Source organism: Dama dama, chromosome 29, assembly GCF_033118175.1.
Source record: "Dama dama isolate Ldn47 chromosome 29, ASM3311817v1, whole genome shotgun sequence".
Classification (NCBI taxonomy): domain Eukaryota; kingdom Metazoa; phylum Chordata; class Mammalia; order Artiodactyla; family Cervidae; genus Dama; species Dama dama.
Window position 1 is genome coordinate 32,284,190 of NC_083709.1, and position 72,089 is coordinate 32,356,278.

Genomic DNA, 72,089 nt, shown 5'->3' on the forward strand with positions numbered 1-72,089 from the left:
AAATCTATACATATGGACATACTAATGTATATCACATAAATATCAATTTTTCATATATTTCAGCTTCTCATTTATTTATATTTACTTGCAAATAGATCTTTAAGATTTTCCTTTATTAGTACATAAAAATAGACTGCCTAGCTGTAAATTGGTGCATTATGTCTTAACTGCAAAACTAAGATACTCATAAAAGCACACCACGATAATGTGGTTAAGATTAATTGCTTTAATTCATAGCACATGTTCAGAATGGTACCAGACACTTCTCAAGTGCTCCTTACATTAACTCTTCTATTTGAATCTGGTTAGATTATTTCCTGACATTCTGGGTCTGTGGTCAGGAAGATGAGGCAGTTCCCAGAGAGCTGTTCAGAGACAGATTCCTGCAGCTCACCCACTGCACAGTGAGAGGAGAAATAGCCATTCACGGTGATGACGAGGCCAAGCCTGTTGCAACAACACCCAGAGTTCTAGGCGGAAACATTCCTACGTGGCACACAGCCCAGCTGCCTACAAGGACTCACACCCACCCTTGCTGGATTCTTGGTTCTCCCTGGAGTTTAGGAGCTCAGAATTTCAGCCAGGAAGACACAGGCGTCTGGGAGGCAGTCAGGAGGATGCCCTGTGCTGTGCACTCAACCCAGCCAGGAGGCCAGGCCAGAGGGGATTCCCAGCCTGGATCCTGAAATCCTGTTTGGCAGCTTGCATGTAGTTTCCTTTTCACTTGTTGCATCAGCTTCGTTGCTATTTTTGCCTTCTGGGGTTCATTACACAATCTCTGATGATGTAACAAAACTCAAGTCACTTGTCGGTTTTAAGTATGTAGAGCGCTTTGCTTTGGGTTGTTTCACTTTAAAGCAGATTCAGAAACTGCTTCAGAGATAGGAAATTAACCCAGAACCCACACAGTGGGACTTTCTCATGTGTCAGCAGAGGGCGGCCTCTGAGGCTTGTTCAGCAGCTGTGGCTAATGTGTTGTCCTTTTAACTGTTTTCTCAAACTTAGGTTGCCCTGACTCACTGAACCCCTGACAGTGATTCTGAGAACTACAGTCCAACTCAGAGAACAGCCTGGGATCTGAAGTAAATGCAGGCTTGATGCAGACGGGCATGTTCTGAAAGGGCCAGGCTGAGTGTCCAGCAGCAGCGGGTCCTGGCAGCAACAGTGTAAACAAGGCGTGGGCTGCTCCTGACTGTTCCTGGGCCATCGACCTTCTGATGGGAGCGTTCTGAGAGTGACACGGGTGCAGATGTAGGATCCTCCAGTTGGGCATGTTCTGGAGGAGTTAGGAGAGCTAGGCTGAGAGGCCTTCAGCCAAGTACCTAGTTCCAGCTGCATCCTGAAGTGAGCAAAAAAAAAAAAAAGGGCAATGAGTCTATCCAAGGCCTGTGACAAGATGTCCAGGGTGTGAGGAAGGAGAAGAGAGACGACTGCAACCAGGGGCACTTAGATCTCTCTGCACATTGTCCATCCCCACACCTGGTGGGAGGCTGAGGAGGGGCGCTGGCCCCCAGCTGTCGGCTGTGAGCACAGGGCAACCCCGGCCCGGGCAGAGTCAGCCCAGGTGCTGAGAGAGGGCGAGAGCCGGGCCGCAGCTGGAAGGTGCGAAGACACGCTCTTCCCTCAAGCTGCAGACGGACTTTCCATCATGGTCCTGAAGCTTCACAGGCAAAATGTCTCCAGTTTAGGTTGGCCTATTTTTAAATTTTGTATACAGTTATACAAATGGCATGTGTTTTCTTTTGTGTTGAGTTTCTCTTACTCACTACTGTGTTTGTGCAAGCATTGTGTTTCTTACATCGTGTTATTAACAAACCTATTATAAGCATAGATAACAACCTATTTATTGATGCCATTTTAAGGGATATTTAGGTCGTTTTGTGTTTGGTACTATTATGAATAGTGCTGGTATAAATATTCTTTACTTATATCCTGAAGCATATTCACTTGATTTTTTTCCAGGGTGATTGCTGGACTTTCTAGATCATAGGCTATGCATATTTCAACTATCCTACAAAGTGTTTTTTAAAGTACAAATTTATACACCAAATAGCAGTTGCTCTATATGATCATCATACTTGACATTTTCAGTCCCTTAAAATTTTTATTTGCAGACAATATACGTTTATTTAAAATTTTGAAAATCCAACGAAATACTTTTAGATATAGCGTTTGTAAAGTTATCCAGATTAAAACCCAAAATTATTTTGATATGTTTGTGTATGAAAATGCAAGGAAAACCTAGTCCATTAAAAGTCCATTAAAAGAAAATGTAATGAAAAAACTGTTTCATTCATTCTTGCAACAGTAAATAATAAACATGTTGGAAAAAAACCTCAGAAAGAATGTGAAAAATATATAATCAAGCCTGTAGCAAAACTTTATTGAGAGACATTTTAAAAATAGTCCAATCGACCCAGAGGAATCGGGTGGAGAGGGAGGTGGGAGGGGGGATCGGGATGGGGAATACATGTAACTCCATGGCTGATTCATGTCAATGTATGACAAAACCCACTGCAATGTTGTGAAGTAATTAGCCTCCAACTAATAAAAATTAAAAAAAAATTTTTTTTAAATAGTCCAATCAATTGGCAGCATTTGCTTCTTTTGTTTGCTTATGAAGTGGTTAAGAAACTTTTGCTAAATAACTATTTGCTCACTAAATGACACTGTGAGTCTCAGTAGGAGGCAGCCTTGGCAGTCTCCTATTGTAGACTCTGTATTCCCTTCTCACTGATGCTGACCACCTCATCACATGCTTACACATTTTTGCTCACTCAGAAGAATTCGTTGGACAAGTTGTTCAATCCTTATGAATGATCAAGATGAAAAAAAAGACAAGCTCAAAGTAACAGAGAAAGCTTCTATTTTGCATTAGTTTCTGCCATCTAATTTGAATCAAATTTCAATTATAGACTTATACATAGAGGCCAAAAGTGAAGGTAATTTGTCCTGTCAATGCTATATTAAAAAGGATTAAAGTCTAGGATGTCCCTGCTGGTCCAGTGGTTAAGAATTTGCCTGCCAATGCAGGGGACATGGGTTCCAACCCTGATCAGGGAAGATAACATATGCTGTGAGGCAACTCAGCCTGCGCACCACAACTACTGCGCCCGAGCCCTAGAGTCTGTGCTCGGCAGCGGGAGAAAGCTCCACGGTGCGGAGCCCGAGCATCTCCGCCAGAGAGCAGCCCAGGCTTGCTCCAACAGAGGAAGCCCACCTGCTGCACAAAGACCCAGGCCAGTCACAAATATTAACAAAAATTAACTAGTCTACACTTTATTAAGAACTCCCTAATGTCTCTCCTCCCCCTCCCCACACACTCTGGTTGCAGCAATTTTTTATTTATTTTCTTATTTTTGGCTGTGAGACTTGTGGGATCTTAGTTCTATGATCAGGGATGGAACTCGGGCCCCCTGCCCTGAAAGCATAGAGTCCCAACCACTAGGTCTCTGGGGAATTCCCAGATCTCCTTAGTTTTTTACCTAATGTTCTTTTTCTGTTCTGGGATGTCATTTAGGATGCCCCATTACCTTTGATGGCCACCTCTTCTTAAGCACCTCCGGCTATGACAGTTTCTCAGTAGGAGACTTTTTATGTTATTGTCAATGGTATCATTTTTAAATGTCATCTTCCAACTTTTAATTGCTCATATAAAAAGAAGTCGTTGATTTTTAATATTGATCTTGTTTTCCTACTGCTCCCTCCATCTTGAGCTGTGTTGGTCACCATGGAGCCAACAACCCCATGTGGTCAACTGGGTGCTTGACTAGTCCAGCCTGAGCTGTACTATGACTGAAAGTATGTCCTGTATTTTGAAGGCACTATGGAAAAGAAGAATGTACCTATCTCATTAATAAGTTTATACTGGTTTATGTTGAAATGATAACATTTAGATATACTGTGTTAAATAAAATATACTGTTAAAATTAACTTATTTCTTTTTACTCTTCTGATGTGGCCTCCAGAAAAATTTAAATTGCACATTCATATAAAAAGAAGTGGTCTTTTAATGTCCTAGCTGCAATCACCATCTGCACTGATTTTGGAGCCCAAGAAAATAAAGTCTGTCACTGTTTCCATTGTTTCCCCATCTATTTGCCATGAAGTGATAATGAGTTTGAACAAACTCCAGGAGGTACTGAAGGACAGGGAAACCTGGCATGCTGCATTCCACGGGGTCGCAAAAAGTTGGACCCGACTTAGCGACTAAAAACAACAACAAAGTTGGTAAAGTTATGTGATGTCTTGCTGCTTATGGCTAAGGCCTCCAAAAAGTTCAGATCAACTTACTTTAACATTCTATTTTGTTTTTTATATACATTATTTTTTCTTTTTATTTAAATATATTTATTTTTAATTGAGTGATAATTGCTTTACAATACTGTGTTGGTTTCTGCTATATATTAACATGAAGCAGCTAAAGGTATACGTATATCCCCTCCCTCTGGAACCTTTCCCCCCTCCCACCCCTCTAGGAACATCACTTTATTTTAGATAGAAAAAAATGTGTCTTTTTAAAAATCATTAATTGTATGTTTTTAATCTAAGTCATGCATATAACATGTATTTAATTTTCATCAACTTAGTTTAACATTATTCTCTTATAGATAGAAAAAATTAGTGTCTTTTCTAAAATCATAAACTGCAGGTATTATTGTTTGGTAATAGCAGAATTGAGAATTAAACCTAATCTTATGAAAAAGAAAACTCTCTTACAAACAAGGCCCCCTGTCTCCAAATCTCATAATATGAAAAGAGAAAAAGAAAAATCTGTTCCAAATGAAAGAATCCTGTAATAATCTAGTTCAAAAGATTTGGCTCATATTTTTCTTTAACATTCAGCAATTCATTGAAACTTTAAAAAACATTAGATTCTCAGTTTGTACATCTTTCTTCCCCATGATATATGTAAATTAAAATAGCAAGGAGATTAAAGAAAAACAATTTTGGAGGCAACTAATAATTTAAATGACACAGGAAAACTGAAAGGGAGAATTGAAAGTGGGAAATTCCTCTCAAATAGAAAGAATGGAGGCCAATCCTGTATAAGTAGCCCACACTTAGGGAGGAAGGACTTTCACTCTGCAAAGGGTTGAAGACTCAACTTCAGCATCTACTAGCAGAACAGGTAGCCCTGTGCCTGTTTTCATCATGACCTACCGGTGCCTCCTCCAGATCGTTCTCCTGCTGTGTTTCTCCACCACAGCTCTCTCCATGAACTACAGCTTGCTTCGATTCCAGCAAAGGAGGAGCGTTGCGGTGTGTCAGAAACTCCTGCGGCATTTACCTTCAACTCCTCAACATTGCCTCGAGGTCAGGATGGACTTCCAGGTCCCTGAGGAGATGAAGCAAGTACAGCAGTTCCAGAAGGATGATGCCGTATTGGTCATCTATGAGATGCTCCAGCAGATCTTCGGTATTCTCACCAGAGACTTCTCCAGCACTGGCTGGTCTGAGACCATCATTGAGGACCTCCTTGTGGAACTCCAAGGGCAGATGGATCATCTGGAGCCAATCCAGAAGGAAATCATGCAGAAGAAAAACTTCACTACGGGAGACATGACCCTTCTTCACCTGAAGAAATATTACTTCAACCTTGGGCAGTACCTGAAGTCCATGGAGTACAACAGCTGTGCCTGGACAGTCATGCGAGTGCAAATGCTCATGAACTTTTCTTTCCTGAAGAGCCTAACATGGTACCTCCATGACTGAACATCTCCCCACCTGTGGCTCTGGGAATGGACAATGTGACTTTGACATGAGACTCTTCAGCCAGCAGAGGCTCTTGAAGTAACTGACAATGCAAACACTGGATTTCAATGGACAGTTAAAGACTGTAAGCTATTTTTAAATTGATTTATTCATTATTTATTTATTTAACCTTTTATATGGGAAATAAATTATTTATGAAATAAGAGTCAATGTGGCAGTTTCAATGTCAACTTGATTTATGTGACAACACATATTAAAAATTGCAGAGCACCTTGGAGACATTCATTGCAAAACAAGCCTGCAGAGTGGTAGAGATTCTGGCCCCTGCCTTTGAGGAATTTAAAACAGAAGGAAGATATGTGGAATGTCCAAGGTATAGGCATACTCTCCATGTATCCATACAGTTTACCTGCTCTTGTCTCCTTCACTTCTTTAAGTGCACCAGACAGCTCATGTTGTAGGGCTCCTTGATATGATGTGGTGTGTTTTACTTTCTTTTTTTTAATTGGGCAGAAATGTACATCACCTTACATTTGAGAGTCTTACGAAGTAAGCCTTCTTGATGCCAATAAAATACGTTCAGATTCCATACAGTTTATAAAATTCTTACTAAAGTAAATGAAAAATTCTGACCTTCTAAATGTCCTTAGTTGCTTGTTGACTCCAAGCCTGATTTCCAACAATGTAATCCTTGGAAAGAGATTTCAGGAACATGAGTTAAAAATTACTTAAGACTATCATGGGGTCACTAGAAATTGTCAAACATGGTAATTCTCTCAATTAAAAGTAAGTGAAAAGTAATCATGAAAATATTATCAAGTTTAAATCCATTAAAACTAGAAATGTAAAAGTATCTTAAATACTTGTTTTAATACAAAGAAACTTTAGTTTAAATAATGTTTATTAAAATGCTATTGTTAAACAAAATTATATTTTAAATACCTTATATATATTTATTATAAAATTGGAAACGTGAAATATTTCAAAGTAAATATATTAATTAAATATAAAATTATTTAAAAAATAAACTGCTGTGTTTTAAAAATATTCCTACGTTTCAGCTATTCAATACTGAACTCCCACACTTCAAGGCCGAATCCTTGAAAGACACTCTGAAAGTTCCAGAGCATTCCAGGAGCTACTGTTTCCTGGTCACTTGCCCAGGTGGTAGCCACACTCTGTCTCACCCCCAGGAAGTCCCCCCAAACTGTCCCATGGTTATTTTGGCCCCTGGCCACCATTGAGTTCTCCTCTGTGGGCAACGCAGTCCCCGGGTCCCATAGCCTGTCCCATGGCCTTGGCTGTTTCTCACGTTGTCCAGAATGGCTCTAAGCCTATAGTCTCACCGATGCCACCTGGCTCCTCTTTGTGCTCAAGGCCCTCCCATCTCCCATCGCCCAGAGGCTCACCCCCACCGCCGGGTTTAACTTTGTCCACACCGCGGTTCTATGGTCCCATCGCCAGTATTCTCACCCCCTCCGCTGTTTTCCACTTGTCCGCGACGCCCTCTGACTTCCCAGCGCAGACACTCACAGTGTCATCCCACCGCAGGTTCTGCCGTGCGCGCATTGCCTTCGCGCCGACGCATTCCCTATAGGTTCATCGCCGCCGCCGGGTTTCACTTTCTTTCAATGCAGTCCCAGTCTCCCATCGCCAAAGGTCTCCTCCCACCGCCGTGTTTCACTTTCTGCACAACGCCTTCCCATCGTGGCTTTGCGAAGCGTCTCCTCGCCAGTGCCAGGGTCCCCTTTGTGCGCAACGCCCTCACATCGTCCAGCTGCCAATTGTCTCATCGCCGCCAGTGTTTCCCACTGTGCGCGACGCCCTCTCAGCGTCCCATGGACAAATGTCTCATCGCCGGTGCTGGCTTTCACTTTGTCCGCACTGCCGTCCACTCTTCTCAAAGCCCAAAGTCTCAAAGCCACCGCCGATTACCCCTTTGTGTCCAGGTCCCGCCCAAGGTCTCATCGCCTCTAGGCTCACGGCCGCTGGTTTTCCCTTCGTGCACAACAACGCTGTCCTGTCTTCCCATCGCCAATAGTCCCGACTCCACCGTGGTCTTTCACTTTTCTTCAAAGCTGTGCCACACTCTCATCGCCCAAGGTCTCATCACCACAGCCGGGTTTACCTTGGAGCTCTGCTCTGTCCCACTGTCCCCTAGCAAAGTCTCATCGCAACGGCGGGTCCTCCTGTGCGCGCATCCCCTCCCGTCGGTCCATAAACAATTGTCTCCTCGCTGATCCCCGCGCTCACTTTGTCCTCAGGCTGTCAAAGGTCACATGGGTTGTACTCCCATCGCCAGTGCCGGGTATCGCCCTCCCATCGGCCCAGAGCGGACAGTGTCATTGCGGCCACCACGTTCCACTTTGTGCCCAACGCCCTCCCACAGTCCCACAGCGAATAGTCTCATAGCGACCACTGTGTTCCACTTTGTTCTGCAAACGCTCTCCCATCACCCCACAGCAAATCGTCTCCTAGCCCTCGCGGGATTCGACCCATGAGCAACGCTCCAGCCGGGCCCACAGTCAACAGTCTTTTAGCAGCCGCGGACCTTCTGCGCAAAGCCCGCCTCCACCGCAGCAGAGCCATAGTGTCATGGCTGCCTCTGTTTCACTTGGTGCGCAATGGCCTCCCATTGCTCCACAGCCAATAGTCTCCTGGCCACCACCGGACTCCGCCTTGATTGCAACGCACGCAGCCACCACCCCCCACCCACCCCACCCCTCCCGACCCCCCGCCCCCAAATCATTAGAGATAGCCAGTACTCTCATCGCGGCACAGCCGATAGTCTCATGGCGGCTACAATGTTTCACATTGTTAGCAACGCCCCCCACATCCTCCTGTAACCAATTGTCTTCTGCCGCCCTCTAGAATTCAAAAGTATGAAGTCAAGAGATACGTGGAATAGCAGGCAAATTTGGCCTTGGAGTACAAAATGAAGCAGGGCAAATGCTAACAAGGTTTTGCCAAAAGAACGCACTGGTCATAGCAAACACCCTTTGCAAACAACACAAGACAAGACTCTACACATGGACATAACCAGATGGTCAATATTGAAATCAGTTTGATTATATTCTTTGCAGTCAAAGATGGAGAAGCTCTACACAGTCAGCAAAAACAAGACCAGGAGCAGACAGTGGCTCAGATCATGAACTCCTTATTGCCAAAGTGAAGTGCAGTGAAGTCACTCAGCCGTGTCCGACTCTTTACCACCAGATATAAATGTAGCCTACCAGGCTCCTCTGTCCATGGAATTTTCCAGACAGGAGTACTGGAATGGGTTGCCATTTCCTCCTCCAAGGGATCTTCCTGATCCGAGCATCAAACTCAGTCTCCCCCATGGCAGGCAGATGCTTTATCATCTGAGACACCTGGGAAGCCCCAAATTCACCCTTAAAATGAAGAAAGTAGGGGAAAATACTAGGTCATTCTGGTATGACCTAAATCAAATCCCTTGTGATTGCACAGTGGAAATGACAAATAGATACAAGGGATTAAATCTGATAGGCAGAGTGCCTGAAGAACGATGGATGGGAAGTTCATGACATTGTACAGCAGGCTGGGATCAAGACCATCCTGAAGAAAAAGAAATGCAAAAAGGCAAAATGGTTGTCTGAAGAGGCCTTACAAATAGCTGAGAAAAGAGAGAATTGAAAGGCAAAGGAGAAAAGGAAGGAAAGATATACCCATTGGAATGCAGAGTTCCAAAGGATAGCCAGGACAGAAAAGAAAGCCTTCATCAGAGATCAATGCAAAGAAATAGAGGAAAACAGTAGAATGGGAACCACTAGAGATCTCTTCAAGAATCTTGGTATCTCAGAGATACCAAGGGAACATTTCATGCAGAGATGGGCACAAAAAAGGACAGAAATGGTATGACCCAACAGAAACACAAGATGTTAAGAAGAGGTGGCAAGAATACATAGAAGAACTATACAAAAAAGATCTTCATGACCCAGACAACCAGGACAGTATGATCACTCATCTAGAGCCAGACATCCTGGAATGCGAAGTCAAGTGGGCCTTAGGAGGCATCACTACGAACAAAGCTAGTGGATGTGATGGAATTCCAGTTGAGCTATTTAAAATCCTAAAAGATGCTGCTGATGAAAGAGCCGCACTCAATATGCCAGCATATTTGGAAAACTGAGCAGTGTCCACAGGACTGGAAAAGGTCAGTTTTCATTCCAGTCCCAAAGAAAGGCAAGCCAAAGCATGCTCAAACGACTGCACAATTGCACTCATCTCACATGCTAGCAAAGTAATGCTCAAAATTCTCCAAGCCAGGCTTCAACGGTACGTGAACCATGAACTTCCAGATGTTCAAGCTGCATCTAGAAAAGGCAGAAGAACCAGAATGGCCAACATTGTTGGATCATAGAAAAGCAAGAGAATTCCAGTAAAATGTGTACTTCTGCTTTATTGATTACGCCAAAGCTATTGACTGTGAAGATCACAACAAACTGTGGAAAATTCTTCAAGAGTTGGGAATTTCAGATCACCTGAGAAATCTGTATGCAGGTCAAGAAGAAACAGTTAGAACCGGACATAGAACAACAGACTGGTTCCAAACTGGGAAAAGGAGTACAGCAAGGCTGTATATTGTCACCCGCTTATTTAACTTATATGCAGATTACATCATGCGAAATACTGGGTTGTATGAAGCACAAGCTGGAATCAAGAATGCCAGGAGAAATATTAATAACCTCAGATATGCAGGTGATAACACCTTTATGCAGAAAGTGAAGAAGAATTAAAGAGTCTCTTGATGAATGTGAAAGAGGAGAGTGTAAAAGCTGGCTTAAAACTCAACATTCACAAAACTAAGATCATGGCATCTCATCCCAAGAATTCATAGAAAATAGATGGGAAGCAATGGAAAGAGTGACAGACTTTATTTTCTTAGACTCCAAAATCACTACAGATGGTGAGTGCAGCCATGAAATTCAAAGACACTTGCTCCTTGGAAGAAAAGCTATGACCAAACTAGACAGCATATTAAAAAGCAAAGACATTATTTTGCCAACAAAGGTCTGTCTAGTCAAAGCAATGGTGTTTCTAGTAGTCATGCATGGATGTGAGAGTTGACTGTAAAGAAACCTGAGTGCCGAAGAACGATTCTTTTGAACTGTGGTGTTGGAGACGACCTTTGAGAGTTCCTTGGACTGCAAGGAGATCAAATCAGTCAATCCTAAAGGAAATCAGTCCTGAATATTCATTGGAGGGACTGATGCTGAAGCCAAAATGCCAGTAATTTCGCCAATTGATGTGAAGAACTGACTCACTGGAAAAGACCCTGATGCTGGGATAGACTGAAGGCAGGAGGAGAAGGGGTGACAGAGGATGAGATGGTTGTATGGTATCGCTGACTCGATGGACATGAGTTTGAGCACGCTGTGGGAGTTGGTGATGGACCAAGGGAAGCCACGGGTGCTGCAGTCCATGGGGTTGCAAGAAGTCGGACATGCCTGAACAACTGAAATGAATGACTGAACGGGGACACAGGTACCTTTTGTTCAGTGGCCTTTTCCATCATCAACATGTGACTCCAAATTGAATGTGGTACTTGAATTACTATACTCGCCAATAAAGGGATGAAGGCTGGGGGCTCACAGGGGATGTTTCCAAATGCCAGGACTACACAGGGCTAGAGCACTTCCTCTCACATTCCATTGCCTGACTTTATCCTCATGGGAATCTCATTGCGATCAAGTTGTGAAATTATTGGGTGATTAATGCATGAAAGAATACACAGAAGAACTGTACAAAAAAGATCTTCATGACCCAGATAATCACAATGGTGTGATCACTCAACTAGAGCCAGACATCCTGGAATGTGAAGTCAAGTGGGCCTTAGAAAGCATCACTATGAACAAAGCTAGTGGATGTGATGGAATTCCAGTTGAGCTATTTCAAATCCTGAAAGATGATGCTGTGAAAGTGCTGCACTCAATATGCCAGCAAATTTGGAAAACTCAGCAGTGGCCACAGGACTGGAAAAGGTCAGTTTTCATTCCAGTCCCTAAGAGAGGCAATCCCAAAGAATGCTCAAACTACCCCACAATTGCACTCATCTCACACGCTAGTAAAGTAATGCTCACAATTCTCCAATCAGCAATACGTGAACCGAGAACTTCCAGATGTTTAAGTTGGTTTTAGAAAAGGCAGAGGAACCAGAGATCAAATTGCCAATATCCGCTGGATCATCAAAAAAGCAAGAGAGTTCCAGAAAATCATCTATTTCTGCTTTATTGACTACGCCAAAGCCTTCGACGTGTGGATCACAACAAACTGTGGAAAATTCTGAAGGAGATGGGAATACCAGACCACCTGACCTGCCTCTTGAGAAACCTGTATGCAGGTCAGGAAACAACAGTTAGAACTGGACAGGAAACAACAGACTGGCTCCAAATAGGAAAAGGAGTACGTCAAGGCTGTATATTGTCACCCTGCTTATTTAACTTATATGCAGAGTACATCATGAGAAATGCTGGGCTGGAAGAAGCACAAGCTGGAAACAAGATTGCTGGAAGAAATATCAGTAACCTCAGATATGCAGATGACACCACCCTTATGGCAGAGAGTGAAGAGGAACTGAAAAGCCTCTTGATGAAAGTGAAAGAGGAGAGTGAAAAAGCTGGCTTAAAGCTTAACATTCAGAAAACTAAGATCATGGCATCTGGTCCCATCACTTCATGGGAAATAGATGGTGAGACAGTGGAAACAATGTCAGATTTATTTTTTTGGGCTCCAAAATCACTATGGATGGTGACTGCAGCCATGAAATTAAAAGGCGCTTACTCCTTGGAAGGAAAGTTATAACCAACCTAGATAAAATATTAAAAAGCAGAGACACTACTTTGCCAAGAAAGGTCCATCTGGTCAAGGGTATGGTTTTTCCAGTGGTCATGTATGGATGTGAGAGTTGGACTGTGAAGAAAGCTGAGCGCCGAAAAATTGATGCTTTTGAACTGTGGTGTTGGAGAAGACTCTTGAGAGCCCCTTGGACTGCAAGGAGATCCAACCAGTCCATCCTAAAGGAGATCAGTCCTGGGTGTTCGTTGGATGGACTGATGCTGAAGCTGAAACTCCAATACTTTGGCCACCTCATGTGAAGAGTTGACTCATTGGAAAAGACCCTGATGCTGGGAGTGATTGGGGGCAGGAGAAAAAGGGGGCGACAGAGGATGAGATGGCTGAATGGCATCCCGACTCGATGGGCATGCGTTTGAGTGAACTCAGGGAGTTGGTGATGGACAGGGAGGCCTGGCCTGCTGCGATTCATAGGGTCGCAAAGAGTCGGACACGACTGAGCAACCGAACTGAACTGAACTGAATGCATGAAAAATAAGGTCACGGTGTTGACTTTCAAAAATGCACAACATGAAAGTAGAAAGTTTTTGGGGGGGCAAAAATGAGGACTGTAGCCCAGGAGACAGCACATAAGATAGCTCTGAGAAGCTGTTCCAAAGAGGCACAGAGCGATATATGTGATTTTAGTGAAGGGAGAGTACATGTAATCCTGTAGCTATTTTTTGCAGAAGTTTTCTGTTAATGTCATGAAGGTTTTTTGGAGTCACAAGAAGCAATCACCACCATAAAGGTCCGCGCATTTCTAGATATGAGGAGATAGAATAATTGGGTCCATAAAATGGGCTCCTGAAAACATCTAACCCTCTGAAGACTTGTTCTGCCAGTTTTCCCTGCTCACATCATGCCTCACTTCTGCCTTCCACACTGCGTTCCTTTCCAGGGGTGTTAAAAATCAGCAGCTGCAATAGCACATGATTTAATCCTTGTAGGTAGATGACAAGTGCCAATGGCACGTGCTAGTTTGTACTTGGCAGGGCATGAGACCACATTTCACATTTGCACTATTTGTCCAAGTGAAGTTCTGGGTAGAGGTCGAGGGGAACAAGTAATGTTCTTGCTTGCACACACTTCATTAAAATACAATCTGACTCAAATGCTTTTCCTCCAAGTTCAGCCTTGGGGATAACGAGAAGAATACCAGTCATAGTTCACAGTATCATCACTTGTTTGACAAAAACACCCAAGCTGATCCCCAAAGACAATGCCTACAGGAAAATATCCACAATGTAGACAGGTTACTTGCTGTTTCCTTACTACCCAAAGGAGAGAAGAAAAGAATCATCAGGCAATTCCTTGCAAGTACTTGAGGAGGACTAAAGAAAAACTGATTAGTGTGTCTTCCATTTGGGTCCACAATCACAAGTCTCATTTGACCTAAATATAGCAAATGGAAAATTGAACTCAATCTTCCTGAAAATGATCTTCAAAAAATATCACACACAATTATAAATATATATGCACCCAACATAGGAGCACCACAATATGTAAGGCAAATGCTAAAAAGAATGAAGGGGGAAATTAACAATAACTCAATAATAGTGGGAGACTTTAATACCCCACTCACACCTATGGACAGATCAACTAAACAGAAAATTAACAAGGAAACACAAACTTTAAATGACACAATGGTCCAGCTAGATCTAATTGATATCTATAGGACATTTCACCCCAAAACAATCAATTTCACCTTTTTCTCAAGTGCACATGGAACAATCTCCAGAATAGATCACATCCTAGGCCATAAATCTAGCCTTGGTAAATTAAAAAATTGAAATCATTCCAGCCATCTTTTCTGACCACAGTGCAGTAAGAATAGATCTCAATTACAGGAAAAAAACTATTAAAAATTCCAACATATGGAGGCTAAATAACATGCTTCTGAATAACGAACAAATCATAGAAGAAATCAAAAAAGAAATCAAAATATGCATAGAAATGAATGAAAATGAAAACACAACAACCCAAAACCTATGGGACACTGTAAAAGCAGTGCTAAGGGGAAGGTTCATAGCAATACAGGCTTACCTCAAGAAACAAGAAAAAAGTCAAATAAATAACCTAACTCTACACCTAAAGCAACTAGAGAAGGAAGAAATGAAGAACCCCAGGGTTAGTAGAAGGAAAAGAAATCTTAAAAATTAGGGCAGAAGTAAATGCAAAAGAAACAAAAGAGACCATAGCAAAAATCAACAAAGCTAAAAGTTGGTTTTTTGAAAAGGTAAATAAAATTGACATGGCGTTAGCCAGACTCATCAAGAAACAAAAGGAGAGGAACCAAATCAACAAAATTAGAAATGAAAATGGAGAGATCACAACAGACAACGCTGAAATACAAAGGATCCTAAGAGACTACTACCAGCTGCTCTATGCCAATAAAATGGACAACTTGGAAGAAATGGGCAAACTCTTAGATAAGCATAACTTTCCAGAACTGAACCAGGAAGAAATAGATCTTAACAGACCCATCACAAGCATGGAAATCGACACTGTAATCAGAAATCTTCCAGCAAACAAAAGCCCAGGACCAGATGGCTTCACAGCTGAATTCTATCAAATGTTTAGAGAAGAGCTAACACTTATCTTACTCAAACTCTTCCAGAAAATTGCAGAAGAAGGCAAACTTCCAAACTCATTCTATGTGGCCAGCATCACCCTAATACCAAAACCAGACAAGGATGCCACAAAAAAAGAAAACTACAGGCCAATATCACTGATGAACATAGATGCAAAAATCCTTAACAAAATTCTAGCAAACAGAATCCAACAACATATTAAAAAGATCATACATCATGACCAAGTGGGCTTTATCCCAGGAATGCAAGGATTCTTTAATATCCACAAATCAATCAATGTAATACACCACATTAACAAATTGAAAGATAAAAACCATATGATTATCTCAATAGATGCAGAAAAAGCCTTTGACAAAATTCAACATCCATTTATGATCAAAACTCTCCAGAAAGCAGACATAGAAGGAACATACCTCAACATAATAAAAGCTATATATGACAAACCCACAGCAAACATCATCCTCAAAGGTGAAAAATTGAAAGCATTTCCCTTAAAGTCAGGAACAAGACAAGGTGTCCACTCTCACCACTACTATTCAACATAGTTTTGGAAGTGTTGGCCATGGCAATCAGAGCAGAAAAAGAAATAAAAGGAATCCAGATAGGAAAAGAAGAATTAAAACTCTCACTGTTTGCAGACAATATGATCCTCTACATAGAAAACCCTAAAGACTCTACCAGAAAATTACTAGAGCTAATCAATGAATACAGTAATGTTGCAGGACATAAAATTAACACACAGAAATCCCTTGCATTCCTATATGCTAACAATGAGAAAACAGAAAGGGAAATTAAGGAAACAATACCATTCACCATTGCAACAAAAAGAATAAAATACTTAGGAGTATATCTACCTAAAGAAACGAAAGACCTATATATAGAAAACTATAAAACACTGATGAAAGAAATCAAAGAGGACACAAATAGATGGAGAAATATACCATGTTCATGGATTGGAAGACTCAATATTGTGAAAATGGCTATACTACCCAAAGCCATCTATAGATTTAATGCAATCCCTATCAAGCTACCAACGGTATTTTTTTTTAAACAGAACTAGAACAAATAATTTCACAATTTGTATGGAAATACAAAAAACCTCAAATAGCCAAAGCAATCTTGAGAAAGAAGTATGGAACTGGAGGAATCAACCTGCCTGACTTCAGGCTATACTACAAAGCCACAGTCACCAAGACAGTATGGTACTGGCACAAAGACAGAAATATAGATCAATGGCACAGAATAGAAAGCCCAGAGATAGATCCACGTACCTATGGACATCTTATCTTTGACAAAGGAGGCAAGGATATACAATGGAAAAAAGACAACCTCTTTAACAAGTGGTGCTGGGAAAACTGGTCAACCACTTGTAAAAGAATGAAACTAGAACACCTTCTAACACCATACACAAAAATAAACTCAAAATGGATTAAAGATCTAAATGTCAGACCAGAAACTATAAAACTCCTAGAGGAGAACATAGGCAAAACACTCTCTGACATAAATCACAGCAGGATCCTCTATGACCCACCTCCCAGAATATGGGAAATAGAAGCAAAAATAAACAAATGGGACCTAATTAAACTTAAAAGCTTTTGCACAACAAAGGAAACTATAAGTAAGGTGAAAAGACAGCCCTCAGAATGGGAGAAAATAAGAGCAAACGAAGCAACAGACAAAGCATTAATCTCAAAAATATACAAGCAGCTCCTGCAGCTCAATTCCAGAAAAAATAAATGACCCAGTCAAAAAATGGCCCAAAGAACTAAACAGACATTTCTCCAAAGAAGACATACAGATGGCTAACAAACACATGAAAAGATGCTCAACATCACTCATTATCAGAGATATGCAAATCAAAACCACAACGAGGTACCATTACACACCAGTCAGGATGGCTGCTTTCCAAAAGTCTACAAGCAATAACTGCTGGAGAGGGTGTGGAGAAAAGGGAACCCTCTTACACTGTTGGTGGGAATGCAAACTTGTACAGCCACTATGGAGAACAGTGTGGAGATTCCTTAAAAAGCTGGACCCATATGACCCATTGCCCCATTGCAATGACCCATAAGACCCATTGCCATATGACCCAGCAACCCCACTCCTGGGCATACACACCGAGGAAACTAGATCTGAAAGAGACACGTGCACCCCAATGTTCATCGCAGCACTGTTTATAATTTCCAGGACATGGAAGCAACTTAGATGCCCAACAGCAGACAAATGGATAAGGAAGCTATGGTACATATACACAATGGAATATTACTCAGCCATTAAAAAGAATTCATTTGAATCAGTTCTAATGAGATGGACGAAACTGGAGCCCATTATACAGAGTGAAGTAAGCCAGATAGATAAACACCAATACAGTATACTAACGCATATATATGGAATTTTAAAAGATGGTAACGATAATCCAATATGCAAAACAGAAAAAGAGACACAGATGTACAGAACAGACTTTGGGACTCAGTGGGAGAAGGTGAGGGTGGGATGTTCTGAGAGAATAGCATTGAAACAAGTATACTATCAAGGGTGAAACAGATCACCAGCCCAGGTTGGATGCATGAGACAAGTGCTCAGGGCTGGTGCACTGGGAAGACCCAGAGGGATGGGATGGGGAGGGAGGCAGGAGGGGGGATCGGGATGGGGAACACATGTAAATCCATGGCTGATTCATGTCAATGTATGGCAAAAACCACTACAATATTATAAAGTAATTAGCCTCCAACTAATAAAAATAAATGGAAAAAAAAAAAAAAAAAAAACAATATCACACACATGCTATGGGCAAGGACCAAAAAAGACTAAAACAAAATTTTTGTATCAATGAAAAGTTAACAGTTAACACTAATTGCAACTTATGAAACACTATATAAAATATGTGACAGATTATTACACTTAGTCTATTAATTACCACTAACAGTCACTTAATTAGTTTTCCTGTTATCCTGCTGATGAGGTAGCATTTATGTTGCAGGAAGGTAAATAATACAGGGTAAGATAGCATTTCAAGTAAACATCTGCTTTTCATCCTTTTATGTTAAAGTGGCAACACACATGTGTATTCTTATTTAATATAAATTGTACAAGTGTGTGTATATATATACACGCATATGGTGTTCAGTTGCTAAGTTGTATCCGAGTCTTTGCGATACCATGAACTGCAGTAAGCCAGGCTTCCCTGTCCTTCACCATCTCCCGGACCTTGCTCAAACTCATGTCCATTGAGTCAGTGATGCCAAGCAGCCATCTCATCCTCTGTCACCCCCTTCTCCTGCCCTCAGTCTTTCCCAGCATCAGGGTATTTTTCAATGAATTGCTTTCTTCACGGCAGGTAGCCAAACAATTAAAGCTTCAGCACCAGTCCTTCTAACGAATATTCAGGGTTGATTTCCTTTAGGATTGACTGAATTTATCTCCTTGCTGTCCAAGAGACTCTCAAGAGTGTTCTCCAGCACCACAGTTCGAAAGCACCAATTCTTCAGCACTCAACCCTCTTTATGGTCCAACTCTTACATGCATACAACTACTGGAAAGCCTTCCAGGATCAGATGGAGAGCCTGGTGTGATGAAGTAACCCCTGCCACTTAAATTCTCCTCTCAGAGCTAACCTGGGTCAGCTGCTTTCTTGGTTAAAGCTCCTGGGGCAGCCAACAAAGTAGAAGAGTCTATGTGACACTCAACACAGATTTTCCCATTGTTTCCTTAGTTGTACATGTACCTGGTTGTAGTTTCAATGTCTTGACAAATAGGTGAGGAGACATGATGTCAAATGATGGCAATAGCATCATCATCATTCAAAAAGATTTCGACTCCCAGGATGAGAACTGTCTTCAGAGCAAGTTGACAAGCTAGATAAGAATAACAGACACATTGCTATATCCTCATATGCTTCACCTTAAAGTGAGAATTGTTTAATTCAAGTTGACTAGGGCCTTATTGAACACAGGACTCCAAAACTTTTCCAGTCATCACATTTGGAATACATGGCACTCATTTTGCAAACTGCATCCAACTTACCATCATTCTCAGTGCTTTCACAATTAACATATTTTTATTTTCTTGAATAAGGAGTCAGTTTATTTTCATTTAACTTTTAGACATTCCCCTCTGTTTATACTTGAACATAACTTCACAAGCATCTCTATTCTTACAATGTGTCTTCTGAACCTTTACTATGTTGACTGAAAACAACAGTCCTAATAAGAACTAGAAGTGAATTGTCACATCCGTGGAGGTTACTTTGTAAGCTTTCTTATTTTTTTGGCTGTGACAGCCACGTGGCTGATGAGACCTTTGTTCCCTGACTGGGGATTGAACCCAGACCCACGGCAGTGAAAGTACTGAATCCTAACCATTGAATGGACAAGGAAGTCTCAAATCAAATTTTGCAGTTTTAGGTTTTCAGTTTTTCACTCAAGTATTCAGAGAAACTCTAAATTGCTTTAACATTATATATTTGTTCTAAATAAATGACTGTTGGAGAACTGAAGGGAATATGACAAGGGTCAAGAAACATGTAAATGTCGTGTTAAAAGTAACACATAAATCCAATATATTTGAGACCCAAACTGATAAAGGTTAAAATAATAAATATTAATAGAATCTGCTTAAACATAAAAGAAACTGTTGATTTATTTAAAACACAAACTTCACAATAACTTGGAAGAGGAAAAAATCCTAAAATCTAATAATACTAAATACTTAAAACCAAAATTGGACAACACAGAGGCAGGCCAAAACAGCAAGAAAGTATAATGAAGGAAATAATTAGAGGTAGCAATTTAATGTAAACCAGATCTTTGTCATTAATATAATATTGATATCCTTGAGAAATTAAAAAAACCACATTAAATGTGAGAAAGTAGGTCAATATATATAAGAAACAAATTGAATTTATAGTTAAATATAAAAACGCTTCAACTAAATTTCAAATAGTATAAAACAATGAGTAAAGAACATAACGTTATATAGCAGTGTGAACACAAACATGGTAGCACTGAAATTTTACCTAAACGCTGTGCTTGCGAGCTAAGCTGCTTCAGTCATGTCTGACTCTCTGTGACTCTATGGACCATAGGCTGCCAGGCTCTTCTGTCCATGGAGATTCTCCAGGCAAGAATACTGGAGTGGGTTGCCATGCCCTCCTCCAGGGGATCTTCCTGACCCAGGGATCAAACTGGGGTCTTCTCTGTCTCCTGCATTGGCAGGCAGGTTCTCTACCATTAGTGCTGCCTGAGAAGCCCAGTATGATGCTATTAGTCTGTAAAAACCCATATAGAAAAGTAATAAAGAGAAAATTTCAAAATATGATTTAGAAGAGGAAATTAGTGATCAACACTCTTGAGCCCTTAACCTAGATTAGCAAATATAATTGTTACAAATATTTATGAAAATTATCATACATTAGACTTACACAGAAAATATCCATAATTCTTTTAGGGCAAAAATATTTGTATAAGTTGTGTGCTCAGATCACAATGCCTGCAATCAAAGTAATTTAAATAATAATTTAAAATAATTTTAAAGTATCATTTAGAGATCTAACATCATCCTGATAAATTATGACAAGTTAAAATTAAAACATAAAATGAGAAATTTAGTAAGAAATGGAAATTAAATCACTATTCTTCAAATTTGCAGGAAAAAAGTTGCACACTGAGATGAATTCATATCCTTGAAACATGAATTGGAAATAGATTGGCCTCATTTATTAAAGTTAACAAGAATATTCATATAACATTAATAGAACTAGTATAAGAAAATACCTGTCAAATGCCCACTTCTGAATCACCATGATTTGACTGTCATTCTCTAGAATAAAATTAGATTTTATAAAAACAGTGGCTAATTTTAGCTCATAACTCAAATAATCATCATCCAAGTGCTTCTCCTCAGAGCAATCACCATGCACGCAGCAGATGTGCTTATCACACAGCATATTAAAAGGACTACAACAGAGAATATTTTAACAATATATACTAAAAAGGTTAAGATTTCATAAAATTCATCTTGCTGTTTCACTAAGGATCTTCTTAAGTGAAACGGTAGTTTTTTCAAACTTCAAGCAAATTATACATAAAAACATGGCAATTAAACAGTGTCATAAAAACATGACACTGAGGTGCCAGTGCTTTGATCAACACTAAGGCACCAGCACTCTTACCCATATTGTATTTGCACCACCAGTAGTTGTTAATGCTGTGAAAATGACAAATAAGGTCTGGCTATCATTACAGTAACCATTTTACCTCACGAATCCCTGTAGAGTGTCCCGGGGATCTGCAGGGGCCCACAGGCTGCACTTTGAGAACTGCTGGTTTCATGAATTTCCCTGCACCTGCTCTGGTCAGAGTTGCTCTGCAGCTTTAAAATCTTCAGTAATTTCCTTGGTTCTTAAGATAAAATCTAACATCATTCAAAAGTCTATCACTGGGCCCTTTTCCATGTCTCCAGGGTCATTCCCTGCCATACTCTCCATGCATCAGTACAGTCTACCGACTCTGGTCTTGTTCACTTCTTTAAAAGTTCCCAGAACCATTCCTGCTGCAGGGACCCTCTGCACACTCTGCTTTGTTTTGTACTTTTACGTTATGTTTTTTTTTTTTTTTTTTTTCCCCTGGGAAAGTTTGCTCTTCATGAGATACTTAACAGATTGCTACTCACTCTTCAAGTCTCATACTTCAGATTACTTCCCTGGGGAGACTGAAGGTGGTCTGAATGAGCATCCCAGGAAAGTCATTGCCATCAGCCCCTTTTACTTCTCCAGTGGAGCCCAAGGCCCAAATGTAAATACCTAATTATAACAACTTCTTTCATGGCAATGTTCTCACTCCAGTGTAGCTCTGTAAGGTCAGGGCCTCTGCCTCTCATACTCAAGACTCCCTCCACAAGGCCAACAAGTAAGGAATTAACTGCACAACATTCTTCTCCACGTATTTTGCATCATTAGGACTTTAGGAAAGGTTTCAAAAGAAACAGGAAGAAACATGTCTTCAAATAAATTTCATGAGTCAAAAAAGGTAGATTTTTATTAAAGAAAATTATATATTCTTACATTATAAATAGAACATATAACTACAAGTACCATAAAAATTAATTAATATAAATAAATGAATTACATTCACACAAAAACATGTTATTGCATAAGATTCAGCCACAGGGTATCAGATATAGTTCCTCTAATTCTAAAAGCAATTGGATATCAATATTCCCAATATTAGTGCTGATACCAAATGTCACTCAAACTAATTCATAGCAAAGGCAGAAATCACAGTTCTGGAAATGACTGAACAATGAAGAATCTGAGCGAGAACACGAGTCACTGAGAATCAGCTTCCTTCTTACTTCCTGAGTTTTCTTAGGAACTTGTTAACACAGAGAAATTGGCTCGTGATTTCCACTCTGACGATTTCCCAGGCACAGTCACTGTATTCCTTCTCTCGCAGGTAGACATGGATGCCCTGGAAGTACCTCTTCACGGCCAGCGTGGGGCCCGTCCTTCCCAGGGCAGAGTCTTCCTCTCCCATCACCTGCCCCAGGCAGGTGCCCAGGTCATCCAGCTGCTGAAGGAGTCCAGTGCGGAGCTGCTCCAGGAGGGTGGTGTCCCAGGCAGCAGAGGAGCGCTCTGTGTGGAAGAGGTTGAAACTCTGCTGGAGCATCTCGTGGAGCACAGAGATGGCCTGGGCCTCCTGGAGCTGGCCACCACTCTCCTGCTCCTGAGGGAAGCTGAAGTCTATCCTGTACCCCAGGCAGGAAAGAGAGAGATTGCCCTTATTTGATCTACATGTTGAAGGTCTCCTGCTTTTCTAAGTAAGGCTCTGAGGCAGGTCATGGACTCAGAGGAGGAGATGGGGTTAGAGGGGAGTATCGTCAGTGTCATCATTGAGGAGATGAAGAACCATTGGTCAGTTCCACAAGGAAGCGTTCCAGTTGAGATGAGCGATTGCAAACTTGGTTTCACCTCCATTTCATTGAAGGATCGCCTCTTATATATTAAATCCCCAAATTTTCATATCCTAAATTTTCCCAGATCTGTGTACTACCTGATTTGGGGCTTCCCTGTCACTTCAAGAGCCTGGAAAGCTGTCATGAGTTTCCACTCTTCTGTATCCTTACAGTTAAAGGAAAATGTATTCATTAAAAAAGTAGATGTTCTAATTCAACGGAATGCTTATCATCTCAGTAACTTTGAACTAATGATATATTAATAGATATTGGACCTTTCTTCCTGATGCTAAGATCAACTTTTAAGGAAACTTTTTTAGATTTCCTTTTTAAATTTTCTTTTGCCTGCCTCTTCATATTCCTCTTGAAAGAGCCCATCAGATGTGAAAAATACCTGAGCTTTACATGTGTGGACCTACCTTATTCTGTACGGCAGAACTTTTAATTTGTCAAAGTTGGTTTTATTTACTCTCCATAATTGATAAAATTACTAAACATTTATTAAGTACCAAAAATTTGCTGAGTTTGTTACAGAGTACAAGTTGTTCTGCTTGCTGTAACGTAAATCAATGAATCCAAGACGAGGTGTGGGGATCTGGACGGGACTTTATTCCGGTCTGGCTGACTGAGAAGATGGAAGGCTAATGCCTCAAAATAACCATTTTGTCCGGACCTGAATGTCAGATTCTTTTATGAATGAGAGATTGGGGGGAGGTGAAGAAACTAAGAAAAGGACCTTTTAATTCCTGTAAATATCTCCCAGAATGTTTAGTAAGCCTCAGGTAGGGGCATATGTTAATTGAACTTCCTTACAATCATTTCATGGGTGTGTGAAATGGAATATCTCATGTCATGTCAGCAAACAAAGATGTCACACCTATCTGTGATTCTGCCCTTCCCAAATGTGAATTTCTGGGCCGCCTGGTAAGTAGCCAAGTAGGCCGCCTGTGCCATTGCCACACACAGAGTCACAGTCCTTCACAGGTGAGCGGTGTCAGGTGATCTCCCTGAGGCAGGCCACTAGGGCTGTTTCAGTTCAGTTCAGTCACTCAGTCATGTCCGACTCTGCGACCCCATGGACCATAGCATGCCAGGCCTCCCTGTCCCTCACCAACTCCCGGAGTTTACCCAAACTCATGTCCTTTGAGTCAGTGATGCCTTCCAACCATCTCATCCTCTGTCGTCCCCTTCTCCTCCTGCCCTCAATCTTTCCCAGCATCAGGGTCTTTTCAAATGAGTCAGCTCTTCGCATCAGGTGGCCAAAGTATTGGAGTTTCAGCTTCAACATCAGTCCATCCAATGAACACTTAGGACTGATCTCCTTTTAGATGGATTGGTTGGATCTCCTTGCAGTCCAAGGGACTCTCAAAAGTCTTCTCCAATAACACAAAGAGTTAAAGTCATAGAAGCAGATCCAGTGTAAATTCAAAGTTAACCCTTCCCGGTTACAAGCTCAGACTATACCAGGTGATTCATTTCACTTCAGTTCAGTTCAGTTGCTCAGTCATGTCCGACTCTTTGCAACCCCATGGACTGCAGCACCCCAGGCCTCCCTGTCCATCACCAACTCCCGGAGTTTATTCAGACTCATGTCCATTGAGTCAGGGATGCCATCCAGCCATCTCATCCTCTGTCACCCCCTTCTCCTCCCACTTTCAATCTTTCCCAGCATCAGGGTCTTTTCCAATGAGTCAGTTCTTTGCATCAGGTGGCCAAAGTATTGGAGTTTCAGCTTAGGCATCAGTCCTTTCAATGAATAATCAGGACTGATTTCCTTTAGGAAGGACTGGTTGGATCTCCTTGCTGTCCAAGGGACTCTAAGAGGCTTCTCCAATCCCACAGTTCAAAAGCATCAATTTTTTGGCACTCAGCTTTCTTTATAGTCCAACTCTCACATCACACATGACTACTAGAGAAACCATTGCTTTGACTAGACAGACCTTTGTTGGCAAATTAATGTCTTTGCTTTTAATATGCTGTCTAGGTTGGTCATAACTCTCCTTCCAAGGAGCAAGTGTCTTTTAATTTCATGGCTGCAGTCCACATCTGCACTGATTTTGGAGCCCCCCAAAATAAAGTCTTTCACTGTTTCCCCATCTATTTGCCATGAAGTGATGGGACCAAATGCCATGATCTTAGTTTTCTGAATGTTGAGTTTTAGGCCAACGTTTTCACTGTCCTCTTTCAGATGATCAATCCTCCAAAATTCACTTTCAAGAAAATAAAGTGTAACCACCACTCCCTCCAAGTGCTCAGGTGTTTAGAGTGTGTCTTTGCTGCTTTTCGGCAGTGTAAGTCTAGTCAGAGATAAAGAGAGAAAGTTAGGCAGTCAGGCAGGAAAAGGGAAATTTACTAGAGGGAAAGGAGAGGGTGACTGGCCCTTTTGGAGAACCAGCTTCCTCCCTTTCTGGCAGTATCCTACTTATACCCCAGCAATGAAAAAATTTTCTGAAGGGATGGTTAATTTTTCACCTGTAGTTGAGTCCTGTGGTCATGTAGCTGGAGGTCTAGAATCTGGTGGTCTTGTAGCTTTGAGGAGATAGGCACCAGTGAGAAAAAAGAATGCCATTTGGGCAATTTGGTCAGTCTCACAGATCACTTTTATTCTCTGTTTGCAAGGTTGACATAATGAGCCATCTCATCAATGAGACCCCATGTCGGCCCTATCAGGCAGCCTCTCTGTATTAGTCCAGGTAATTGTCCTTGCTATGTCTAAGCAACCCACTTTTCTTTGCCACTTTTATGTAATATTCATATTGTTACTTCTTCTCTGTCATTTGTATTTCACTTTGTAAAAGCTGTCCTAATGCTTCTGCAGTTTTTTATATTTCAATTTTGAGGTTTGTTGCAAAAATAAAGAAAGAGAAAATGTAAGTGAAAAGAAGAAGAAATGTATTTCTTCTGTGATTTTTCAAGATATCAAAACTTTCCACTCTCATTGAACATTCTTAGAAAGTAAAAGTAAGCAGTGAATGAAAAAGTAATGCACAAAGGTAAAAGGAAAGTAAACAATGTAATTGAAAACAACTATAGTGACATCTTCTCTGTTTAAATGACAAAATGTCCTCTAACTACAAAAATGGGGATGAAGAGCTCTACAGAGTGACAGATTTCAGACCACCCCATGTGAGACTGCTTAGCTGCAGACAGAGCCAGAGGAGAGTAGCAGGCTCTTAGGCAGACTGTAACCTAAGAGGCTAGTTATCAGCTTTGCTAAATCCCAGTATCTATTTATTTATTTTAATTTTTGTTTACATTTCTCACTCTTCATGGATGTTATCTGATTCTGAGGATATAGACCTATTAACCCACCATGAAAGAGACTGAGTTACAGATTGGACAATCATTTTATTCATATGTGAGAGGTCAGCTGGTACCTGGAAGCTACTAGGTAGAAGTGATTTAGACAGGACATCATGTTCACATAAGAGATGAGATTAGATGTAATAATGTTGACCAGTGAGCTGAGAATTAAAGGAAGGGAAGCAGGTCATCTCAGGGAAATTCGATCCAGTTTCCATAGCTGGACGTGGGAATTTTCCCACTCATGGGAATGGCTAACAGATACTGAATGCTTATATACTTTGTCCAGGCATGGTCAGAAGCACGCTACATCATTCAAGCTTCACAACAATCCAGTGAAACAAATATGATTATCATTTCCACACAAGAGGAAAACCAGGGTGCTGAAGATCACATAGCCAGTGCAGGATGGAGCTGGGACATCAACCTAGGCAATTTTTCCCCTGTGTCCACTGTCTCAAGCACTGGACCGAGCTGTCTGCTCTGACAAAGTGCTTCGTATCTTAGAGGAACTTAGTAAGTTCTTCCTCTCCAATTCCTATTCTTCTTTGTCACAAAAGTGTCGTTTGTTCATTCCAGGAACATTACAATCATTACACTACAATTGAAGAGGACACAGTTCCCATTGCACTTGCTAACTTCCAGTTCCATGGACAGAGGAGCCTTGTAGGCTATAGTCCATGGGGTCGCAAAGAGTCGAAGGACAGGCACCTTCCTGGATACTCCACATGTACCGTTCCTGCGTTTAGGGAGCTTACAATCAATCAGGGCAGTCAAATGTTACATAATTAGATGGATTACTTAATTACAAGATACATAGGGTAGCTAAAGGAGACTGCTTAAGGTTAATGAGGAATAACTTGGAGGCTGAAAAGTACAGTGGTCAAGTACCACTTGTGCAGTTAATCCTGACTGTTAGCAAGTTAAGTAATCTGAGTTTTCAGTTTCCTTATTTGCAAACATGTCAGTAACTATAGTAATGATCTCATAGGGAAGTTGAGAAAATTAATGTAATGTTTACTAAAAACACTTTGCTGAGAGGATGCATGTAAAATTTTCTGTCATTAACATTATTAAAAATTATCTGTACCTTACAGAATTGGTAAAGACAGGTCATTACAAGGGTTGAATGCAATTGCAACCTCAGTATCCCTGAGTGTATGGTAGGTGATCACTTCCCAGTGAAATATTTAAGGGGATGAGATTATCTGGACTATCACACAATGACTGAGGCAAAGTTTCCTGTGAAATATTGTAGTGGTAGAGGAGAAAGAGAAATAAACAAAGGCAAAATTGAATTTTTTAGGACAACTGGCACCTAAAAAATTGCCTTGTGGATTATAGTTGCAACATAATTCATTTTTAACAAGTAATATCAGTGATACTGTTCCCTATAATGTCTCCAGTGAGATTAAGGCCTATTCAGGTGATATCATATAGGTACATACACAACTGAATTTTTTTTTTAAGAAGGGAGAAAAGGGTAAATAAGGAAAAACTGAGAAAAATCAAAAGCTTCTTTTATAAACTTTTTATGCTGAATATCTCTTAGTGACTTAGAAAAGCCACCATATATATATTATATGAATATTTCTGCCTTCTCTGAATTTCACCAGACTCTTCTCCTAGGAATAACTAAGGAGGCATGAGAAGCAGGCTATACAGCTGTGTAGCTATCAACCATAGCGGCACGCATGATTTGATGTCCCCACTCCAGGCAATCATGGCAAAAATGAGCATTTATAATTCATTTCATTACAAAGGTTAGAAAAAGAAAGGAAAGGGGGAAATGTGGAAAAGCCTAGAAAAGGAAAGCTTCTCTGCTCACTCTTTAAGAGCCGCCCATCACCCCAAGTCCTCAGAACTTGCCTAGACCTCCCTCCAGGCAGCCCTGCAGAGCCCCCAGCATCCCCGTGGCCCTCCCTGTCTCTGTGCTGCTGGCCCTGGGGATGCTCTGCTCTAGCCCTGCGTGCTCTCTGGGCTGCGAGCTGCCTGCAAGTCATGGCAATCTGGAAAGCTTCACACGTTGGAGTCAGATGGAGAGAGTGTCCATCGTGTCCCGTCTGAGGGACAGGACTGACCAGATCTCCTCAGACCCTGGAGGACGGGCCAGGCTGAGAAGACAGAAGCCACAGCTGCTGTGCACGGGTTGCTCCAGCTGACCTGCCAGCTCTTCAGCACCTCGGGCTCCTCTGCAGGTCAGGACGAGAGCCTCCTGGACAGATTCCTCGTGGGACTTGATCAGCAGCTGGAGGAGGTGGACATGTCTCTCAGGGAGGGAAGGACGACGGAACACTCACCTCTAGGGAGTGAGAACTCCAGATTAGCTGTGAAGAGTAACTTCCGGTGAATCACTGCATCTCAAAGAGAAAGAATACAGCCTCCTTGCCTGGGAGTTTGTCAGCCTAGAAATCAGAAGATGCTTGGTCTTTGCGAACAAGCTCATTGGAAAACTCAGGAAATAAAGATGTTGAATCTGAAAACTGTTCATCTGGTCAACTAAACGGCTATTTTCTAAGACTCAAAGTGCAACCTTTAACTATTTTTGTGTCAGATGAAAAATATGTGATGGCTAACATATGGATTTATTTAAATGTATATTAAATGTTATGTTATAATAACTGTTTAAAACAGTGTTTAGAATCCATTTTCCATATCTTAAAAAGTTGTAATATTTATTTATTTATTTAAATTATTTGAAATATTTCGGCTGGTCATAGCATTTCAATCTTTATCGTTCATAAGGTAGTTGTTTTGTATTATACTTTGTAGAAGACTATTATTTGTTTTTAAGTAGTGGAAATAAAAGTAATTTTAAAAAAGCAGACTGTCTTGCACACACCTTTGAATAAAATCTAACCCAAAGACTGATCCTGCAAGATAAACCTACACTGAAGTCACCTGAATAAAGACGGAACAGGGTTACCCACCCTGGGCCATAGAAGGAACAAGGGACAATTTGAGCAGGGACTGGATGTGATTCTTGAGACATAGATTAGAGGATGGAGGGAGATAAGTGAAGAAAAGCCCAGGTCATGGACACAGTTGCCCGTTTGGGGCCTATAGGAACTGGGGTGCCTTCAAGGATTAGTGGGGAACCACATACATCATGGGAGGTCAATCTGCATATGTGGAATCTAGGATCCTGGAGTAGGATGAGGAAGGGAGAGCAAGTTTTCTACACTTGGCCACTCCTGAGAAAAGAGTCTTCCTAAAAACTCTTCCAACGGAGGCAAGAAGAACAAGGCAGGCTGCGGATTGCAGAGACACCTCAGAGATGTGAGAACCAGCAGCTGCCATGATAAATGTGACTCAAAAGAAGTAAAGATGGTTTCTTATGCTTATTTATATATATTAAACACACACATCATTGCTAAACTTTTAAATAATTCACACAAAGGAATGCCTACCCTTGACATCTAGGAGGATGCACCCTAATCTTATACTGTTAACAATTTAATGGGTATCCTTCTAGACATTTTCATATGTAGTTGATAAACCTACACATATGGACATACTAACGTATATCACATATATATAAATTTCTCATATACTCCAGTTTTTCATTTATTTATATTTACTTGCAAATAGATCTTCAAGATTTTTCTTCATTAGTACATAAAAATAGATTGCCTAGTTATAAACTGCTGCATTATGTCTTAACTGCAAAACTAAGATAATCATAAAATCTTATCTTGAAAGTATGGTAAGACTATTGCTTTAATTTGTAGCACATGCTCAGAATGGTACTAGACACTTCCCAAGTGCTCCTTATCTTAACTCTTCTACTTGAATCTGGTTAGAAGATTATTTCCTGACGTTCTGGGTCTGTGGTCAGGAAGATGAGGCAGTTCCCAGAGAGCTATTCAGAGACAGATTCCTGCAGCTCACCCACTGCACAGCAAGAGGAGAAATAGCCATTCACGGTGATGACGAGGCCAAGCCTGTTGCAACAACACCCAGAGTTTAGATGGAAACATTCCTACCTGGCACACAGCCCAGCTGCCTACAAGGACTCACCCCCACCCTCACTGGATTCTTGGTTTTCTCTGGAGTTTAGGAGCTCAGAGTTTCAGCCAGGAAGACACAGGCGTCTGGGAGGCAGTCAGGAGGATGCTCTGCGCTGTGCACTCAACCCAGCCAGGAGGCCAGGCCAGAGGGGATTCCAGCCTGGATCCTGAAATCCTGTTTGGCAGCTTGCATTTAGTTTCCTTTTCACTTCTTGCATCAGCTTCGTTGCTATTTTTGCCTTCTGGGATTCATTACACAATCTCTGATGATGTAACAAAACTCAAGTCACTGGTCAGCTTTAAGTGTGTAGATGGCTTTGCTTTGGGCTGGGTCACCTTAAAGAAGATTCGGAAACTGCCTCAGAGACAGGAAACTCACCCAGAACTCACACAGTGAGATGTGCCCTCACCTCAGCTGGGTGGAGCAGGGGCCTGATGAGGCTTGTTCAGCAGCTGCAGCCAATGTGTTGTCCTTTTAACTGTTTTCCCAACCTTAGGTTGGCCTGACTCAATGCACCCTTGATACTGATTCTGAGAATTCAGAGTCCAGCTCAGAGAACAACCTGGAATCAGAAGGGAAAAGTAAATGCAGGCTTGATGCAGACGGGCATGTCCTGAAAGGGCCAGTCTGAGTTAGCAGCAGCAGCGAGTCCGGGCAGCAAACACTGAAAACAAGGCATGGGCTGCTCCTGCCTGTTCCTGGGCCATCGACCCTCTGATGGGAGCGTTCTGAGAGTGACAGGGGTGCAGAGTGTAGGATGCTCTGGTTGGGTACGTCCTAGAGGAGTTAGGAGAGTTAGCCAAGGCCCCGACCTAACTACCTAGTTCCAGCTGCATCTGAAGTGAGCAGGAGACACACGGGGCGATGAGTATTGTCCACGGCCTGTGAATGATGACCTCAGTGTGAGTAAAGGGAGAAGAGAGGAGGCTGCAACGAGGGGCACTTAGATCTCTGCACATTGTCCGTCTCCACACCCGGTGGGAGGCTGAGGAGGGGTGCTGGCCCACAGCTGTCAGCTGCGAGCACAGGGCAACCCGGGCCCGGGCAGAGTCAGCCTCAGGTCCTGCGAGAGGGCGAGAGCCGGGCCGCAGCTGGAAACTGGGAAGACACGCTCTTCCCTCAAGCTGGAGATGGACTTTCCATTGTGGTCCTGAAGCTTCACAGGAGCTCTCTAGGTTGCCAAGCACAATGTCTCCAGTCTAGTTTGGGCTATTTTTAAATTTATATAAGTAGTATACATTTTCTTCTGAGGTGAGTATCTTTCAATCACTGCTATATTTGTGTATTTAGTTGTGGTTCTTACTTTTTATTGTTATTACTAACCCTATGATCAGGATAGATAAAGTATTTATGCAATTTTAACGGGTATTTGGGCTGCAACTAGTTTGGGACTCTTATGAATATTGCTGATCTGAATTTTCTTTACTTCTATACTGATGCATATTTACATGATTCTTTCCTAGGGTAACTGCTATGAGTGGACTTACCGGGTCACGTTGTTGTTCAGTCACTCACTCATGTCCGATTCTTTGTGACCCCAGGGATCTGCAAGAGGACTTCCCAGTCCTTCACCGTCTCCCAGAGCTTGCTCAAACTGATGTCCATTGAACGTCATCCAACCATCGTGTCCTCTGTTGTCCCACTCTCCTTCTGCCTTCAGTCCTTCCCAGCATCAGGGTCTTTTCTAATGAGTCAGCTCATGAGAGGATTGCAGTTTCAGTTTCTGCATCAGTCCTTCTAATGAAGTTCTGGGTTGATTTCCTTTAGGATTGACTGGTTTGATCTCCCTGCAGTTCAAGGGACTCTCCAGAGTCTTCTCCATCACCACAGTTCAAAAGCATCAATTCTTCAGTGTTCAACCTTCTTTACGGTCCAGCTCTTACATCCATATATGACTGGGTCATAGACCATAGGTTAAGCATATTTTCAGCTTGGCTAGGTAATGTCTTTGAAAGTAGTTGGACAAATATACACAACAAACAGGAGTTGCTCCATATGGTCATCACATTGCTATTATCAGACCTTATTTTTTTAATTTGCAGGCAATGTATTTGTTTATCTAGAAATTTGAAAAATCAACCAAACTTTTATACGTTTGCAAAGCTGATCAGAGAAAAAAACCAAAATTAGTCATTCTCATAAGCATGTGTGTATGAAAATGCAAGGAAAACTTAGCTCATTAAAAATTAGCAAATGTCATGAAAAGATTTCATTCATACTTGCAACAATAAGAAAGCATAAATATATTGCAATGAATCTCAGAGAGAATGTGCAAGACATATAAGCCAGAACCAAAAATTTATTGAGAGATAGTTTGAAAATAGTCCAAGAAAATGGCAATATTTGTTTTACTTTATGATGTGGTGAGGACATATTTGCTAAGTAAATGTTTGTTCACTAAATGACTGTGTTTCTCAGGAGGAGGTGGCCTTGACAGTCTCCTATTGCACGCTCTGATTTCCCTTCTCACTGAGACTTACTACCTCAACACACGCTTACATGTCCCTTGCTCGCTTACAAAGACAGAAGTTACTGTTAACCTCATTAATGATCAAGATTTAAAACATCCTGTCTCAATGTTAGAGAAAGAAACTGTTATTTTTTCTGGCCATCTAATTTGAGTCAAAAGTGCAATTATAGACTTGTACTTAGAGGTCACAGGTAAAGAGAAATTGTCCTGTCAAAGCTATTTTTTTAAAAAAACTTAAATCTACACTTTATTCAGATGTCCTTATTCCTGTACCCACCCACCCAGCCCCACTGGTTGCAGGAATTTCATTTTTATTTATTTATGGCTGTGAGACTTGTGACATCTTATTAAATAGTTCCCCAACCAGGGATCCAAGCAGGACCCTGCAGTGAAAGCATGGAGTCCCAGTCAGTGAAACTCAAGGGAATTCCCAGATCACCTTAGTTTTTACCCAAAATTGTTTTTCTGTCCAGGGATGCCATTTAGAACGGCACATTACCTTTAATTTCCGTGTTGCCTTAGGCACCTCCAGGCTCTGACAATTTCTCAGTAGTAGACTTTTTATCTTCTTATCAGTGGTATCATTTTGAAATGGCAATTTCCAATTTTTATTGCTATTGTAAAAAGATGTGATTGATTTTAATACTGATCTTTTTTTCAGTGACATTGTTAAATTTAGTTTAAAATTTCAATAGTTTCTACGTCCTTTTGTATTTTGTATGTACACAATTACATCATCTTTAGATTAAAAAAAAAAAACATTATCTGAGACAGTCAGCAAGGGATTTGGACAGGCCCCTCACAAAGAAAACATCCAAATGGTCAATAAACATGAAGATGCGCTGAATCTTATTAATAACTAGGCAATATGAATTAAAACTCAAATAAGATATCACTACGATTCACTAGAAGGGCTAAAACTAAGAAGACTGGCCATACCTGGTGTTGAAAAGAAAGTAATGCAACTGACATCCCATATTCTTCATAGTGAGAATATAAATGGGTGTAAACTATCAAAAATATGTTTATCATTAGCTACTACATCTGAACATATGCACATTCTATTACCCAGTTACTTCATCCTAGGCCATATACCCAACAGAAGGCTATACAAAAGTGCACCAAAGGATACAAACAAGGATTTTCATAGCATAATTAATTATACTGACAAAAATCAATATAAACTCCATGAAGGCATTTGAAAGAGACCGATTAGGAAACAGCTCATGATGACAATAGCAGGAACTGGGAAGAGGACAAAGGGAAGAAAGCAGAAGGAATTCTTGTTTACAATTCCGCACCCACCCCCTTCTTCCAGTTCTTCACTCTGGTCTTTACTTCCAGTCTCTACAGCCATGAGAACACCTGGGCAGGACTTCTCCCTGCTTCAGTTCCCAACGACATCTGGGCCCATTCTTCTGTTCAGGGCACAACCCAGCGCCCTGTCTGCCTGAAGACTTCTCGAATTAAGTACAAAGCCACACTCTGGCATTCAAAAGCATCCCGAATACATCTTGAGCTGATTTTCCCACCATTGATCCCCTTGGATCTTGGAGCATAACTCGTCCACAATTTGAAGTTCCTTCTATGTGGTCTGAGGAGACTCAGGAATTCTCCTGGCTCTGTGGAAGCTGCTCCCTCTATGTTGAGCTGTGCTGCCCACCATGACATCAACCACAAGAGGCCAAGTGAGCACTTGACTAGCCCAATCTTAGCTGTACTATGACCGCCAAAGGATGCACCGTATTTTGAAGGAATGATGAAAAAGAGGAATGTAACCATGTCATTATTTTTTTTTTAACCATGTCATTATTAATTTTATATTGGTATGTGTTGAAATAATAACATTTGGATGTTTTGTGCTCAATAAAATACACTGTTAAAATTAACTTCACCTGTTTCTTTTTAATCTTTTCACGTGGACACTAGAAAAATTTAAATTGCCTGTATGGCTCCCATGATATTTCTTCTGAGCAGTGCTGAATGCATTCTCTGGTAGCATATTGGAAAATCACAGAAAGAACAAATAATCACTATTTAGCTGCACAAATTAAATATAATTCCTACTGAAATGTTAGTATATTTCCTTTAGTTTATTTTTTTTCCTATATACTTTTACATACTTGCATTGTATCTACAATTGTATGCCCTGCGTTTGAAGACAACTAGGTGCCTTTTATTTTCCCATGATGCCAAAAAATATATTCCTTATAGAAAAAATTTTAATGTGAGAAAAGAAAGGGTAAAAATTTAGTAACATTGTTTAAATTCTTTGAAACTAGATTATGAAAATACCTAAGAATCCTATCTCACAGATATTCTTTCATTATGGGGAAAATTTCATGTACAAACAGTTCTAAAGGTACAAACTGAAGAGGAAAGCATTTTCCTGCTTGCTGCATCCTTACCTTAGTATGCAGAATCAGATATTTAGATTATTCGGAGTATGCACAAAATAAATATACATTGGCCCTCAGTAATGGTCACAAGGGCATCCTACAAGAGAAATCATAAACTTTTATGCATGGCCTGTGTAACAGACATTTGCCTGCCTAGAGATATGACTTAGTCTTTACCTTGGTATATTCTGGATAGTTTGAGATTGCCAAATCAAGCAATATATTAAGGCTGGTAAAGAATGCAATGTCTTCCTGCTTATGGTTAAGGCCTAAAAAAAGTTCACACAAACTTAGATTATATAAAAAATAATTTTTTTTCTAAAATTGTAAACTCTTAGAAATAAAGACTCCTTCACAAAATCTAACAATATGAAAAAAGAACAAGAAAGATCTTTTCCCAGTGAAAGAACCCTCTAATAATCAGTTCAAATTGATTAGGCATTTCTTTTTTAGCATTTAGCAATTCACTGAAAATCTACAAAAATATTAGAAATTCTCCCAGACTGTATATCTTTTCCCCTAACACATATAAAATCTAAAAGGAAGGAGCTAAAAAGAAAAAGAGTTTTAGAGGGCACTAATCATTTAAACAACATAAGAGAACTAAACGGGAGACTGGAAAGTGGGATTCCTCTCAAATAGAAAGAATGGAGGGCCATCCTGTGTAAATAGCTCACACTCAAGGAGGAAGGACATTCACTCTGCAAAGGGCTGAAGGCTCAGCTTCAGCATCTACTAGCAGAACAGGTAGCCCTGTGCCTGTTTTCATCATGACCTGCTGGTGCCTCCTCCAGATGGCTCTCCTGCTGTGTTTCTCCACCACAGCTCTCTCCATGAACTACAGCTTGCTTCGATTCCAGCAAAGGAGGAGCGTTGCGGTGTGTCAGAAGCTCCTGCAGCAGTTACCTTCAACTCCTCAACATTGCCTCGAGGTCAGGATGGACTTCCAGGTCCCTGAGGAGATGAGGCAAGCACAGCGGTTCCGGAAGGAAGATGCCGTATCGGTCATCTATGAGATGCTCCAGCAGATCTTCAGTATTCTCACCAGAGACTTCTCCAGCACTGGCTGGTCTGAGACCGTCATTGAGGACCTCCTTGTGGAACTCCATGAGCAGATGGATCATCTGGAGCCAATCCAGAAGGAAATCATGCAGAAGAAAACCTTCACTGTGGGAGACATGACGGTTCTTCACCTGAAGAAATACAACCTCGTGCAGTACCTGACGTCCATGGAGTACAACAGCTGTGCCTGGATAGTTGTGAGAGCAGAAATGCTCAAGAACTTTTCTTTCCTGAAGAGCCTAACAGGATACCTCCAAGACTGAACATCTCCCACCTGTGGCTCTGGCAGTGGACAATGTGAAGTTGACATGAGACTCTTCAGCCAGCAGAGGCTCTTGAGATAACTGACAATGCAATGCACTGGATTTCAATGGACAGGTAAAGACTGTAAGCTATTTTAAAATTGATTTATGCATTATTTATTTCTTTAAACTTTTATATGGGAAATACACTATTTATAAAACAAAAGTCAACGTGACAGTTTCCATGTCAACTTGATTTATGTGACAACACATATGAATAATTGCAGAGCACCCTGGAGACATTTACTGCAAAACAAGCCTGCAGAATACTAGTTTTCTGGCCCCTGCCTTTGAGGAATTTAAAACAGAAGGAAGACACGTGGAATGTCGACGTTGTAGGAATACGCTCCATGTATCCATACAGTTTACCTGCTCTTGTCTCCTCCACTTCTTTAAATGTAACAGACAGCCCATGCTGTAGGGTCACTAAAAACTCTCAGATGTGGTAAGCCCTCAATAAAAAACATGTGAAAAGTAATCTTGAAAATACTAACAAGTTTACATCCATTAAAGATAGAAAAGTAAAACTATATTAAATACTTGTTTTAGTACAAAGAACATATAGTTTAAATAAAACTTAATAAAATGCTATTTTAAATATAAAACATATTTCAATATTCTATACTTAATATTTAAAAAGCATTATATAAATTTATTATGAAGTTGAAAACGTGAACTATTTAATTTAAAATAAGTATATTAATTAAATATAAAAATAATTTAAAAAGAAAGCGATGTGTTTTTAAAAATATTCCTACTTTTCAGCTCTTCAATACTTACTCACCCACTTCATGGCCGAATACTTAAAAGAAACCCTGAAAATTCCAGAGCATTCCAGCGGCGCCAGTTCCATGGTCCCATCTTACCCCCAGGAAGTGCCCCAAACCGTCCCACGGTTATTTGTCCCCTGACCGCCGCTGACTTCTCTGTCTGCAACGCACTCCCAGGGTCCCATCGCCTTGGCTTTTTCTCCCCTTGTCCAAAAAGGCTCCCCCTGGCTCCCCTTGGTGCTCAAGGCCCTCGCATCTTCCATCTCTCACAGTCTGACGCCCATCGCCGGCTTTATGACCACACCGCGGTTCCACCGTCCCAAGCCCATTGTCTCATCGCCTAGACCCGCTTTCACTGTGTCCGAAACGCCGTCCCACCAACTCTAACCGAAGGTCACATCGCTGCCATCGTGTTTCTCTGGCAGAACTCTTTTCCATCTTGCCACAGTGAATGGTCTCGTCGCCGCTGTCAGGGGCCCCTGTGCGGACCACACCGTCCACCGTCCGATCGCCCATGGTCTCCTCCTCCCGCCGGTTTAACTCTGCCCTCGACGCTGTCCACCGTCCCACCGCCAGTAGCTTTTGCGCTGCCGCCATCTTCCACTTTGTTCGCAGCGCTCTCCCAACGTCTCAAAGGCAAGTCCAGTGAGAAACGGCCTTGTGTGAGAAACGCCCTCCCGTCGCCCACAGCCAATAGTCTCAGCGCTGTCAGAGTTTCACTTTGAGGACAACGCCCTCCCATCGCCCCACAGCGAAGTCTTAACCACCGCGGCATCCACAGCGCAACACCGGCCCCTCGGCCCCATCTCCTATCGTCCCAGCGCGGACGCCAGCTTTCACTTGGCCCGCAACACTTTTCCACCTTCTCGTTCGCAACAGCCTCAACCCACCGCCGGATTTCAGGTTGTGCACGACGGTGTCCCAGCGTCCCATCGCCAGTAATCCCATCCCCACCGTGGTCTTTCACTTTTCTTCAGCTCTTCCATACTCCCAATGCCCCGGGTCTCATCCCCGCCACCGGGTGCAACTTTGACGCACTCTGTCCCATCGGCCCCGCAGGTCTTCCCGTGCGCGCATCGCCCTCCCTTCGGCCCATAAACAATTGTGCCCTCGCCGATCCCCGCGCTCACTTTGTCCTCAACGCTGTCGTCAAGTCACATCAGCTGTGTCTCATCGCCACCGTCCGGTATCGTCCTCCCATCGCCCCAGAGCGGATAGCGTCATCTCGGCCGCGGTGTTCCACTTTGGATCCAACGCCCGCCCATAGTCACACAGCGAATAGTCTCTGAGCCCCCGCGGGATTCCACCCTGTTCGCACCGCCCCGCACCTCCCCAACCCCACCCGGATCGTGGGAAATCCAATAGTCTCATCGCGGCCACTGTGTTCCACTAGGTTCCAATTTGTGCGGAACTCTCTCCCATCCACTCACTACAAACCGTCTCCTAGACACCGCGGGATTCCACCGTGTGAGCCACGCCCCGGCAGGGCGGCGCAGCGAATAGTCTCTGAGCCGCCGCGCTCCTGGTGCGCAACGCCCACCCGCCCCCAGCGCCGCCGCACAGCCAATAGTCAGCGCGGCCGCTGTGGCTCACTTGGAGCACAGCGCCCTCCCATCGTTCCACAGCGAACAGTCTCCTAGCGCGCGGGATTGCAGCGTGATCGCAGTGCCGGCCGCTCCCTTGTTTCATTTGTCAGCAACGCCCCCACATCGTCGGGTAACCAATCGTTCCAAGCCCACCTTCTAGTTTCACTTTGGACACAACGCTGTCCATCCTCGCATCGCCAATAATCCCCATCAACGCTGCCTGGTGCCTTTCTCTGAGTGTGGCTGCGTCGCACCGGAAACGAGCCCGAACAGTAAAATCAGCCCCAACTCATTAGAAGCCCCGCCTGGGGGTTCTTTTCCTCAAACATGGCCTGGTCCAGGTTGACGTTTGCAAAGAAAGCTCCTTCTACGTGGTCCCTGCAAACTCGGCAATTCTCCCGGCCCTGTGTACGCTGCTCCCTCTATCTTGAGCCGTGCTGGCCACCATGAGCCATCACCATAGAGGCCAAGTGACCACTTGCCTAGCCCAATCTTAGCTATACTATGACTGCAAAAGTATGCACCGTATTTTGAAGGAACGATGAAAAACAGGAATGTAACTATCTCATGATTAATTTTATATTGGTGTGTGTTGAAATCATAACATTTGGATATTTTGTGTTTAACAAAATACACTGTTAAAATTAACTTCACTTGTCTCTTTATAATCTTTTGATGTGGCAACTAGAAAAATTTAAATTGCCTGTATGGCTCCAGTGATTTTTTCTTCTCAGCAGTGCTGAATACATTCTCTGGTAGTATATGGGAAAATCACAGAAAGAACAAATAATCACTATTTAGCTGCACAAATTAAATATAATTCCTATTGAAATGTTAGTATATTTCCTTTAGTTTATTTTTTTCCTATATACTTTTACATAGTGGCATTGTATCTACAATTTTATGCCCTGCTTTTGAATATAACTAGGTGATTTTCATCTTCTAATGATACCAAAAATATATTCCTTACAGAAAAAATTTTAATGTGAGAAAAGAAAGGGTAAAAATTTAGTAACATTGTTTAAATTCTTTGAAACTAGATTACGAAAATACTTAAGAATCCTATCTCACAAATATTCTTTCATTATGGGAAAAATTTCATGTACAAACAGTACTAAAGGCACACAGTGAAGAGGAAGGAATTTTTTCCTGCTTGCTGCATCCTTACCTTAGTATTCAAAATCATATTTTAGATTATTAGATTAATTAATATTAATTACATTATATTCTTAATTATAGTATAATTAATCATATAATAAGTATAATTGATAATATTAATTTTATTAATTATGTTGCTTGTATTAATTGTAATAAATAGACTATTCAAACGATATACAAAATAAATATACATTGGCCATCAGTTATGGTCATAAGGCATCCTACAAAACATATCATGAACTTTAATACGTGGCTTGTGTAAAATTCATTTGCCTGCATCGAGATAAGACTTAACCTCTACTTTGCTATATTCTGGACAGTTTGAGATTCCCAAATCAAGCAATAAATTAAGGTCGATAAAGATATGCAATCTCTTGCTGCTTATGGTTAAGGCCTAAAAAACATTCACACAAACTTAGCTTATACAAAAAATAATTTCCTACAATCATTAAACTCTTAGAAATAAGGACCCCTTCACAAAATCTAACAATATAAAAAAAGAACCAGAAAGATCTTTTGCCACTTAAAGAACCCTATAATAATTCAGTTCAAATTTGTCAGCCATTTTTTTTTTTTTTTGCATTTAGCAATTCACTGAAAACTTACAAAAACATTAGAAATTCTCCCAGACTGTATATCTTTTCCCCTAACACATATAAAATAAGAAAGGAAGAAGCTAAAAAGAAAAAGAGTTTTAGTTGAAACTAATCATTTTACCAACACAAGAGAACTAAAAGGGAGACTGGAAAGTGGGAAATTCCCCTCAAATAGAAAGACTGGAGGGCCATTCTATTTAAGTAGCCCACACTCAAGGAGGAAGGACATTCACTCTGCAAAGGGCTGAAGACTCAGCTTCAGCATCTACTAGCAGAATAGGTTGCCCTGTGCCTGTTTTCATCATGACCTACTGGTGCCTCCTCCAGATGGCTCTCCTGCTGTGTTTCTCCACCACAGCTCTCTCCATGAACTACAGCTTGCTTCGATTGCAGCAAAGGAGGAGTGACACGGTGTGTCAGAAGCTCCTGCGGCAGTTACCTTCAACTCCTCAACATTGCCTCGAGGTCAGGATGGACTTCCAGGTCCCTGAGGAGATGAGGCAAGCACAGCAGTTCCGGAAGGAAGATGCCGTATTGGTCATCTATGAGATGCTCCAGCAGATCTTCGGTATTCTCACCAGAGACTTCTCCAGCACTGGCTGGTCTGAGACCATCGTTGAGGACCTCCTTGTGGAACTCCAAGGGCAGATGGACCATCTGGAGCCAATCCAGAAGGAAATCATGCAGAAGAAAAACTTCACTATGGGAGACATGACTGTTCCTCACCTGAAGAAATATTACTTAAACCTCGTGGAGTACCTGAAGTCCAAGGACTACAACAGCTGTGCCTGGGCAGTCGTGAGAGCGGAAATGCTCAGGAACTTTTCTTTCCTCAAGAGCCTAACCGGGTACCTCCGTGACTGAACATCTCCCACCTGTGGATCCTGAATGGGCAATGTGAGTTTTATATAAGACTCTTCAACCAGCAGAGACTCTTGAAGTAACTGACAATGCAGTGTACTGGATTTCAATGGACAGTTCAAGACTGTAAGCTATTTTTAATTGATTTATGTATTATTTATTTATTTAAACTTTTATATGGGAAATACATTATTTATTAAACAAAAGTCAATGTGGTAGTTTCCATGTCAACTTGATTTATGTGACAACACATATTAAAAATTGCAGAGCACCCTGGAGACATTTACTGCAAAACAAGCCTGCAGAATACTAGTTTTCTGGCCCCTGCCTTTGAGGAATTTAAAACAGAAGGAAGACACGTGGAATGTCCAAGTTATAGGAATACGCTCCATATATCTGTACAGTTTACCTGCTCTTGTCTCCTTCACTTCTTTAAAGATATCAGACAGCTCATGCTGTAGGTCCCCGATATATAATGTGGGGTTCTTTTGTCTTTTTTTCAACTGGGGGAAAATAGACACCACCTTACATTTGAGAGTCTTACAAAGTAAGCCTTCTGGATGCCAATAAATTTTGGGCAAATTCCATTCCGTTTATAAAATTCTTACTACGGAAAATGAAAAATTCTGACCTTCTACATGTCCTTAGTTTCTTGTACACTTCAACCCTCATTTCCAACAATGTAGTCCTGGGAAAAGGTTTCAGGAACATGAGTTAAACATTACTTATGACCATCACCGAGTCATTAAAAACTGTCAGATATGGTAATCCCTCAATTAAAAATAAGTGAAAAGTAATCTCGAAAATATTAACAACTTTCCATCCATTAAAGATAGAAAAGTAAAACTATATTAAATACTTGTTTTAGTACAAAGAACATATAGTTTAAATAAAACTTACTAAAATGCTATTGTTAAATATAAAACATATTTCAATATTCTACACTTAATACTTAAGAAGCATTATATAAATTTATTATAAAGTTGAAAACATGAACTATTCAATTTAAAATAAATATATTAATGAAATGTAAAACTAAAAAGTACAGGGCTGTGTTTTTTAAAAAATATTCCTACTTTTCAGTTATTCAATACTTACTCCCCCAATTCATGGCCGAATACTTAAAAGAAACCCTGAAAGTTCCAGAGCATTCCAGGGGCCCACAGTTCCCTGGTCCCGTCTTACCCCCAGGAAGTGCCCCAAACCGTCCCACGGTTATTTGTCCCCTGACCGCCGCTGACTTCTCTGTCTGCAACGCACTCCCAGGGTCCCATCGCCTTGGCTTTTTCTCCCCTTGTCCAAAAAGGCTCCCCCTGGCTCCCCTTGGTGCTCAAGGCCCTCGCATCTTCCATCTCTCACAGTCTGACGCCCATCGCCGGCTTTAACTATGTCCACACCGCGGTTCCACCGTCCCAAGCCCATTGTCTCATCGCCTAGACCCGCTTTCACTGTGTCCGCACCGCCGGCCCACCAACTCTAACCGAAGGTCACACCGCTGCCATCGTGTTTCTCTGGCAGAACTCTTTTCCATCTTGCCACAGTGAATGGTCTCGTCGCCGCTGTCAGGGGCCCCTGTGCGGACCACACCGTCCACCGTCCGATCGCCCATGGTCTCCTCCTCCCGCCGGTTTAACTCTGCCCTCGACGCTGTCCACCGTCCCACCGCCAGTAGCTTTTGCGCTGCCGCCATCTTCCACTTTGTTCGCAGCGCTCTCCCAACGTCTCAAAGGCAAGTCCAGTGAGAAACGGCCTTGTGTGAGAAACGCCCTCCCGTCGCCCACAGCCAATAGTCTCAGCGCTGTCAGAGTTTCACTTTGAGGACAACGCCCTCCCATCGCCCCACAGCGAAGTCTTAACCACCGCGGCATCCACAGCGCAACACCGGCCCCTCGGCCCCATCTCCTATCGTCCCAGCGCGGACGCCAGCTTTCACTTGGCCCGCAACACTTTTCCACCTTCTCGTTCGCAACAGCCTCAACCCACCGCCGGATTTCAGATTGTGCACGACGGTGTCCCAGGGTCCCATCGCCAGTAATCCCATCCCCACCGTGGTCTTTCACTTTTCTTCAGCTCTTCCATACTCCCAACGCCCCGGGTCTCATCCCCGCCACCGGGTTTAACTTTGACCCACTCTGTCCCATTGTCGCCTAGTAAACAGTCTCATCGCCCCAGCAGGTCTTCCCGTGCGCGCATCGCCCTCCCGTCGGCCCATTTACAATTGTCTCCTCGCCGATCCCCGCGCTCACTTTGTCCTCAACGCTGTCGTCAAGTCACATCAGCTGTGTCCCATCGCCACCGCCCGGTATCGCCCTCCCATCGCCCCAGAGCGGATAGCGTCAGCGCGGCCGCTGTGCTCCACTTTGGACCCAACGCCCGCCCATAGTCACACAGCGAATAGTCTCTGAGCCCCCGCGGGATTCCACCGTGCTCGCACCGCCCCGCACCTCCCCACCCCCACCCCGATCGTGGGAAAGCCAATAGTCTCATCGCGGCCACTGTGTGCCACAATGTTCCAATTTGTGCGCAACTCTCTCCCAGCGACTCACTGCAAACCGTCTCCAAGCCACCGCGGGATTCCACCGTGTGAGCCACGCCCCGGCAGGGCCCCGCAGCGAATAGTCTCTGAGCCGCCGCGCTCCTGCTGCGCGCAACGCCCACCCGCCCTCACCATCGCCTCACAGCCAATAGTCAGCGCGGCCGCTGTGTTTCCTTTGGTGCACAGCGCCCTCCCATCGTTCTCCTAGGGCGCGGGATTGCAGCGGGATTGCAGCGTGATCGCAGTGCCGGTCGATCCCCGCTCCATCAGGGTGGTGCAGCCAATAGTCTCATCGCAGGTACCTTGTTTCATTTGTCAGCAACGCCCCCACAGCGTCCAGTAACCAATCGTCCCATGCCCACTTCTGGTTTCACTTTGGGCACAACGCTGTCCATCCTCGCATCGCCAATAAACCCATCACCGCTGCCCGGCCCCTTTCTGTTGAGTGTGGCTGCATTGCGCCGGAAACGAGCCCCACTCTGTAATCAGCCTCATCTCGCTCAGAACCCCCGCCTTGGGGTTTCTTTTCCTCAAACATGGCCTGCTTCATGTTGACCTTTGCAAAGAAAGCCCACTACTCGGGCGATGTTTCCAAAAATGCAACATTCTGGCTCCCTACTCAGGACAGCAGAAACCAGGCCTTTTCCAAAAGGGCTAGTGATATGCGCACCCCTGAATCAGTGCTCCTATAAAAAGCTCTCTGGAAACTTTGCGTCCTGTCTCTCCAGCAGCCCCACGCGAGTCAACTGCCAACTCTCCCAAGACTGCGATTCGAAAGCAGAAGCGATCGAACCACAGCGAGTGCGCTCTCGCCGTCGCCTGGAGAAGCAGGAGGGCTGCGGTTCCATCTCAGCGCTGTTTGCTCGTCGTTTCGCGGTGCTCGCGCGCCCCCTCCCGGCCGTCTTCAGAATCACTGACATTCTCTATGGCCCACATCCACTTGCTGGTGGAAGGAGTGATGCTCTGCTGCATCCCTGCTTGCTCTCTTCGCTGAAACGTGCCTGGGATCCACTGCCAGGAAAAACAAGGATATCTTCAAACACTTGAAAGAAATACAAAGGATCCGTTCTCAGTCAAGCCTAGTGGACAGAGCCAACTTCAGATTTCCTTGGAAAAGAGAGATCACTCCACTGCTGAAGATGACTCAAGGCCCCTGCTACCACTATCTGATGCTCCAGCAGAGCTTCCAACTAACTCTTCAACCGCGGAGGACAGCCGTGCTACTTGGAACAACACTCTGCTGGATAAACTCCTCTCCAGCCCGGATCAGAGCCTGAAACAATTGGAGCAGGTGGAAGGAGACCATCTGTGCTGTTCTCATTTGGGACTTCCTGCCTGGGGGTATTTCCTGGAATCCATCTCTACCTAAAGGAACAGGAATACAGCCACTTTGCCTGAGAGGTTGTCAGAATGGAAATTAAAAGTGCCTTTCCCTCATATAAGAATCCTCAAGAAACCTCCACAAATAAAGATGTTTATATTTATAACACTCGCTAATGTATTACATTATTTTTTGCTTCTTCCTCCAGAGTAATTGTACTCATAATTCTTCAGGCATTGAGAAATGTCTGAAATGAAAATCATGATTTTCCAGAAACAGGTGTGGTGAATAGAACAGAATGTCTTTTCTTGTATAAAGATCTTTGGATCATCATTTAAAAGATCTCTTGTGGAGAAGGAAATGGCAACCCACTCCAGTATTCTTGCCTGGAAAAGTCCATGGACAGAGGAGTCTGGTGGGCTGAAGTCCATGGGATTACATGACTGAGCATGTGTGCACGAGGGTGGAGGGAAATGGGTTGGTAGCAATAAAGTGGTAGAATTGAAAAAGAAAAAAAGCAGAGACATTACTTTGCCAATAAAGGCCCATCCAGTCAAAAAAAAAAAGATCTCTTGATATTTGAGAGGCTGGTATTTTCTATACTCAGCCTTCAGAGTTTCTTTCTCATGGGCAGGTTTTCAGGATCCTCCGTTCTTTTTTGTTGTTGTTGTTGTTTGTTTGATCCGAAGTTCTTAAAGATCTTTCTCACTTAATTCGAGGTGCTATAGAGAAAAAGAATAAACTGTGTGGATTTTCATCATAATAGAAACTTATCTTTCCTTCTCTGAAGAGCACAACGCAGTCCTTCTGGATCAGGTGAATCTTCTGGTTTGCTCACATTCAAAGAGTGATTCAGGGACACGGGTACCTTCTGTTTTGTGGCTTTTTCCATCATCAACATGTGACTCCAAGTTTGTCTGTGGTACTTGAAGCTACTACACTCAGCAGTAAGGGGATGAAGGCTGTGGCTTCCAGGGGATGCTAAGGGCCAGGACTCCACAGGGCAAGAGCACTTCCTCTCACGTTCCATGGCCTGGATATATCCTCATGGGAATCTCACCGAAACAAGTTGGGAACTTATTGGGTGATGAATGGATGAAGAGATAAGTTCAGGGTGCTGACTTTCAACAATGCACAACATGAAAGTTGCAGGTTAAGTTTTTGGGGGGCAACATGTGGGCTGCAGCCCAGGAGATAGCACATCAGATAGCTCTGAGAAGCTGTTCCAAAGAGGCACAGGGGAATATATGCGATTTTGGTGAAGGGAGAGTACATGTAATCATGTACCTATTTTTTGTAGAAGTTCTCTGCTAGTGTCGTGAAGGTTTCTTGGAGTCACAAGAAGCAGTCATCACCATGAAGGATTTTCGTGCTTTTCTAGATATGAGGAGTCAGAAGAATTGGGTTCATCAAATGGGCTCCTGAAAACATCTAACCTTCTGAAGACTTGTTCTGCCAGTTTTCCCTGCTCACAGCACGCCTCACTTATGCTTTCCATCCTGAGTTCCTTTCCAGGGGTGTTAAAAAGCAGCAGCTGCAATAGCACATGATTTAATCCTTGTAGGTAGATGACAAGTGCCAATATCACGTGCTAGTTTGTCCTTAACAGGGCATGAGACCACGTTTCACGTTTGCACTCTTTGTCCAAGTGAAGATCTGCATAGGGATTGCGGGGAACAAGTAATGTTCTTGCTTGCACACACTTTTTTAAAATACAATCTGACCCAAATGCTTTTTCTCCAATTTCAGCCTTGGGTAAAATGACAAGAATGCCAGTCATAGTTGACAGTATCATTGACTGTTTGAAAGAAACATTCAAGCTGATCCCCAAAGGCATTGCCTACAGGAAAATATCCAGTCGAGACACATTACAAGTTGTTTCCTTACTACCCAGGGAGACAAGAAAAGAATAATCAGGCAATTCCTTGCAAGTGCTTGAGGATGACTGAAGAAAAATTGATAAGTGAGTGTTCCATTTGGGTCCAGGCCTGAGAATCTTATCCTGATCTTCTAAATATTGGAAATGGAAAGTTGAAGCCAGTCTTCCTAAAAATGATTTTCAAAAACTATCTCACACACGCTGTGTGTGTAGACCAAAAAAACCCCCACATTTTGTATCAATAGAGAGTTAAGAGTTAAAATTAATTGCAACTGATGAAACAGTATATAAAATATTTCACACATTTAAAAAATTAATTTATTTATTATTTCACTTTACAATGTTGTATTGGTTTGGCCATACATTGACTTGAATCCGCCATGGGTGTACATGTGTTCCCCATCCTGAACCCCGCCTCCCACCTCCCTCTCCATCCCATCCCTCCGGGTCATCCCAATGCACCAGCCCTGAGCACCCTGTTTCATGCATCGAACCTGGACTGGCGATTTGTTTCACACATGATAATTTACATGTTTCATTGCCAATCTCCCGTGTCATCTCACCCATCCCACTCTCTCCCACAGAGTCCAAGAGACTGTTCAATACATCTGTTGACACATTATTATACTTAGTCTATTGCTTACCACTAATAGTAACTAAATTAGTCTTCATGTTATCCTGCTGATGAGGTAACATCTATGGTCAAGGTAAGTGAATAATACGGGATAAGATAGCAATTCAAGTAAATATTTGCTTTTCACCCTTTTATGATAAAGTGGCAACCCACATGCGTATACTTATTTAACATAAATTGTACAAGTGTGTGTATATACATACATATATTGTTGTTCGGATGCTAAGTTGTATCTGACATTTTGCCATCCCATGAAGTGTAGCATGCCAGGCTTCCCTGTCCTTCACTATCTCCCAGAGTTTATTCCTCCTCACATCCATTGAGTCAGTGAATGCCAAGCAACCATCTATCCTCTGTTGACCCCTTCTCCTCCTACCCTCAACTTTTCCCAGCATCAGGGTCATTGTCAATGGGTCGTTTTCTACTCAGCATGTGGCCAAAGTATTAGAGCTTCAGCTTCAGCACCAGTCTTTTCAATGCATATTCAGGGTTGACTTCCTTTAGGATTGACTGGTTTGATCTCCTTGCTGGCCAAGGGACTCTCAAGAGTGTTCTCCAGCACCACAGTTCGAAAGAATCAACTCCTCAGCACTCAGCCTCCTTTCTGGTCCTTCTTTATGGTCTCACATCCATACACAACTACTGGAAAAACCATAGCTTTGACTACATGGACTTTTATTGGCAACATGATATCTCTGTTTTTTAACACACTCTGTAGGTTTGTCATAAATTTTCTTCCAAGGAGAAAGAATCTTTTAATTTAGTGGCTGCAGTCACTATCCATAGTGATTTCGGACCCCAAGAAAATGAAATCTGACATCGTTTCCACTTTTCACACATCTATTTTCCATATAGCAATGGGACTGGAGGCCATGATCATTGTTTTTGGGATGTTGATACAGATGTATATGTATATATATTTTGGGGGGTCTGGTTTAGCCATGCCTCAAATTGGTTCTCTAAAAAGGTGGTTACTTTTGAGCAGGGAAACTGTAGATATTATAGAGAATCTATTTTACAGGATGGATGAAGATTTTCAAAATCTGAATTTCTGAAATTAATATTATAATGGAAAATTTATTTATTGAGATTGGCATATTCATTCCAAAAACTCCTCTCTCCTTTGCTTTCCATGCATATAATCTAAATTGTGAGAACACAGAATGAAACATTGTAAATGCAAGAGAAATATTTCAACAATTAGAACATTTAAATAGAATTTGTGACTACAACATTTCTGTGTTAAATCCTGATGCTTTTCTAAGTTAAAATTAATTAAACTCTAGGAGAACTTTCAATTTAACAGATGAGATGGCACTAGTGGTAAAGAATCTGCCTGCCAATGCAGGAGACGAGCGACGCGGTTTCCATCCCTAGGTTGGGAAGATCCCCTCTATGAGGAATTGACAACCCAACCCAGTATTCTTGTCTGGAGAATTCCATGGACAGAGGAGCCTGGCGGCCTATGGTCCATCGGGTCACAAAGGGACAGAAATGCCTTATGGACTAAACAACAACAACCATGCAGAAAGCTATGAAACTAAAGAAACAAAAAAGAAATTTTTGTGTGTGATTTTAGATGTTCTTATGTTTCACATAAGAAAACAATTCACCTCTTGGAGTTTACAAGATATCCCAATGCTGGGATGTTTCTACATTTACTTAAACTATGACAGTGAAAATTAATCTGTGTCTTATTTGTGTAGTAAAACTTAAAAAGTTTATAATCCTATTTGGAAACCATGATAGATCTGAAATACTATCAAGAACATAAGAAAAGTACTTTTCCTTAATTTTTTAATTATACACCATTTGTAGCTCATCTTGAACAAATATATCAGAGTCAAATGTGTGTCGTCAAAAAAAAAAAACAGAAAAATAATTAATTCACTTTATGGAAGTGAAAAAATGGATAGGATTAATGTATGAAATTGATAAATTGGAAAAAATGATATTGTCATTAAAATGTCCATGGCTAAGGATGTAAAAATAGAGAAAAATGGCAAATGTATGCAATAATGAACAATACACTTTTTTTCCATTATTGAAAAAGGTGAATATGTGGATCTAAGAGCATACATTTCACATGACTAGAATCACTACCTATGAATGATCATTTGTTTTCTCTTCATTTCTGTATTTGTTACTTTGTGTTTAAATTGGCAGAACAGCAATATATTCTTTGATTTCCCATCTCCTGCCTTCTTCCCAGCGGGAGTTCAGTTCAGTTCAGTCACTCAGTCTTGTCCGACTCTTTGCGACCCCAAGAATCGCAGCATGCCAGGCTTCCCTGTCCATCACCAACTTCCAGAGTTTACTCAAACCCATGTCCATAAACAGACTGGTTCCAAATAGGAAAAGGAGTACATCAAGGCTGTATATTGTCATCCTGCTTGTTTAAACTATATGCAGAGTACATCATGAGAAACGCTGGGCTGGAAGAAGCACAAGCTGGAATCAAGATTGCTGGGAGAAATATCAATAACCTCAGACATGCAGATGATACCACCCTTCTGGCAGAAAGTGAAGAGGGACCAAAAATTCTCTTGATGAAAGAGAAAGAGGAAAGTGAAAACGTTGGCTTAAAGCTCAGCATTCAGAAAACTAAGATCATGGCATCTGGTCCCGTCACTTCATGGGAACTAGATGGGGAGACAGTGGAAACAGTGTCAGACTTTATTTTGGGGGGCTCCAAAATCACTGCAGATGGTGATTGCAGACTTGAAATTAAAAGACGCTTACTCCTTGGAAGGAAACTTAGGACTAACCTAGATAGCATATTAAAAAGCAGAGACATTACTTTGCCAACAAAGGTCCGTCTAGTCAAGGCTATGGTTTTTCCAGTGGTCATGTATGGATGTGAGAGTTGGACTGTGAAGAAAGCTGAGCGCCAAAAAATTGACGCTTTTGAACTATGGTGTTGGAGAAGACTCTTGAGAGTCCCTTGGACTGCAAGGAGATCCAACCAGTCCATCCTAATGGAGATCAGTCCTGGGTGTTCATTGGAAGGACTGATGCTGAAGCTGAAACTCCAATACTTTGGCCACCTCATGCGAAGAGTTGACTCATTGGAAAAGACCCTGATGCTGGGAGGGATTGGGGGCAGGAGGAGAAAGGGATGACAGAGGATGAGATGGCTGGATGGCGTCACCGACTCCATGGACAGAGGAGACCAATATAGCCAATCTCTAAGCCAACATTTGACTACAGCCCATAGATGGCAGTGTAACCCCAGTTCATGAATCATTTGTTTAGACTGCATCACTCACTAGTCAAGACTCCAAAGCTGAGGACCTGGAACACAGAGAAGGAAGGAAGGTTGCCTCAGATATTTCTTTTCTCAGTACTTTAGCTTGCTCTTTCCTCCTGTCCATTACTAAGTAACAGATCCCAGAGGAAAGGCCATGAAAGACTTCTAGGAACACATGGAGAGCCTGGTGTGATGAAGTAACCCCTGCTGCCTACACTCTCTCCCCTCAGGCCTAACTTGATTCACCTGCTTTCTTGGTTAAAGCTTCTAGGGTAGCCAACAAAGTGGAAGAGCCTATGTGACCCTCAAATAGATTTCTCCATTGTTTCCTCAGTTGTACATGTACTTGGATGCGGTCTCAATAGAAGTTTTGAAGAATAGGTCAGGAGACATGATGTCTAATGATGGCAACAGTATCATCATCATTCAAAAAGATTTCGACTCCCAGGATGAGAACTGTCTTCAGAGCAGGTGTACAAGCTACATAAGAATACGAAACTCATTGCTATATTCTCATATGCTTCACCTTAAAGTGTGAATTGTTTCATTCAAGTTGATTAGGGTCTTATTGATCACAGGACTCCAAAAGATTTGCAATCATCACATTTGGAATACATGGCACTCGTTTTGCAAACTGCATCCAACTTTCCAACATTCTCAGTGCATTCAAAATTAAGGTATCTTTATTTTCTTAAATAAGCAATTTATTTGCATTTAACTTTTAGACATTCCCCTTTGTTTATACTTGAACATAGCTTCACATGCAATTCTATTCCTATCAAGTCTCTTGTGAACATTTACTCTGTTGATTAAAGCAACAGTCCTAGTAAGTCCTAGAAGTGAATAGTCACATACATGGAAGTTGCTTTAAAAAGTTTCTTCTTATTTTGGCTGTGCCACGTGGCCTATGAGACCTTAGTTCCTGGACTGGGGATTGAACACAGGCCCATAGCAGTCAAATTGCTGAGTCCTAACCACTGAATGGCCAAGGAAGTCTCAAATTACTTTAAAATTTGCAGTTTAGTTGTTCAGTTTTTCATTCAAGGATTCAGAGAAACTCTAAATTGCTTTAACATTGTATATTTGCTCTAAATAAATGACTATTGGAGAACTGAAGGGAGAATGACAAGGGTCAGGAAACAAGTAAAAGTCACATTAAAGGTAAAGCATAAATCCAATACATTTGAGACCTTACCTCATAAAGGTTAAAATAATAAATAGTAATAGAATCTGTTAAACTTAAAAGAATCTCTTGATTGATTTAAAGCACAGGCTCCACTGTTACTTTGGAGAGGAAAAAAACTTAAAATCAAATAATACTAAATACTTAATACCAAAACAAAGACAACACAGAGAAGGTCAAAACAGAGCAAGAAAATACAATGAAGGAAATAATTAGAGGCGGCAATGTTAAAGTCACCGAGATCTCTGTCATTAATATCAATATTGATATACTTAAGAATTATAGAAATAAAGACGTTAAATTTGAGAAAGAAGTTCAATATGCATAAGAAACACATTGAATTTATAATTAAATATAAAAACGCTTGAGCTAAATTTCAAATAGTATAAAACAATGAGTAAAAGGTGTCACAATATATAGCAAAGTGAACAGAAATATGGTAGCACTGAAATTTTACCTAAATGCTGTGCATGCATGCTACGTTGCGTCAGTCACGTCTGACTCTTTGTGACCCCACGGAGCATAGGCTGCCAGGCTCTTCTGTCCATGGGATTGTCCAGGCAAGAATAATGGAGTGGCTGTTATGCCCTCCTCCAGGGGATTTTCCTGACACCAGGGATCAAACTGGTGTCTCCTCTTGTCTCCTGAATGGCAGGCAAGTTCTCTACCATTAGCTCCACCTGGGAAGCCCAGTACAATGCTATTAGTCTATAAAAAGCCATATAGAAAATTAATAAAGTGAAGAAGCATTGAAAATATGATTAGAAGATGAAGTTAGTGGTTAAGACTCTTGAGACCTTTAGAATAGGAAATATAACTTGTTTCAAATATGTATAAATCATTCATGAAAATTATCATACCTTAGACTTCACAGAAAATATCCATAATTCTTCCAGGGTAAAAATATGTGTATAAGTTGTGTGCTCAGATCACAATGCCTGCAATTAATTTTAAATTTATTTTAGAGTATCATTTAGAGATTTAACATCATGCCAATAAATTATACAAGGTCAAAATTAAAACATAAAATCAGAAATTTAGTAAGTTATGGAAATTAAATCACTATTCCTCAAACTTCCAGAAACAAAGTTGCACACTGAGATGAATTCATATCCTGGAAACATGAATTGAAAGTAGATTGGCCTCATTCATTAAGTCAGCATGAATATTTAAATACCATTAATAGTAATAAGTAATAGTATAGTAATAAGTAATAGTATAGTAATAAGAAATAGTATAAGAAAATATCTGTCAAATGCCTACCTGTGAATAACCATAATCTGACTATGTGTCATTCTCCTGAGTAAAACCAGATGTTATAAAGAGAGTGGCTAGTTTAGCTCATAACTCAAATGATCATCACCCATGTTACAGAGAATACAAGACTACAACAGAGAATATGTTTAAAATGTACACTCTAAAGTTCAGATTTCATAAAATTCATCATGCTGTTTCACTAAGGATCTTCTTAGGTGAAACTGTCCTTTTTTTCAACTTCAAGTATATTATGGGTAAAAATATGACAATTACTAGGACATTGAGGTGCCACAGCTTTGATCGACACTAAGGCGCCAGCAATATTGCTCTATGTTAGAGCAATATCGCTCTATGTTAGAGCAATATCTATATTAGAGCAATATGGCATAGGAACCTGGAACGTTAGGTCCATGAATCAAGGCAAATTGGAAGTGGTCAAACAGGAGATGGCAAGAGTGAATGTCGACATTTTAGGAATCATCGACATTTAGGAACTAAAATGCACTGGAATGGGTGAATTTAACTCAGAGGACCATTATATCTACTATCGTGGGCAAGAATCCCTTACAAGAAATGGAGTAGCCATCATAGTCAAGAGAGTCCAAAATGCAGTACTTGGATGCAATCTCATGAATGACAGAATGATCTCTGTTCGTTTCCTAAACAAATCACTCAATATCATGGTAATTCAAGTCTACGCCCCAACCAGTAATGCTGAAGAAGCTGAAGTTGAATGGTTCTATGAAGACCTGCAAGACCTTTTAGAACTAACACCCAAAAAAGATGCCCTTTTCTTTATAGGTCCTGAAATGCAAAAGTAGGAAGTCAAGAAACACTTAGCTGCTGCTGCTGCTGCTAAGTTGCTTCAGTGGTGTCCGACTCTGTGCGACCCCATGGACTGCAGCCCATCAGGCTCCCCTGTCCCTGGGATTCTCTAGGCAAGAACATTGGAGTGGGTTGCCATTTGCTTCTCCAATGCATGAAAGTGAAAAGTGAAAGTGAAGTCTCCCAGTCGTGTCCAACTCCTAGCAACCCCATGGACTGCAGCCTACCAGCTCCTTCATCCATGGGATTTTCCAGGCAACAGTACTGGAGTGGGTTGCCATTGCCTTCTCCACTAGAAACACCTAGAGTAACGGGCAAATTTGGCATTGGAGTACAGAACGAGGCAGCGTAAAGGCTAATAGAGTTTTGCCAAGAGAATGCACTGGTCATAGCAAATATCTTCTTCCAACAACACAAGAGAAGACTCTACACATGCACATCACCAGATGGCCAATACCAATATCAGACTGGTTATATTCTTTGCAGCCAAAGATGGAGAAGATCTATATAGTCAGCAAAAATAAGACTGGGAGCGGACTGTGGCTCAGATCATGAACTCCTTATTGCCAAATTCAGACTTAAATTGAAGAAAGTAGGGAAAACCATTAGGCCATTCAGGTATGACCTAAATCAAATCCCTTACCATTGTACAGTGGAAGTGAGAAATAGATTTAAGGGACTGGATCCGATAGACAGAGTGCCTGAAGTACTATGGACACTGGTTTGTGACATGGTACAGGAGACAGGGAGCAAGACCATCTCCAGAAAAAGAAATGCAAAAAAGCAAAATGGCTGTCTGAGGAGGCCTTACAAATAGCTGTGACAAGAAGAGAAGCGAAAAGCAAAGGAGAAAAGGAAAGATATACCCATCTGAATGCAGAGTTCCAAAGAATAGCAAGGAGAGATAAGAAAGCCTTTCTCAGTGATCAGTGCAAAGAAATCGAGGAAAACAATAGAATGGGAAAACCTAGAGATCTCTTCAAGAATATTAGAGATACCAAGGGAACATTTCATGCAAAGATGGGCTCAATAAAGGACAGAAATGGTATGACCCTAACAGAAGCAGAAGATATTAAGAAGTGTCAAGAATACACAGAAAAGAAAGAAAGAGAGTGAAGTCACTCAGTTGTGTCCAACTCTTTTTGACCCTGTGGACTGTAGCCTACCATGCTCCTCTGTCCATGGGATTCTCCAGGCAAGACTATGGAGTGGGTTGCCATTTCCTTTTCCAGGGAATCTTCCTGACCCAGGGATTGAACCTGGGTCTCCTGCATTGCAGGTAGATGCTTTAACCTCTGAGCCACCAGGGAAGCAGAACTATACAAAGAAGAACTTCATGACCCAGATAATCACAATGGTGTGATCACTCACCTAGAGCCAGACATCCTGGAACGTGAAGTCAAGTAGGCCTTAGAAAGCATCACTATGACCAAAGCTAGTGAAGCCGATGGCATTCCCGTTGAGCTATTTCAAATCCTAAAAGATGATTCTGTAAAAGAGCTGCACTCAATATGCCAGCAAATTTGGAAAACTCAGCAGTGGCCACAGGACTGGAAAAGATCAGTTTTCATTCCAATCCTTAAGACAGGTAATGCCAAAGAATGCTCAAACTACTGCACAATTGCACTCATCTCACATGCCAGTAAAGTAATGCTCAAAATTCTCCAAGCCAGGCTTTAGCAATACAGGAACCATGAACTTCCAGATGTTCAAGCTGGTTTTAGAAAAGGCAGAGGAACCAGAGATCTAATTGCCAACATCTGCTGGATCATCAAACAGCAAGAGAGTTCCAGAAAAACGTCTACTTCTGCTTTATTGACTATGCCAAAGCCTTTGACTGTGTGGATCACAATAAACTGTGGAAACATCTGAAAGAGATGGGAATAACAGACTACCTGACCTGCCTCTTGAGAAACCTGTATGCAGGTCAGGAAGCAACAGTTAGAACTGAACATGGAACAACAGACTGATTCCAAATAGGAAAAGGAGTACATCAAGACTGTATATTGTCGCCCTGCTTATTTAACTTACATGCAGAGTACATCATGAGAAACACTGGGCTGGAAGAAGCACAAGCTGGAATTAAGATTGCCTAGAGAAATATCAATAACCCAAGATATGCAGATGACACCACCCTTATGGCAGAAAGAGAAGAAGAGCTAAAGAGCCTCGTGATGAAAGTGAAAGAGGAGAGTGAAAAAGTTGGCTTAAAGCTCAACATTCAGAAAACTAAGATCATGGCATCCGGTCCCATCACTTCATTGCAAATAGATGGGGAAACAGTAGAAACAGGGGCTGACTTTATTTTTCTGGGCTCCAAAATGACTGCAGATGGTGATTGCAGCCATGAAATTAAAAGATGCTTACTCTCTGGAAGGAAAGTTATAAGCAACCTAGACAGCATATTAAAATGCAGAGACGTTACACTACCAACAAAGGTCAGTCTAGTCAAAGCTATGGTTTTTCCAGAAGTCATGTAAGGATGTGAGAGTTGGACTATAAAGAAAGCTGAGCACCAAAAAATTGATGCTCCTGAACTGTGGTTTGGAGAGGGCTCTTGAGAGTCCCTTGGACTGCAAGGAGATCCAACCAGTCCATCCTAAAGGAGATCAGTCCTGGGTGTTCATTGGAAAGACTGATGTTGAAGCTGAAAGTCCAATATTTCATCCACCTGATGCGAAGAGCTGACTCATTTGAAAAGACCCTGCTGTTGGGAAAGATTGAAGCCAGGAGGAGAAGGGGATGACAGAGGATGAGATGGTTGGATGGCATCACCGACTCAATGGACATGAGTTTGGGTAAACTCTGGGAGTTGGTTATGGACAGGGAGGCCTGGCATGCTGTGGTCCAAGGGGCTGCAAAAAGTTGGGCACGACTGAGTGATCTGAACTGAACTGAAGGCACCAGCAGTCTTAGCTAGAATTATATTTGCACCACCAGTAGAAGTTGTCAATGTGGTAAAAATGACAAATAAGCCTGGATATCATTATCATAGGAATTTTACCTCATGAATCTCTATAGAGCATCCTAGGGATCTGCAGGGGCCCACATACTCCACTTTGAGAACTGCTGGTGTCATGAATTTCCTTCACCTGCTCTGGTCAGAGTTGCTCTGTAGCTTTAAATTCACAAGTAATTTCCTTGGTTCTTAAGATAAAATCTAACATCATTCAAAAGCCTATCACTGGGCCCTTTTCCATATCTCCAGAGTCATGCCATGCTGGACCCTACCTGCATCAGTACAGTCTACCGACTCTGGTCTTGCTCAAATCTGAAAACAGACCAGAGCCATTCCCGCTGCACAGACGCTCTGTATGCTGTGCTTCGTATTGTGTTGTTTTTTCTTTATTCTGGGAAATTCCACTCTTCATGAGTTACCTGACAAATTCCTCCTCATTCTTCATGTCTCATACTTCAGATTACTTCCCTGGGGAGACTGAAGGTGGTCTCAATGAGCTTCCCAGGATACTCCCTGCCATCAGCATCTGTTACTTCTCCTCTGGAGCCCAGGGCCCACGTGTAAATACCTAATGACCTTATACCTACTTCTTTCATGGCAATGTCCTTGCTCCAGTGTGAGCTCTGTAAGGTCAGGGCCTCTGCTTCACATACTCAAGACTCTCTCCACAAGGCCAACAGATAAAGGAATGAACTGCACGACATCTTTCTATATGTAGTTTACAGCATTAGGACATTGGGAAAAGTGTCAAAAGGAAGAGGGAGAAACATGTCTTCAAATAAATGTCATGAGTAAAATAAAGGTACATTTGTATTAAAGAAAATTATATATTTTTATGTTATAAATAGGACATATAAATGCAAGGACCATAAAATAAGTCAAAGTAAAACTGAATTGCATTCATACAAAAACATGTTATTCTGTAACATTCAGCCACAAGGCATCAGATATATTTCCTCTAATTCTAAAAGCAGTTGGATGTCGAGATGCTCAACCTTAGTGCCGATACCAAAAGTCACTAGAACTATTTCATAGCTGAGGTAGAAATCAGAGTTTTGGAAATGACTGAACAATGAAGAGTCTGAGCTAGGATACGAGTCACTGAGAATCAGGCTTTTTCTTACTTCCTGAGTTTTCTTAGGAGCCTGTTAACACAGAAAGCGCCTCGTGATTTCCACTCTGACAGTTTCCCAGGCGCAGTCACTGTATCCCTTCTTTCTCAGGTAGACATGGATGCCCTGGAAGTACCTCTTCACCGCCAGCGTGGGGCCCGTCCGTCCCAGGGCAGAGTCTTCCTCTCCCATCACCTGCCCCAGGCAGGCGTCCAGGTCGTCCAGCTGCTGATGGAGTCCAGTGCGGAGCTGCTCCAGGAGGATGGTGTCCCAGGCAGCAGAGGAGCGCTGTGTGTGGAAGAGGGTGAAGCTCTGCTGGAGCATCTCGTGGAGCACAGAGATGGCCTGGGCCTCCTGGAGTTGGACGCCATGCACCTGCTCCTGAGGGAATCTGAAGACTTCCCTGTACCCCAGACAGGAAAGAGAGAGATTGTGCTTATTTGATTCAAGTGGGAAGGTCTCCTGCTTTTCCAAGTCAAGGCTCTGAGGCAGTCATGGACTCAGAGGAGGAGATGGGGTTAGAGACGAGCATCATCAGTGTCATCATTGAAGAGATGAAGAACCATTGCTCAGTACCACAGGGAAGCATTCCGGTTGAGTAGATCGATTGCGAGCTTTGTTTCACCTTCATTTCATCTAAAGATATCCTACAGTGTGCTTCTTAAATACTAAGCCCCCAAATTTTCATATTCTGAATTTACCCAGATCCATGTATCACCTCATTTTGGGCTTGCCTTTCACTTCAAAGGCCTGGAAAGCTGTCATGAGTTTCCACTCTTCTGTATCCTTACAGTCGAAGTAAAACGTATTCATTAAAAAAGTAGATTTTCTAATTCAATGGAATGCTTGTCATCTCAACAACTTTGAACTAATGATATATTAAGAGTTACTGGATCTTTTTTCCTGATGCTACAATTAATTTTTAAGGAAACTTTGTTAGACTTCTTTTTAGTATCTTCTTTTGCCTGCCTCTCCATATGCCTCTTGAAAGAGCTGATCAGATGTGAAAGAAACCTGAGATTTACATGCATGGACCTCACCTTATTCTCTGTGGCAAAACTTTTAATCTGTCAAATTTGGTTTTATTTACTGTTCATAATTGAGAAAATTACTAAGCACTCATTAAGTACAAATCAATGTGCTGGACTTGTTACAGAGTCCAAGTTGCTCTGCTTGCCACAAGATAAATTAATGAATCCAAGATGAGGTATGTGGATAAGAAGGGACTTTATTTGGGAATGGGCGGACTGAAAAGATGGAAGACTAGCACCTCAAAATAACCATCTTGTCTGGACCTGGATGTCAGATTCTTTTATGAATCAGAGGTGAGGGGAGGTGAGGGAACAAAGCAAAAAGACCTTTACCTTCCTGCAGATAACTCCCAGAGTGGTAAGCAAGCCTCAGGTAGGGGGAAGTGTTAGTTGCACATCCTTATAGTCATTTCATGGGTAGGGTGAAATGGAATATCTCACGTCATGAAAACACACAAAATGTCACACCTATCTGTGATTCTGCCCTTCCCAAATGTGAATTTCTGGGCCGCCTGGGAAGTAGCCAAGTAGGCCGCCTGTGCCCTTGCCACACACAGAGTCACAGTCCGTCACAGGTGAGCGGTGTCAGGTTATCTCCCTGAGGCAGGCCATTAGGTATGTTTACAATAACACAAAGACTTAAAGTCACAGGAGCAGATCCTGTGTAAATCCAAAATTAACCCTCCCTGGTTACACACTAAGCCTATACCAAGATGATTAATCCTCCAAAGTCACTCTCATGAAAATAAAGTATAACCACCACTCCCGTCCAAGTGTGCAAGTGGTTAGAATGTGTCTTTGCTGCTGTTCGGCAGCCTGTTTTAGCCCAGGCCATTGTCCTTGCCATGTCCAAGCAACCCACTTTTTCTCTGGTACTTTTGTATAATTTTCATATTGCTACCTCTTCTTTGTATTTCAGTTTGTAAAAGTTGTGCTAATGCTCCCGCAATCATTTCTATTTCCACTTTGAGGTTTGCTGCAAAAAAAAGGAACAGAAAACATAAATGAAATGAGGAGGCAATGTATTTCCTCTGTGAATTTTCAAGAGATCAAAACTTGCCGCTCTCATCAAGCATTCCTGGAAAGTACAAATAAGCAGTTAAGGAAAAAGTCATGCACAAAGGTAAAAGGAAAGTAAATGATGTAATTGAAAAAACTATACTGACCTCTTCTCTGTCCAAATGACAAAATGTCACTTAACTGCACAAATGGGGATGAAGAGCTCCACAGAGTGACAGATTTCAGACCAGCCCATGTGAGACTGTTTAGCTGCAGACAGAGCCAGAGGAGGGTAGCAGGCTCTAGGCAGAGTGTTACCTAAGAGGCTAGTTGTCAATTTGCTAAATCCCAGTATCTATTTATCTATCTTTATTTGTCTGTTTACATTACTCACTGTTCATGGACGTTATTGGATTCTGAGGATGTAAACCTATTAACTCGTGAAAAGAGACTGGGTTAAGACTGGATGGTCATTTTATTCCCATGTGAGAGGTCAGCTGTTACCTAGAAGCTACTAGATGTAAGTGATTTGGACAGGAAGTCATGTTCACGCAAGAGATGAGATTAGATATAATAATGTTGAGCAGTGAGCTGAGAATTAAAGGATGGGAAGCAGGTCCTCTCAATGAAATTCTATCCAGTTTCCATAGTTGGATGTGTGAATTTTCTGCCTCGTGGGAACAGCTAACAGATACTGAATGCTTATATGTCCAGGCATTGTCAGAAGTATGTTACATCCTACAGTCTTCACAACTAGCCAGTGAAACAGACATGATTATCAGTTCCATATAAAAGGAGAAAACCGGAGTGCTGAAGGTCACATAGCCAGTGCAGGCTGGAGCTGTGACATCAAACCAGACAATCGTGCCCCCATGTCCACTGTCTAAACTCTGGACTGAGCTGGCTGCTCTGACTATGTGCTTCCTATCATGGAAGGATACTTAGTAAGTTCTTCCTCTCCAATTCCTATTCTTTGTCACAGAAGTGCCATTCACTCATTCCAGGGACATTACAATCTTTACACTACAAATGAAGAGTACACAGTTCCCTTTAAACTTGCTGAGTTCCAGTCCTACATCTGAAATGGTGTTTGGTTGAGATCTATGGTAGGAGCCTGACTGACTATGGCAATTTAGCAACAATTTTGAGAGGCCCTGTTCCCATCTGAGGCAATATTTTGAGAAATTATCTAGAAAGTTAAAAAATCCATTTAAATTACTCTTACTATCTATGTTTTCAGAAGATTATCATTTTCCCAGTCTTCAAATACTAAGTCTACTAAAACTTTCGTGTGTATAGTTCTGTTAGAACTGGCTCTGGGACAGAACTGAAGCTCCAATACTTTGGCCACCTGATGGGAAGAGCCCACTCATTGGAAAAGACCCCGGTGCTGGGAAAGATTGAGGGCAAGAAGAGAAGGGGGCGACAGAGGATGAGATGATGGGATCGCATCACTGACTCAATGGACATGAATTTGAGCAAACTCTGACCGATAGAGAAGGACAGGGAAGCCTGGTGTGCCATAGTCCATGGGATCAAAGAGAGTCGGACATGCCTTAGTGGGACAGAGAACCCTCTGTGCACTTCCTCTGGGACAGACACCTTGCTGGATACTCCACATGTGGCATTACTGCCTTTAGGGAGCTTACAGTCTCTCAGGGCAGTCAAACGTTACATAGTTAGATGGATTACTTAATTACAATTGTATGCAGTGTAGCTAAAGGAGAATGTGTAAGGTTAATGAAGAATAACATGGAGGCAGAGTAGTTTAGTGGTCAAGTACCACTTATGCAGTTAATCCTGACTGTTAGCAAGTTAAGTAATCTCTTTGAGTTTTCAGTTTCCTTATTTGCAAACATGTCAGTAATTATAGTAATTATCTCATAGGGAAGCTGTGAAAATTAATGAAATGTTTATTAACAACACTTGGCTGAGAGGCTGCCTGTAAAAACTTCTGCCATTAATGTTCTTAAAAGTTATCTGTACCTTACAGAATTGGTAAAGACATGTCATTACAAGGTTTGAATATAACTGCAACCTCAGTGTCCCTGAGTGTATGGTAGGTGATCACTTCCCAGTGAAATATCTAAGGAGATGAGATTATCTGTTTATCACGCAGTGACTGAAGCAAAGTTTCCTGTGAAATATTGTCGTGGTAGAGGAGGAAGAGAAATAAACAAGGCAAACTTGAATTTTTAGGACAGTCAGCACCTAAAAAAGTGCCTTGCAGATTATAGTTGCCACATAATTCATTTTTAACAAATGATATCAGTGATACTGTTCCCTATAATGTCTCCAGTGAGCTTAAGGCCAACTCAGGTGATATCGGAAAGGTACATACACACATTTTTTAAAGAAGGGAGAAGTGGGTAAATTAAAAAAAATGAGAGAAATCAAAATTTTCCTCTTATAAGCTCTTTTTATACTGAATATTTCTTGGTGACCTGGAAAAGCCACCATATATATATTGTATGAATATTTCTACCTTCTCTGACTTTGACCAGACTCTTCTCCCAGGAACAACTAACAGGTGTGAGAAGCATGATATACAGCTGTGTAGCTATCAACCACAGCGGCACGCATGATTTGGTGTCCCCCCCGAGGCACTCATGGCAAAAATGAGCATTTATGATTCATTACAAAGAGTAGAAAAAGAAAGGAATGGGCAAAATGCGGAAAAACCCAGAAAAGGAAAGTTTCTCTGCTCACTCTTTAATAGCCACCCATCACCCCAAGTCCTCAGAACGTGCCTACACCTCCCTCCAGGCAGCCCTGCAGAGCCCCCAGCGTCCCCGTGGCCCTCCCTGTCTCTGTGCTGCTGGCCCTGGGGATGCTCTGCTCCAGCCCCGAGTGCTCTCTGGGCTGCGAGCTGCCTGCGAGCGGCGGCAATCTGGAAAGCTTCACAAGCTGGAGTCAGATGGAGAGAGTGTCCACTGTGTCCCGTCTGAGGGACAGGACTGACCAGATCTCCTCAGACCCTGGAGGACGGGCCAGGCTAAGAAGACAGAAGCCACAGCTGCTGTGCACGGGTTGCTCCAGCTGACCTCCCAGCTCTTCAGCACCTCGGGCTCCTCTGCAGGTCAGGACGAGAGCCTCCTGGACAGATTCCTCGTGGGACTTGATCAGCAGCTGGAGGAGCTGGACTGAGGGAGGGAAGGTTGACGGAACAGTCACCTTGAGGGAGTGAGAACTCCAGATTGGCTGTGAAGAGTTACTTCCAGTGAATCAGTATGTATCTCAAAGAGAAAGAATACAACCTCTGTTCCTGGGAGGTTGTCAGCTTGGAAATCAGAAGGAGCTTGGTCTTGGTCAACAAGCTCATTGGGAAACTCAGGAAATAAAGAAGATGTTGAATCTGAAAACAGTTCATCTGGTCAACTACATGGCTATTTTCTAAGACTCAAAGTGCAACCTTTAACTCTATTTTTGTGTCAGATGAAAGATAAGTGATGGCTAATATATGGGATTATTTAAATGTATATTAAATGTTATGCTACAATAACTTTAAAACAGAATTTAGAATCCATTTTCCATATCTTAAGAAGTTGTTATATTTATTTAAGTTATTGGAAATATATAGGCTGTTTATAGCATTTAAATCTTTATCATTCATAAGATATTTGTTTTGTATTATATTTTGTAGAAGACTATTCTTTTTTTCAGTAGAAAAAATAAAAGTAATTTTAAAAAACCAAATTGGTTTGCACATACCCTTGAATAAAATCTAACCCAAAGCCTAATTCCCCCAATAAACCTATACTGGAACCTCCGGAATATAGAGGGAATGGGGTTACCCACCCTGGGTCATAGAAGTAACAAGGGATAATTTGAGGAGGGATTGAATGTGATTCTTGAGATATAGATTAGAGGTGGGAGGGAGATGAGTGGAGAAAAGCCCAGGTAATGGACACATTGCCTGCTTGGGGCCTATAAAAACCAGAACACCTTCGAGGATTAGTGGAGAACCACATACATCATGGGAAGTCAATCTGCATATGTGGAATCTAGGATCCTGGAGTAGGATGTGGAAGGGAGAGTAAGTTTTCTACATTTGGCCACTCTTGCCAAAAGAGTCTTCCTGAACTGTTCAGTTCAGCTCAGTTCAGTCGCTCAGTCATGTCCAACTCTTTGCAACCCCATGAATCGCAGCATTCCAGGCCTCCCTGTCCATCACCAACTCCAGGAGTTTACTCAAACCCATGTCCATCGAGTCGATGATGCCAACCAACCCTCTCATCCTCTGTCATCCCCTTCTCCTCCTGCCCCCAATCCCTCCCAGCATCAGGGTCTTTTCCAATGAGTCAACTCTTCGCATGAGGTGGCCAAAGTACTGGAGTTTCAGCTTCAGCATTAGTCCTTCCAATGAACACCCAGGACTGATCTCCTTTAGGATGGACTGGTTGGATCTCCTTGTAGTCCAAGGGACTCTCAAGAGTCTTCTCCAACACCATGGTTCAAAAGCATCGATTTTTCGGCACTCAGCTTTCTTCACAGTCCAACTCTCACATCCATATACGCCCTGAACTGTTCAAAATGAGGCAAAAAGAGCAAGGCAGGCTGGGGATTGCAGAGACAGCTAAGAAATGTGGGAACCAGTAGCTGCCATGATAAGTGTGACTCTAAAGAAGTAAAGAGGGTTACGTAAGCATATTTATATTTATAAAACACACATGTCATTGCTAAACTTTTAAATAATTCATACAAAGAAATTATTTTTGGTCAATTACCCTTGACCTCTAGGAGCATGCACCCTAATCCTATACTGTTAATAATTTAATGGGTATCCTTCGAGACATTTTCAATGTAGTTAATAAGTCTATACATATGGACATATTAAAGTATATCACAAAAAATATCATTTTTATAGACTTCAGTTTCTCATTTATATTTACCCGCTAATAGATCTTTGAAATTTTTCTTCATTAGTATTTAAAATTAGATTGCCTAGTTATAAATTCCTGCATTGTGACTTAACTGCAATAACTAACTGCAATAACCATCTTAACTAAGATAATCATAAAAGCTCCTCTTGAAAGTATGGTAAGATTAATTGCTTTAATTTATAGAACATGCTCAGAATGCTACCAGACACTTCCCAAGTGCTCCTAACGTATTAACTCTTTGGATTTGAATCTGGTTAGATTATTTCCTGACGTTCTGGGTCTGTGGTCAGGAAGATGAGGCAGTTCCCAGAGAGCTGTTCAGAGACAGATTCCTGCAGCTCACCCACTGCACAGTGAGAGGAGAAACAGCCATTCACTGGGATGACGAGGCCAAGCCTGTTGCACAATACCCAGAGTTCTAGACGGGGAAACATTCCTACCTGGCACACAGCCCAGCTGCCCAGAAGGACTCACCCCTACCCTCACTGGATTCTTGGTTCTCCCTGGAGTTTAGGAGCTCAGAGTTTCAGCCAGGAGGACACAGGCGTCTGGGAGACAGTCAGGAGGATGCCCTGTGCTGTGCACTCAACCCAGCCAGGAGGCCGGGCCAGAGGGGATTCCCAGCCTGGATCCTGAAATCCCATTTGGCAGCTTGCATGTAGTTTCCTTTTCACTTGTTGCATCAGCTTCGTTGCTATTTTTGCCTTCTGGGGTTCATTACACAATCTCTGATGATGTAACAAAACTCAAGTCACTGGTCAGCTTTAAGTATGTAGAGCGCTTTGCTTTGGGCTGTTTCACTTTAAGGAAGATTCAGAAACTGCCTCAGAGACAGGAAATTAACCCAGAACCCACACAGTGGGACTTGCTCATGTGTCAGCAGAGGGCGGCCTCTGAGGCTTGTTCAGCAGCTGCAGCCAATGTGTTGTCCTTTTAACTGTTTTCTCAACTTTAGGTCGCCCTGACTCACTGAACCCCTGATAGTGATATTGAAAATTAAAGTCCAGCTCAGAGTACGGCCTGGGATCTGAAGGGGTAAATGCAGGCTTGATGCAGACGGGCATGTTCTGAAAGGGCCAGGCTGAGTGTCCAGCAGCAGCGGGTCCTGGCAGCAACAGCGAAAACAAGGCATGGGCTGCTCCCGACTGTTCCTGGGCCATCGACCTTCTGATGGGAGCGTTCTGAGAGTGACACGGGTGCAGAGTGTAGGATCCTCTGGTTGGGTATGTTCTGGAGGAGTTAGGAGAGCTAGGCTGAGAGGCCTTCAGCCAAGTACATAGCTCCAGCTGCATCCTGAAGTGAGCAAGAGAAAAATTGGGAAACGAGTCTATTCAAGGCCTATGACAAGATGTCCAGGGTGTGAGGAAGGAGAAGAGAGACGACTGCAACCAGGGGCACTTAGATCTCTCTGCACATTGTCCATCCCCACACCCGGTGGGAGGCTGAGGAGGGGCGCTGGCCCACCAGCTGTCAGCTGTGAGCACAGGGCAACCCCGGCCTGGGCAGAGTCAGCCTCAGGTGCTGAGAGAGGGTGAGAGCCGGGCCGCAGCTGGAAGGTGCGAAGACACGCTCTTCCCTCAAGCTGGAGACGGACTTTCCATTGTGGTCCTGAAGCTTCCCAGGAGCTCTCTAGGTTGCTGAGCAAAATGTCTCCAATCTAGTTTGGCCTATTTTTAAATTTATACAAATTTATACATAGACATTTATACAAATGGTCTATGTTTATTTTTGAGTTGAGTTTCTCTTACTCACTACTATGTTTGTGTCTTTATTGTGTTTCTTACATCTTATTATTAACAAACCTATTATAAGCATAGATAACAACTTGTTTATGCCATTTTAAGGGATATTTGGGTCATTTCGTGTTTGGTACTATTATCAATAGTGCTGGTATAAATATTTTTTACTTATATCCTGAAGTATATTCACTTGATTTTTTTTCCAGGGTGATTGCTGGACTTACTAGTTCATAGGCTACGCATATTTCATCTGTGCTACAAAATGTTTTTTAAAGTACAAATTCATATTCCAAATAGCAGTTGCTCTATATGATCATCACACTTAGCATCTTCAATCCTTTAAAATTTTTACTTGCAGACAATATATTTGTTTATTAAAAAATTTGAAAATCCAACCAAATACTTTTAGATATAGCATTTGTAAATTTAGCCAGATTAAAAACCAAAATTATTTTGTAATATGTTTGTATATGAAAATGCAAAGAAAACCTAGTCCATTAAATGGTAGAAAAATGTAATGAAAAAAGTGTTTCATTCATTCTTGCAACAGCAATAAATAATAAATATGTTGGAAAAAGCCTCAGAAAGAATGTGAAAAATATATAATCAAACCAGTAGCAAAACTTTATTGAGAGACATTTTAAAAATAGTTCAATAAATTGGCAGTGTTTGCTTCTTTTGTTTGCTTATGAAGTGGTTAAGAAACTTTTGCTAAATAACTATTTGCTCACTAAATGACACTGTGAGTCTCAGTAGGAGGCAGCCTTGGCAGCCTCCCATTGTAGACTCTGTATTCCCTTCTCACTGATGCTGACCACCTCATCACATGCTTACATGTCTTTTGCTCACTCAGAAGAAGAATTTGTTGGACAAGTTGCTTAATCCTTATTGATGATCAAGAGGAAAAATAGACAATCTCAATGTAATAGAAAATACCTCTATTTTTCATTAGTTTCTGGACATCTAATTTGAATCAAATTTCAATGATAGACTTGTACTTCGAGGCCAAAAGTGAAGGTAATTTGTCCTGTCAATGCTATATTAAAAAGGATTAAAGTCTAGGATGTCCCTGCTGGTCCAGTGGTTAAGAATTTGCCTGCCAATGCAGGGGACATGGGTTCCAACCCTGGTCAGGGAAGATAACATATGCTGTGAGGCAACTCAGCCTGCGCACCACAACTACTGCGCCCGAGCCCTAGAGTCTGTGCTCGGCAGCGGGAGAGAGCTCCACGGTGCGGAGCCCGAGCACCTCCGCCAGAGAGCAGCCCAGGCTTGCTCCAACAGAGGAAGCCCACCTGCTGCACAAAGACCCAGGCCAGTCACAAATATTAACAAAAATTAACTAGTCTACACTTTATTAAGAACTCCCTAATGTCTCTTCCCCACCCCCACACACACACTCTGGTTGCAGTAACTTTTTATTTATTTTCTTACTTTTGGCTGTGAGACTTGTGGGATCTTAGTTCTCTGACCAGCAATCAAATGGTCTCAAACTCAGGCCACCTACCTTGAAAGCAAAGAGTCCCAACCACTAGATCTCTGGGGAATTCCCAGCTCTCCTTAGTTTTTTACCTAATGTTCTTTTTCTGTTCTGGGATGTCATTTAGGATGCCCCATTACCTTTAATGGCCACATCTTAGGCACCTCCGGCTATGACAACTTCTCAATAGTAGACTTTATGTTATTGTCAATGGTATCATTTTTAAATGTCACTTTCTAATTTTTTATTGATCATATAAAAAGAAGTGGTTGATTTTTAATATTGATCTTGTTTTCCTACTGCTCCCTCCATCTTGAGCTGTGTTGGTCACCATGGAGCCAACAACCCCATGTGGTCAACTGGGCGCTTGACTAGTCCAGCCTGAGCTGTGCTATGACTGAAAGTATGTCCTGTATTTTGAAGGCACCATGGAAAAGAAGAATGTACTTATCTCATTAATAAGTTTATATTGGCTTATGTTGAAATGATAACATTTAGATATATTGTGTTAAATAAAACATACTGTTAAAATTAACTTGTTTTTTTTATTCTTTTGATGTGGTTACCAGAAAAATTTAAATTGCATAGGTTTGGCTTGCATTATATTTATTCTGGTCAGTGCTGATTTTGAATGAAATTAATAAACTGAAAAATGCTGCATTTATTAACCCAGATTAATTAATAATGAAAGAATAGATTCACTGGTGGAAAGTTGGAAACCTTACAAGAAAAAAAAATCACCCTTTACTTTCACTAATTAAACATAATCACTATTAAAATACTGGTATATTTCCTTTAATTAATTTTTTTCTCCACATGCTTTTACATAGTTGCACTGCATGTATAATTTTAGCCCTGATTTTGAATATAAATAAGTGCTTTTTATTTTGTAATCACACAATATGTGTTCATTATAGGAAAAAGTTTAAAAGTGAGAAAAGAAAGCTAAACATTTAGTAACATTTATTTTATTCTTTCATGCAGATAAAGTGCACTAAGTGATAAAAATGCCTAAGAATCCTATCTCCCTGATATTCTCTTTTTATGGGAAAAAAAATCTATGTACAAACAGTTCTAAAGGCACAAAGTGAAAGAATTTTCCTCCTTGTTGCATTCTTATTCTAGGATATCTACTACCAATAGATGAGTGAAAAGTGCCCAGTGATTAGAAGAAATTGCATGCATATATCAGCATACATATGTCTATCTTTAATAATTTATAAAGTTATTAATAATATCATGTCCATTAAGTTCAGTTCAGTTGCTCAGTTGTGTCCAGCTCTTTGCGACAGCATGGACTGCAGCACCCCTGGCTTCCCTGTCCATCACAAACTCCTGGAGCTTGCTCAAACTCATGTCCATCACGTCGGTGATGCTGTCCAACCATCTCATCCTCTGTCACCCCCTTCTCCTCCCACTTGCAATCTTTCCCAGCATCAGGGTCTTTTCCAAGGAGTCAGTTCTTTGTATCAGGTGGCCAAAGTATTGGGGTTTCAGCTTCAACATCAGTCCTTCCAATGAATATTCAGGACTGATTTCCTTTAGGATGGATTGGTTGGATCTCCTTGCAGTCCAAGGGACTCTCAAGAGTCTACGCCAACACCATAGTTCAAGAGCATCAATTCTTCAGTGCTCAGCTTTCTTTATAGTCCAACTCTCACATCCATACATGACTACTGGAAAAACCATAGCTTTGACTAGATGGACCTTTGTTGGCAAAGTAATGTCTCTGCTTTTTAATATGCTGTCTAGATTGGTCATAACTTTTCTTCCAAGAAGCAAGCGACTTTTAATTTCCTGGCTGCAGTCACCATTTGCAGTGATTTTGGAGCCCCAAAAAATAAAGCCTCTCAGTCTTTCCATAGTTTCCCCATCTATTTGCCATGAAGTGATGGGACTAGATGCCTTGATCTTTGTTTTTTGAAAGTTGAGCTTTGAGCCAGCTTTTTCACTTTCTTTCTCTTTCATCAAAAGGCTCTTTAGTTTTTCTTCACTTCCGCCATAAGTGTGGTGTCATCTGCATATCTGAGGTTATTGATATTTCTCCTGTCAATCTTGATTCCAGCTTGTGCTTCATCCTGCCCAGCATTTTGTGTGATATTGCTCTTTTTGTTAAATATATCTTGAATGTATGTCTATTTATCACCTGACCTTCCTTTTTAACGGCTATAAAGTATTCCATTTTGGTCTGTATGATAATATTACTTTGTCAGTTCCCTACTGATGGATATTTAATTTGTCTTTTTTACTATGAATCATATAATATAGACATCCTCAGTTTCCTAAAAGTAATTCCCCTTGATCAATATATGATATTTTTATATGCTGTTGGATTTATTTGCTAATATTTTTCCATATTAAAACTTTTCTCAATTGACAGATTTTTCCAAAACTTCTTATCTTGTGACTATGTCTTATTCAACAAAATTTAGAGTTTTTTCCTTTATTTCTAATGATTTCCTGTCCATATAGTACTTCATTTCTTCATTTGTCTAATATTGTTTATGTTCTTTTATATAATTTTTAAATATTTAATATTTTAAATATTTAAATACTCCTCTGGTGACACTAATTCAATCTGTTTTGTTTGCATGCATTCCTGGTATATTTTCATTATCTGTAGAGCTATTAGTCCGGCACCTTATTCTCTTTTTTCTAACAATAACCCGTTTGAAATTTAATCTTAATAATACTATTCTGTTGCTTGATTTTACGAGAGTTTATATTTCCTCAGTTTCTACAACAGAAGAAGTAGTTCAGGGTAACTTTTCTAGTCATAAAGAGTTCCCCCTTCTGCTGCTTCTGTAAAATGTTCAAAACTATGGCTGCTTGCTTTCTGAGTTTCCCACCTCTCACCCTGGTCTGGTCTTCTCTTTCCTTGTCTCTCCTGTTTACATCCTGCTAAAATTTGATCCCGTTGTTAGCACTTACTCCTCAGTGTAGATCCATTTCCAAAACGGAGCTGTACCTGCTTGATTTGAACATTGCTGGTCTCCTACACTATTTCATTGCCTTTCAGAATTTACCAAGGTATCATCACAACTCAACAGCTCTAACACTGAGCCAAACCCCTTCTGGTTTCACCTGCTGTTTTCAGATCAGCCCGGATGGCTTTCCAATAAATACTTTTGAGCTACTTTGGGGTTCTTAGATCCATTCCTTTCCTTTGCTTTCTCCCACGTGGATGCTCCTCTCAGCCTGGTTCTGTGGCAGCTGGTGATTTGTCCTCATCTGCTTGCATTTTCTGTGGCTCGTGTCAACAAGTTCCACACTCAGTGGGGTTTTGTTTCCATCTGCTGGCAATGTCTTGTTTCTTTGTGAGAACTCATAGAAATTTAAAATTACACCACCTCCACTGTCATCTTCCCAGAA

The 72,089-nt window shown here is 41.7% G+C and overlaps 3 protein-coding genes across 3 annotated transcripts; all 3 read left to right on the forward strand.

The window, feature by feature from the left end:
• The first annotated feature begins 5,154 nt into the window (after positions 1-5,154).
• On the forward strand, positions 5,155-5,715 carry LOC133048663 (interferon beta-2-like). The gene has a single exon (XM_061132446.1). It carries the CDS (start codon positions 5,155-5,157, stop codon positions 5,713-5,715), a length of 561 nt encoding a protein of 186 aa, XP_060988429.1.
• A 29,759-nt stretch (positions 5,716-35,474) lies between these two features.
• LOC133048475 (interferon beta-2-like) lies at positions 35,475-36,951 on the forward strand. The gene has a single exon (XM_061132149.1). The coding sequence runs from the start codon at positions 36,065-36,067 to the stop codon at positions 36,617-36,619; it is 555 nt and encodes a 184-aa protein (XP_060988132.1). The 5' UTR covers positions 35,475-36,064; the 3' UTR covers positions 36,620-36,951.
• Positions 36,952-40,469: 3,518 nt separating this feature from the next.
• On the forward strand, positions 40,470-41,918 carry LOC133048662 (interferon beta-2-like). The gene has a single exon (XM_061132445.1). It carries the CDS (start codon positions 41,072-41,074, stop codon positions 41,630-41,632), a length of 561 nt encoding a protein of 186 aa, XP_060988428.1. The 5' UTR covers positions 40,470-41,071; the 3' UTR covers positions 41,633-41,918.
• The last annotated feature ends 30,171 nt before the right edge of the window (positions 41,919-72,089 follow it).

What these genes read in the sequence shown, in the direction of transcription:
- LOC133048663 (XM_061132446.1), top strand. Translation starts at nt 5,155, where the DNA reads ATGACCTACCGGTGCCTCCTCCAGATCGTTCTCCTGCTGTGTTTCTCC.
- LOC133048475 (XM_061132149.1), top strand. Translation starts at nt 36,065, where the DNA reads ATGACCTGCTGGTGCCTCCTCCAGATGGCTCTCCTGCTGTGTTTCTCC.
- LOC133048662 (XM_061132445.1), top strand. Translation starts at nt 41,072, where the DNA reads ATGACCTACTGGTGCCTCCTCCAGATGGCTCTCCTGCTGTGTTTCTCC.